The sequence below is a fragment of the Oncorhynchus tshawytscha genome, linkage group LG07 (genome assembly GCF_018296145.1).
Source record: "Oncorhynchus tshawytscha isolate Ot180627B linkage group LG07, Otsh_v2.0, whole genome shotgun sequence".
Taxonomy (NCBI): domain Eukaryota; kingdom Metazoa; phylum Chordata; class Actinopteri; order Salmoniformes; family Salmonidae; genus Oncorhynchus; species Oncorhynchus tshawytscha.
In genome coordinates, this window is record NC_056435.1 from 58,803,116 (window position 1) to 58,875,204 (window position 72,089).

The window sequence follows — 72,089 nt, forward strand, 5'->3', positions numbered from 1 at the left end:
GCAATTAAGGTCACAGTTATGAAAATTTAGGACACCAAAGAGGCCTTTCTACTGACTCTGAAAAACAGTAAAAGGAGATGCTCATCTCCATGATGGTGCCTTCGACATGCTGCAAGGAGGCATGTGGCCAGGGAAATAAATTGCAAAGTCCGTACTGTGAGACGCCATAAGACAGTGCTACAGGGAGACAGGACGCACAGTTGATTGTCCTCACGGTGGCAGACCATGTGTAACAACACCTGCACAGGATCGGTACATCCGAACATCCCACCTGCGGGACCGGCTCAGGATGGCAACAACAACTGCCTGAGTTACACCAGGAATGCACAATCCCTCCATCAGTGCTCAGACTGTCCGCAATAGGCTGAGAGGCTGGACTGAGGGCTTGTAGGCCTGTTGTAAGGCAGGTCCTCACCAGACATCACCGGCAACAACGTCACCTATGGGCACAAACCCACCTTCGCTGGACCAGGCAGGACTGGCAACAAGTGCTCTTCACTGACGAGTCGTGGTTTTGTCTCACCAGGGCTGATGGTCGGATTCGCATTTATCGTCTAAGGAATGTGCGTTACACCGAGGCCTGTAGTCTGGAGCGGGATCGATTTGGAGGTGGATGGTCCATCATGGTCTGGGGCGGTGTGTCACAGCATCATCGGACTGAGCTTGTTGTTATTGCAGGCAACCTCAACGCTGTGCGTTACAGGGAAGACATCCTCCTCCCTCATGTGGTACCCTTCCTGCAGGCTCACCCTGACATGACCCTCCAACATGACAATGCCACCAGCCATATGGCTCGTTCTGTGTGTGAATTCCTGCAAGGCAGGAATGTCAGTGTTCCTCCCAGAAATGTCCGTAAACTTGCAGGTGCCTTGGTGGAAGAGCGGGGTGACATCTCACAGCAAGAATGGGCAAATCTGGTGCAGTCCATGAGGAGGAGATGTACTGCAGTACTTAATGCAGCTGGTGGCCACACCAGACACTGACTGTTACTTTTGATTTTGACCCCCCTCCCCCTTTGTTCAGGGACACATTATTCCATTTCTGTTAGTCACATGTCTGTGGAACTTGTTCAGTTTATGTCTCAGTTGTTGAATCTTGTTACGTTTATATAAATATGTACACATGTTAAGTTTGCTGAAAATAAACGCAGTTGACAGTGAGAGGCTGTTTCTTTTTTTGCTGAGTTTATACATCAACAACCAATTAGTAGACAATTAGTAGGCAATGCCTACTCACAATTGGTCAAAATCACAATGGACATAATTGGAAACACGGATCTTCCTCTATCTTTTTTAGTACAAAACATAGAAAAACACCATTTTCACATACAGTATGTTGATGTTGGGGTGGTGCTGGAGATGATGAATATGAAGTTAAAAAATGGTGCAGTTTCACTTTAAATGTTCCTTTTTTAACTTTATATTATTCTAAAGGATCCTCAAGGAACCTTTTATTTTTAGAGTGTACAGTTAGGCCCTAAAATGTAGGCTTATACACTAATGCCAGATAGCTAAAAATAATGAAAGGAAAACCTCAATGTAGCCTATAGATATAAATTGCACAATAATTATACATTTATGGCTTTTCAAACTCACGCTGAAATCTATGACCACCGTGAACGCCCACCGGGGAAAATGGCGTAAAAAGAGTGTGTCTTAAGGGTCATTTTTCATTATAACGTTGGGGGAAAGACATTCCTAGCATGTGGGAAATGTGTTTGCTGCAGTAGCGGTGCTTGAGTAAAATCACTGGGGAAGCCAAGCCAGGAAAAAAAGCTTTATTACAACCTATGTGTTGTGATAATTGCATTGTTTGCTGTAACGAAGACACTCACAGGTGCAGAAGGTGAGTATTTATTGATAAAAAGACAAATAAACCAAATAGGAGACGCGTACTGAACGTGAACACAAACCAATACTGCCTGATGACTGAGGCTACTGAGGGCTAATTAAAGGGAAGGTAATCAAGGTGATGAAGTCCAGGTGTGCGTAATGATGGGGAGCAGGTGTGCTGTAATAATGGTTTCCAGGGCTGGTGGTTAGTAGACCTGCGACGAGTGCTGGAGAGAGGGAGCTGGAACAGGTGTGACATTTGCTTTATAACCTGTTAGTTCATATGCCTTTACACCATGAGGCCGAGAAAACACAGTGGCAGAATAAATTCAACCACACCTGTTTCATCACAAAACCAGAGAACAACATCTGTAACCAAATATGTGCAAAAGAATTGAGAAATAAGCTTTTTGTACATATGGAAAATGTCTCTGAACATTTAGATTCGATTGGAAGCAGTCATTTTGCTCATAGTTTGCCTTCAGTTCATCTTGCCAAACTATTTTGTTGGTCATGCATGGTGGGGTTCCAACTTCCCTTTCGTCATTGTATGCCAAAAATATTAAACCAAATATTAGGGATATATATATTTTGAAATTTCCCTTGGATTGACGTTTGAGTGTTTTCGATTGAAGGCCAACAATAGTTGTACATTCATTACAAACCACGTTTCCATCCAGTTTTTATGCGAGTAAAGTCATACCGTTTAACATACACAAACCTGGACAGCTGTGATGGAATTTCATAAATGCCACAGATGTTATTTCGACATAGTGGGTTATTTTTGTCTTTAAAATGTATTACAACTAATTATTGATTTAATAACCATCATATCAGGGTAAACTTGGAGTCACGCGATGATATGGTGTGTTGTCGTCCCACTACGACTCGGAAAACCATGCAGTTTATTAGGCTACAGATTAAATTAATAATGTTGAACTTCACTGGGTGGTGAAAGTGCATGGTGATCTTGATGCTCCATTCCAATACATTTCGAGGGTCTTATTCTGATGACATGATGATCGACGCTTGACTGCAGTTCGAAAAATAAAATTATCGTTTTTTTCCATAATAATTTCATCATGTAGACTAGCCTACCCGCACTGTATATGCTAACTGTTGGCTCGATCGCATGTGCGTGACAAAACTATCGCTCGATTTGAAAATGCGATGGAAACACATTGAACTTGATGTTTGTTCAGTAAGCCTATTTGAACACTTAGGCGTTAAAGTACATTTTGTGTGCACTACCTTGACACGCACTGATTTTTATCCACAATAAATCAGTTTGGTGGAAACACACCTGGTGGGAAAGAAGTTTCTTCAGACCCATTATAAATACAATGTTACCCAAATAAAGAGACTCAAGTTCATATCAATGTCTTTTAAGGTTAGTCTTTTTGCCAACAGTAGAAAACAAGGTTGACATAAGCAACAATGCACTTATATAACAAAGTTTTAATTTAAGCAGACACATTTACACTGCTAATAGCACAATAGCTTTCTGAATCACAAAGAAAACTAAACATTTATTCAAAAACATATACAAAAACTATTAAAGCACTTAATGCTTTGTTAATTTCTTAAATATAATATATGCATGTAAAACATTTAAAATTTATTTTAAAAGTCAGTCAAACTGTAGTCATTCACTTTATGTTGAGGCTTTAGTACTGTAAAATAAACAAAAATAATTGCATCCCGAAGTAGGTACTTAGTTATTATTGGTGCTTAAGCTCTCTGAACAAACATATGAACGCAACATGGTACAATTTCAACGATTTTACTGAGTTACAGTTCATATAAGGAAATCATTCAATTGAAATAAATGCGTCCCTAATCGATGGATTTCACGACTGGGCAGGGGTGCAGCTACGGGTGGGCCTGGGAGGGCATCGGCCCACACACTTGAGGAGCCAGCTCCCACCCAATCAGAATGAATTTTCACCACACAAGGGCTTTATTACAAAAATAAATAATCCACAGTTTCATCAGTTGTCTAGGTGGCTGGTCTCAGACAATCCCGCAGGTGAAGAAGCCGAATGTGGAGGTCCTGGGCTGGCGTTGTTACATGTGGTCTGCAGTGGTGAGGCCGGTTAGAAGTACTGCCAAATTCTTTAAAAGAAAGTATAGTAAAGAAATTAACATTACATTCTCTGGCAACAGCTCTGGTGGACATTTCTGCAGTCAGCATGCCAATTGCACACTCCCTCAAAACTTGAGACATTGTGTTGTGACAAAACTTCACATTTTAGTGGCCTTTTATTGTCACCAGCACAAGGTGCACCTGTGTAATGATCATGCTGTTTAATCAGCTTCTTGATGTCAGATGGATGGATTATCTTGGCAAAGGGGAAATGCTCACTAACTGAGATGTAACCAAATATGTGCACAAAATTGGAGAAATAAGCTTTTATTGCATATGGAAAATGTATGGGATCTTTTATTTCAGCTCAGTAAACCAACACTTTACATGTTGAGTTTATATTTTTGTTCAGTATAATAATATAATTTTGAAATTAGCGATAAGTATTGGAATTAACAAATACTAACAATACCAATTCTTACACAATAAAACTACATTGAGATTCATAGGATTAAAAAATGTTTTATTCCATCTGGATTTAAATTATGGAGAGATAGAAGGTATTGGATTTAACAATTAAAAATATTGTTTATAATACCGATTCTTATACAATCTATATTGTTGGTTCATAAGAGCATATTTATTTAAATGTTGGCATCTTACCTTAACATTTCACCCAAGCATTGATATGAGCATAACAACTCCCATGAACTGGGTAAACAGGAGAACGGGGGTGAGGAACGACCACACAGGCCACAGTGCTATATTAAAACTGGGGAGAAGAAAAAACAAATGTGCTTGAGACCAAGATCATTGTGATTACCATTGGAGAGATTGTAAAATAGGCTTACAACTTACTAACCGAAAGCATTATGTAATTAGCTAGATATTAACTCTAAAACCCTTATTATCAGTAGAGTTTTCAGCGGTTAGCTTCACCCACAGTTGGCTGCATGTGAGCTACAATTCCCGCGCTGTTTTAACGTTTAGAAGCGTAAATAATCATTGTTTGCATATGCCCCTTTATCTTTCATATGAACGAGATAAAATAAATAAATATATATATATCCAAAGAAAAAAAGATACACTTTCTGTAGCAGTTTTACACAGATCCACAAGCTGTGTGTGCCTCCAGTTGACGAACTACACTTCCTCCACAGTTACGCTCACACACAGGTGTTCGGAGCACCCTAGATAGTTCTTTAGCACAGGCAGCCACCTATGTCTTCAGTTTGTCTTCCGTAAACAAGAGCTGTAACCTGGAGATATTGCCGTGCGGGAACACTATCCCTCAACCTATTAAAAGGTGTGTAACGTAACCTTTTGTTTTTGAAAATGATTTATCACTGACATGAAAGTTACGTTCCTTATGTTTCCAAAACCGTACCGCAAGCAATGTGTTTTACATGTTCAGAATGAGCCCCGGGGTCTTAACAAAACTCCACCAGCCAGAAGATACTATTGTCAATAGGCGCTAAAGGTACAGTGCTTTCAGAAAGTATCCATACCCCTTGACTTATTTTCAATGTTGTGTTGAGGACATAAAATAAAATAACAAGTACATTACATTAGTTAACCAAACATCACAGGCATCATAAACAAATTATTAAAGTCAATCAAAACAATTGCACACCTCGGTGAACTCATTTCTCATCAGGGTTTTAAACTGCCCTTGTGATTCCAAAAATGTGGAGTGTTTAAACTAAAACCAGATTTATCTAGTTCAGTGGAGACTAGTGAAAGAGTTAACCAACCACATGAACGGGTTTGGTATTTCATGCTCTTACAATTTAACAATGAAGTTAGGTAAGTCAGAAGCTTGTAGAGCGTTGTAAACAAAAAGGCAGCAATGAAGTGAACTACGGGATTTTAAAGAGGAGTGGCCAACCTTTTGATATGGGATGCAGTGATGCGTATTAAAAAATCACTTGATGTGATAAAGCAAAGGCCGCTATTAAGTGGCTATTAAGAGTTCTGTTACAGCCGGAATAAAAATATTTATTAAATAGATTTTTTTCTCTCCCATCTACTACACACAAAACCCCAGATGTCTTATTTTACCAGGTGACAAATATTTTACTATAATAACAAAATTAAAACATGTTTTTAGACATTTTTTGAAAATGAAATACAGAAATCTCTCATTTACCTAAGTGTTCACACCCCTGAGTCAATCAATAAATGTTAGAATCACTTTTGGCAGTGATTACAGCTGTGAGTCTTTATGGATAAGTCTCTAAGAGCTTTGCACACCTGGATTGTACAATATTTGCACATTATTATTTCAAAAAATTATTCAAGCTCTTAGAGACTTATCCAGAAAGACAGCTGTAATCGCTGAAAAAAGTGATTCTAACATTTTTTTTGACAGCCATTTTCAAGTCTTGCATTAGATTTTCAAGCTGATTTATGTAAAAAATGTAACTAGGCCATGAAGGAACATTCATTGTCGTTTTGGTAAGCAACTCCAGCGAATATTTGGCCTTGTGTTTTAGGTTGCCCTGCTGGAAGGTGAATGTCTGTCAGTATCTCGTGGAAAGCAGACTGAACCAGGTTTTCTAGGATTTGCCTGTGCTTAGCACTATTCCGTTTCGTCCCCCCCCCCCCTAGTCCTTGCAGATGAAAAGCATACCCATAACATGATGCAGCCACCACCATGCTTGAAAATATGAAGAATAGTACTCAGTGATGTGTTGTATTTGCCCCAATCCTAACGCTTTGTATTCAGAACACGAAGCTAATTTCTTTGCCACATTTTTGACTTTACTTTAGTGGCTTATTGGAAACAGGATGCACGTTTTGGAATATTTTATTCTGTACAGGCATCTTTTCAGTCGGTCATTTAAGATAGTATTGTGGAGTAACTACAATGTTGTTGATCCATCCTCAGTTTCTCCGTTCACAGCCATTAAACTCTAACTGTTTTAAAATTCCCATTGGCCTCATTGTGAAATCCCTGATACATTCCTCTCTGGCAACTGATTTAGGAAGGATGCCTGTATCTTTACAGTGACTGGGTGTATTGATACACCATCCAAAGTGTAATTAATAACTAGAGATCGACTGATTAATGGCCAATTAATTAGGGCCGATTTTAAGTTTTCATAATCGGAAATTTGTCATTTTGGACGCCGATTATTATTATATATTTTTTTTATTTAATCTTTATTTAACTAGGCAAGTCAGTTAAGAACACATTCTTATTTTCAATGACGGCCTAGGAACAGTGGGTTAACTGCCTCGTTCAGGGGCAGAACGACAGATTTTTACCTTGTCAGCTCAGGGATTCAATCTTGCAACCTTACGGTTAACTAGTCCAACGCTCTAACCACCTGCCTCACGAGGAGCCCGCCTGTTACGCAAATGCAGTAAGAAGCCAATGTAAGTTGCTAGCTAGCATTAAACTTAATCAATCATAATGACTACTAGTTTATCTAGCGTGTCCTGCTTTGCATATAATCGATGCAGTGCGCATTCGCGAAAAAGGACTGCGCCAACGTGTACCTAACCATAAACACCGATTCCTTTCTTAAAATCAATACACAGAAATATATATTTTTAAACCTGCATATTTAGCTAAAATAAATCCAGGTTAGCAGGTAATATTAACCAGATGAAATTGTGTCACTTCTCTTGCGTTCATTGCACGTAAAGTCAGGGTATATGCAACAGTTTGGGCAGCCTGGCTCATTGCAAACTTTTTTGCCAGAATTTTACGTAATTATGACATAACATTGAAGGTTGTGCAATGTAACAGGAATATTTAGACTGATGGATGCCACCCGTTAGATAAAATATGGAACGGTTCCGTATCTCACTGAAAGAATAAACGTCTTGTTTTCATGATGATAGTTTCCGGATTCGACCATATTAATGACCTAAGGCTCGCATTTCTGTGTGTTATTATGTTATAATTAAATCTATGATTTGATAGAGCAGTCTGACTGAGCGATGGTAGGCACCAGCAGGCTCATAAGCATTCATATTCAAACAGCACTTTTGTGCGTTTTGCCAGCAGCTCTGCTGTTTATGACTTCCTGCTTATCAACTCCCGAGATTAGGCTGGTGTAACGATGTGATGTGAAATGGCTAGCTAGTTAGCGGGGTGCTCGCTAATAGTGTTTCAAACGTCACTCGCTCTAAGACTTGGAGTAGTTGTTCCCCTTGCTCTGCATGGGTAACGCTGCTTCGAGGGTGGCTGTTGTCGTTGTGTTCCTGGATCGAGCCCAGGTAGGAGTGAGAAGAGGTACGGAAGCTATACTGTTACACTGTTACACTAGTGCCTACAAGAACATCCAATAGTCAAAGGTATATGAAAAACAAATGGTATAGAGAGAAATAGTCCTATAATTCCTATAATAACTACCACCTAAAACTTCTTACCTGGGAATATTGAAGACTCATGTTAAAAGGAACCACCAGCTTTCATGTTCTCATGTTCTGAGCAAGGAACTTAAACGTTAGCTTTCTTACATGGCACATATTGCACTTCTACTTTCTTCACCACTTTTTTTGCATTATTTAAACCAAATTGAACATGTTTCATTATTTATTTGAGGCTAAATTGATTTTATTGATGTATTATATTAAGTTAAAATAAGTGTTCATTCAGTATTGTTGTAATTGTCATTATTACAAATACATTTAAAAAATTGGCCGATTAATCGGCATGGGCTTTTTCGGTCCTCCAATAATCGGTATCGAAAAATCATAATCGGTCAACCTCTATTAATAACTTTACTATGCTCAAAGGGATATTCAATGTCTGCTTTATTATTACTTTTACCCATCTACCAATAGGTGGTCTTCTTACCGAGGCATTGGAAAACCTCCCTGATCTTTGTGGTTGAATCTGTGTTAGAAATTCACTTCTCGACTGAGGGATCTTACAGATAATTGATTCAAATAATAAATAAATAATTCATTCAAAAATCATGTTAACTTATACATTTTTCTCCTGAATTTATTTAGGCTTGCCGTATAAAATGGGTTGAATACTTATTGACTAAAGACATTTCAGCTTGCCATTTTTTATTAATTTGTAAAAAATGTCCCAAAAAAATACTTCCACTTTAACAATATAGGGTATTGTGTCTAGGCCAGTGACACACAATCTCAATTTAATACTTTTTCAATTTAGGCTGTAACAACATGTGGAAAAAAGTCAAGGGGCGTGAATACTTTCTGAAGGCACTGTAGTTAGCGTCTATGAATGGGTTAGCATGTATCCATGTATTACCTGCATGATGCTGCGAGGAAGGCTGCTGTGGTGATAGGAGGAATCGCAGGGTACTCATGATCATAGTGCTGTATTCCCTTAAACCATTCCAGGTATACGATGCAAAACATGGCCAAAGCTAGGCATATTCCCAGCAGTATCACACCAACATTGAACCACCAGCTGGAAAACAATACAAAACACATAAGCAGCAAATACATGACAGGAACTTGTGGTTTGGTTCTTTCATGAAATGCCATCATAAATACTTTTTCCAATTACAGTGACCAATCTACCCTTTAGTAACCTAAGACCAAACAGAATGTTGGTTATTTTCTGGCCAGTGGAATTCACTTCAATAGGAGCGATTCAAGACTACAATCCAGAGATAAAATGATCCATTTTGGATCCAGGCTGACGACCCCTTTTGATTACTAATCACAGATGACCTACTGCAAAGACCTATACACACACACACTTGTCCCCTTTTATCTTCAATTTAGCTGCATTAGTTTGAGTACAAAAGGTTTTTTCATCACTACAACACCTTCTGATATCGCCATTCTCCGTGATGACGCGGAGGAAGTCGAAATAGTAAGTCAAGCCGACAGAAGCCACAATCCAGAAGACGGAATGGCGGTTGATCCGAGGAAGTGGTTTGGCATCTTTCTCTTCTTGACCTGCAAGTTTGAGGCAAAATTCCATGGTCATTGGGAATGCAGTAGACATGGTCCTAAATCATCACTTTTCACAATGAGTAGATTTTTAATTTCAAAAGAAACACAAAAGGCCTAGAGAAAGTGTGTGATTATTTGCTCCCACACAGTTGAACATTTTGGGATTTGTTGAAGGGCGCTACACAATCTAGCTAGGCCTAAGTATGATGATAGCCTAGGCTACAGCCTACTAATAAGCATCCTTGAGTTAAATACTGAATATTGTCTGCCTGCCAAAGACCTGGTCACCACTAATGCAACAAGACAAAAGTGTACAAAGAGGCTATGAAACCTGATAGAATTTACACCAGAATATGAGAACAGAAGGTGCCCAAACCGCTGCACCTTTTAAGGTTCAAAACATTTCAGGATTAAACTGCCCCTCATGCTATAAGCATACTTTTTGAAAAGCCTATTTATTAATCTATAATTTACAAAAATGTACTCTCGTTGAAATCAGACCCACCAAGCTGCGAATGTCAGATTACTAGACAATTAAAATAGCAATTTAAAAGGTATTTAATAGTATAAAAAAGGAGTAGATATTTAAAATTAATAATTTTGCAAAAAATAGTGTCAGCGTAAAAGAATAGCCTGGACTGGATCATCCAGCCAGCCAATGATGGGTCTGCTGTTTCTTTTAGGGGGGGCACTCCGACGAGTTAAGCGCACATACAGTAAATGGAACGTAATTCCCTTTTTATGCACTTTTCTCCCTACACATATTCTGACCTTGAACTTAAGAATGAGAATAGCATGCTACGGGCCTCCCGAGTGGCGCAGTGGTCTAAGGCACTGCATCGCAGTGCTAGAAACATCACTACAGATCCAGGTTCGATCCAATCTGTCACAGCCGGCAGCGACAGCCATGAGGTGGCACACAATTGGCCCAGCATCGTCCTGGTTAGGGGAGGGTTTATCCTTGACCCTTTGCTTTCTAGCGACTCCTTGTGGCGGCCGGGTGCATGCATGCTAACTCTTGTCGCAAGGGTACGGTGTTTCCTCCGACACATTGGTCCGGGATAAGCAAGCAGTGTGTCAAGAAACAGTGCGGTTTGGCGGGGTCGTGTTTTGGAGGATGCAAGGCTCTCGACCTATGTTTCTTCCAAGTCTGTAGGGGAGTTGCAGCGATGGGACAAGACTGAACCTACCAATTGGATATCACAAAATTGGGGAGAAAAAGGGGTTAAAAGTAATACAAAAAAAATGAATTATAATAATAATACATATTTTTTAAGAATAGCATGCTATTCGTTTGGGGTATAGATCAAATAAATTAATGTGTGGTGGAGGTATGTCTACAGACACGCCATATTCTGACATTGACCTAATTCCCTCATAATTCCACTACCTTTATATGCGATGAAACGATGAAAAAGGTTGAGCTTGTCGGTGGAACAACATCTACTTTATTTTTTTTATGATGGAAATAATACCATTCTCTATGCACTGTCATTTATAAATTAATAAGAGTTACTATTGATAAGGCTAGGTAAATGAGTAAGCCATTTGGCTTAGGAGACTGTAAATATAAATGACAATTGTTTTACATCTACCCCTGGAGACATATGTGAAACCAGTCATATGGTAGCAAAATGAAGCATATCAACACATCACCTTTTCCACATTGAAGTTCATGAAATGCTGGCCTTGTAATTTGCAGGGATGAAATTTGGAGACCCAAGCTATAGGTTTTTTTCCCCACCTTTATTTATTTAACCAGGTAGACCAGTTGAGAACAAGTTCTCATTTACAACTGCAACCTGGCCAAGATTAAGCAAAGAAGTGCGACACAAACAACAGAGTTACACATTGGATAAACAAACATACAGTCAACAAGACAATAGAAAAATCTATATACAGTGTGCGCAAATGTAGTAAGATTAGGGAGGTAAGGCAATAAATAGGCCATAGTGGAGAAATAATTACAATCTAGCAATTAAACACTGGAGTGATAGATGTGCAGTAGATGAATGTGCAAGGAGAAATACTGGGGTGCAAAGGAGCAAAAAAACAACAACAATATGGGGATGAGGTAGTTGGGTGGGCTATTTACAGATGGGCTGTGTACAGGTGCAATGATGGGTAAGCTGCTCTGACAGCTGATGCTTAAAGTTAGTGAGGAAGATATGAGTCTCCAGCTTCAGTGATTTTTGCAATTCGTTCCAGTCATTGGCAACAGAGAACTGGAAGGAAAGCCAGCCAATGGAGGAGTTGGCTTTGGAGATACCCAGTGAAATATACCTGCTGGAGCGCATGCTACGGGTGGGTGCTGCTATGGTGACCACTAAGCTGAGATAAGGCGGGGCTTCACCTAGCAAAGACGTATAGATGACCTGGAGCCAGTGGGTTTGGCGACGAATATGAAGCGAGGGAAAGACGCAGTGGTGGGTAGTATATGGGGCTTTGATGACAAAACAGATGGCACTGTGATAGACTACATCCAATTTGCTGAGTAGAGTGTTGGAGGCCATTTTGTAAATGACATCGCTGAAGTCAAGGATGGGTAGGATAGTCAGTTTTACAAAGGTATGTTTGGCAGCATGAGTGAAGGATGCTTTGTTGCGAAATAAGAAGCCGATTCTAGATTTAATTTTGGATTGGAGATGCTTAATGTGAGTCTGGAAGGAGAGTTTACAATCTAACCAGACACGTAGGTATTTGTAGTTGTCCACATATTCTAGATCAGAACCATCCAGAGTAGTGATGCTAGACGTGCGGGCAGCGATCGGTTGAAGAGCATGCATTTAGTTTTACTTGCAATTAAGGGCAGTTGGAGGCCACGGAAGGAGTGTTGTATGGCACTGAAGCTCGTCTGGAGGTTTGATAACACAACGTCCAAAGAAGGGCCAGAGGTATACAGAATGGTGTTGTCTGCATAGAGATGGATCAGAGAATCACAAGCAGCAAGAGCGACATCATTGACGTATACAAAGTGTCTGCCCGAGAATTGAACCCTGTGGCACCCCCATAGAGACTGCCAGAGGTCCGGACAACAGGCCCTCCGATTTGACACACTGAACTCTATCAAAGAAGTAGTTGGTGAACCAGGCGAGGCAGTCATTTGAGAAACCAAGGCTGTGGAGTCTGCCAATAAGAATGCGGTGATCGACAGAGTCGAAAGCTTTGGCCAGGTCGATGAAGATGGCTGCACAGTATTGTTTTTTATCAATGGCGGTTATGATATCGTTTAGGACCTTGAGCGTCGCTGAGGTGCACCCACGACCAGCTCAGAAACCAGATTGCATAGCGGAGAAGGTACGGTGGGATTCGAAATGCTCTGTGATCTGTTTGTTAACTTGGCTTTTGAAGATTTTAGAAAGATCTATATCTATCCTGCCCTGCCTATAACAGTTTGGGTCTAGAGTGTCTCACCCTTTGAAGAGGGGGATGACCACGGCAGCTTTCCAATCTTTAGGGATTTCAGACGATACGAAAGAGAGCTTGAACAGGCTAGTAATAGGGGTTGCAACAATTGCGGCGGATAATTTTAGAAAGATGGTCCAGATTGTCTAGCTCAGCTGATTTGTAGGGGTCCAGATTTAGCTGATGTTCTGAAAGAGCTGCAATCTGGATTTGGGTGAAGGAGAAATGGGGGAGGCTTGGGCAAGTTGCTGTGGGGGGTGCAGAGCTGTTGACCGGGGTAAGGGTAGCCAGGTGGAAAGCATGGCCAGCCGTAGAAAAATGCTTATTGAAATTCTCGATTATTGTAGATTTATCCGTGGTGACAGCGTTTCCTAGCCTCAGTGCAGTGAGCAGCTGGGAGGAGGTGTTCTTATTCTCCATGGACTGTACAGTGATGTTGAGGTCTGTTTTCTTTTTTTTTTCTTCCGAGAACTTTTTGGTTTCTTTAGCCATGCACAAATGACAGTATAGTGCCAAACCTACGGAGTTGATTTATGACTTGTAGTAGAATGTTTTAATTATATGCCCAGACTTTTCACTGTATTTTTCTACCGTGTTAAATATTAGCCGCTATCGGTAGCCACCGTCAGTTATAGCCTCATACATTTATAACTTATATGGAAACTGTCTTTCCTGTCACGTTCCTGTGGTTGTTCCTGATGATCGCGAGCAAAAGTAGATCATAGACTAATGTATTAAAAGTTGACAAATAATTTGGGACATTTAGACTATTTGAAACATTATGGAACGCAGACCATATGTAGAAGTTTAAACCTGGAGCACTATTCATGACGACTGGATCATTGTCATCACAGTTCCGTGATTAGTGAGGATTGTTAGGGTAGCTTTATAGGACTTACTGTTCAACCCCTATTGTACACTTTTCTCACCTTCCAATATTTCATTGATTAAACAATTGAACATGGCAACTTTCAGGGTGAATCGAACAACTATTTTTGATTCACCAATATATTTTCTGCGTAAAGGCTCTTCAAAAAATATACAAGAGAGTATTTTTCAATCTACCAATTGGTGCTGAGACTAATCTGTGTGTATTTACATGGCTTTCATTCATTGATCCCTAATATTCTGAACCGTTCTCTCCATATATTCTATGGAGTCTGTCGAGAAAACTCTAATTAAAAAAGGTACAAATTAAAATGGATGGCTTTACATAAATGTACTTAAAACACTACTGAATAAAAGCTCCACGAGAGTTGAATTCAATTTATTCAGCGCAAGCAAGGGACCCACACTTGCAAATCCCATTACACACTTGCATAAGGTAAGTATGAAGAGGGAAGAAGGGACCCATACTGGGAGCAGCAGGAAATTGTCAGAAGTTGATGTTTGTTTGAATCCGATGACTTGTCGAGTGGAGAGTGAGGATTGGATTACAGTGGTGAATGCAAAAGGAAATAAGAGAAGCAAAGTGGTAGTGGAATCTAGTAAATCGAAACCTAGTTATGATTATTTTTCAGTCGGAATAAGGGTTTTGGATAAGTGTTGTTACCTGGGAGATCCGATTGAAGTCTCTATAAACAGGTGACGTAGTGTTGCTCAGCGTAACGAGAAGTGGGCTTATTTGAATTTGTGTATCTATGAGACAGAAGGAGTGTGCTCTGGGCCTCAAGAAAATATATCAGATTGGAATGTGTCACGTGTGAATCTTCGAAGCAGGGCGCCTATCAATGGTGTTTTCTCTGGGGTGGCACTAGAAGTAAAAGCAAAGGATATGTGAAGAATTGCATCAAGTGGTTGATGCACACCGACTGACCCGCATGGTCCATTCTATAGTTTTTTTGATGAAGAGTCTCTCCCTTCTCGCATGTATTTTAGTTTTCTGAGATACCCTGTGAGAGCCTTCGTGCCCAAACCCATGCAGTGTTATAAATGCAAAATATTTGGTAATGTATCAGCTGTATGTAGACGGGAGAGGTATCGCATGCCAGCTGAGCCTAAATGCTGCAATTGTGGTCGTGGAACATGTTAGGGTGAAGGAGACTGAGGTGGTAAGTATAAGGGCTTTCCCGCATGTCTCCTATGCCGAGGCGGTGAGAAGAATGGAAGAAAGGAGTGAAGTTGAAGAACTAATGGTAGTAGGAGTAGAGACATTAGATAATATTCCCTGTCAACAGAGGGATCCTGACATGTTGCATGTTAAGGTGCTCTTTTATTGCATTGGTTATCAACTACACAGCGCAAAAAGGAGCCTGTTTAGGGATGTGATGTGAACGGTGATTGAAGGGGTGTGATGGATTTTGATGAATTTTTTGTATCTTGTCAGGTCACCCCCCTCTTCCTGCAATGAAATATTTTTTGTTTCAATACCCTGTACAGTAGGGGGAGGCAATACACCAATAGGTGTAGTCTGACATAAAATCTTAAAGAAGAAGAAGGTAAGTCTGAATACCAACTACTGAGAAGTGCTTAGGAAAGGTGTACATTTCCTAAGTCTGAATCGGTCAATTAAGGCATATCAGTTTACGGAGACACTGGGGTAAGTCTCCAGTACAGAAGTATACTCTGAAACTATCGTGTTGCTGCAGTGCTGACACAGCTTTTTAAGACAATCAACAATCAAGAATCAGTGGCATGCTGCCCAGTTTAAGCCCAAAAGTTAAGACACGTGTTCTGTTGTCAAATCTGCCTACTGGACCTCCTGTTTGATGCACAATGTTGGCTATATCAGCCCATACTTAATGTGCCAGCTGTAAAATAAATGCAGGCAGCTACCGTTACATTCGAGACAATCATTAACGTCAGCTGACGTTAACTAGAGGATTTTCCTTACAGTTCTGTAGAGGCGTAGAGACTCAACTTTAGCAAGCTAGCTAGTTAACTTTATATTAATAGCGATAAGAAATTGGATGATAAGCAACGACACAGACCAAATAAGTTATTTACGTCTCATTCATTGATACGTTTACTATTTTTGAAATTCTGTTCTTTGTGCTAGCAACTGAGGGCAGCAAACGAAGGAATGTTCATGGCTAAAGTATACCGTTGACTTACTCTTTTCGTTGCTGTCACCTGCTGAAACCCCTTGCATGAGAAGTTCAGCGTCTTTCTTAAATCTATTTCGTAGATTTAAAAATTGACTATCAGCAAGCATGTTTGATATCAGGGTGTTGGTCTTAGCTGACTGGCAGGCTAGCTGTGGCTAAAGCTTCCTGGTCCCTTGTCCACTGACTTCTTCTTATTATTCGGTGCTTAACGGCGGTTGGCATTTAATATAATGTTACATTATCGCCACCAACTGGACCGGATAATACAATTCATTACACTTTGTGACACACAAATGGGAAAAACGAAATAAAAAATGACCCTGCTAACTATTAACCCTACACTCATTAAAAAAACACCACCACATTCCACTATTTTAACCCCATCTAAATCCTACACCAGGCGATGAGACACCCCCTGCAATGCAGCAGTAAAATCTCGTAACCCAAAGCTAAAAAGACAACATTACTGAAGCACATTTAATTCGTAGGCCCTGAACTGTACAGACAAAAAGTATACTACTCACCAGGAGCCTCTCAGGATCCCTCCCCCTTGACCCATCTTCCTGTACTTTTTTCACTGCCTCAGCATATGGCACCTTCTGTACAACTCTGACCCTGGCAACCTAAATCTGCCTCTCTCGCACCGGATACTTCTGATCAGTAATGTCACTAGAGATTCATGGATAGGGGGCTAAGCCTCTTTTGGGGGGGGTCTGGGCATACTCCCCAGATTTTTTTTTTTTTAACGCGCCCAAAATGTCTTTGCATCATGTATTTTTAGAGTAACAACAGGTGTAAAATCTATCAAAATAAGGATATTTTTGGTCAAGGTTGGCTAAAAGTATACCTGTCTCATAGTTTGTGTTAGACACTGATCTAATATGACTTACTTAAATTCTATCAAAATAAAGAAATTGAAGTTCACTCTGTCCCCATCCATCCAACACCTACAAAAGGCACACAAATGGCTGTACTATGTAGCCAAAATACTTTTATGATTTTATTTTGAAAGAGAGAGAAAGAAATGAGAAGACATATTATACCATTAGAAAAAAATATTTATTTTATAAATAATTCAGACACATGGAACATCTTAAACAGTATCTTCCACAATGGGGCAAAAAAAATAAAAAAAATAATAATAATACATTTAAAAATTAATTAAACTAATGAGCTGAATAAAAAATGTTAAAAACTGAAAAATAATTAGGAATAAAATCTGACATCCTATATTACAGAACTGCTTCTCCTGCTTCTTTCTTTTAATGCTTATTATGTGGGTGGACGCATCAAAGTGTACCTATTTTTAAAGGTGGCAAAGCGGTCAATGACACTATTGTGGCTTAGTGGCCCAAGGACTTCACCCTCAATTGACATGGCTGCAAGACTTGCAAGACTTTTTTGACCCATTTTCTTACGCAACCAAGAGTGCAGCCGGCGTAGTGCACTGAAGGACCTTTCACAGGAGCAGATGCTCACAATAATTGTGAGGGCAACCTGAATGATTTCCTTCAGAGAAGGAAACATATCATCACCCAGGAGGTTATGCACAGCTAGCATATCTTTTGGAGGACATCCAGCCTCTCTTTTCCGGCCAAGAAAGTTTCTGGCCACCAACATCTCTTCTGTTTTAACATCAATACTGTAGTGCTTGGTAAACTCAGTTAAGCATGATGTATCTAGGAAGTTATTTGAGTTGGGGCTGCATGCCTGTATCGCTGGTCAAGCTCACAAACCATCCTGTCCAAGCAGGGGAGCAACAACCTTGTTTTCATTGTTTGGGAACATGACAATTCTGTCCCTAAACCCAGGAGGTCTCCACCACAAAATCTCACATTTTCTTTTGTTTGCGCTTTCTTGCGGCATCTGCCTCTGGAGTATTGTGAATTTCACAGAGTGATTTGGTTCTGTCATAAAGTTCTATGGCAAATGCATCTGTGCATTTGCCCATCAGTGTGTCACATACAGCTTGTTTGCCGAAACAAGCTTCTGCTAGGTCTACAGTCTCTTTCTGGAGGAACTTGTGTCATCCCTCAGTTATAGAAAGGGACTGAAACATCAATAGCAAATACACAGTGAAGAACTTATGAAGTTTTGCTCTCAGAGCAACAACCATGGTGGATAGAATGGCAGATAGACAATCAAAAATAGCAGTTAAAGTGTCAAGGACTGCATTCATGGAACACAGCTGGCATGCCCAGCGAGTGTTTGAGAGCTGTACAAGTTCAGCTGATGCTATTCCAAGTTTGCACTGAGCTTCTTTGAACTTGTGGTGGTTAACTAGGGATGTTCTGAAAAATGAATACATGTTCTCCAAGAAACTGAAAAACTCAGCAGCCTCCGGAATAGCCCTGCAAGTATGACACAACACCAAAATAAGCTCATGAGCATAGCAATGTATATAAACTGCCTCCGGATGCAGCACTCTGAAATGTGCTTGCACAACTCCTTTGGAGCCACTCATGACAGCTGCACCATCATGACTCGAAAACAAATACACATTCTCCAAGAAACTGAAAAACTCTGCAGTCTCCACAATAGCCCTGCAAGTATGACACAACACCAAATTAAGCTCCTTAACTGTCCTCTCTGTCACATACCTAACACACAGAGCCAACTGTTCAGACTGCCCATCCCTGGCCTCATCCACCATAATGGTATACATTCCAGACTTTGACATCTTAGAGACCGTGGTGTCTGTAATCTCTTGAGCACAACATTCGATCATGTCATTCTGAGGTTCTGGAGAGAGATACGTCACATTTGATGGAGTATTGTACCTTTGCAGGAAAGGGTCAAACTTCAAAAGCTCCATACATTCAATAAAGTTCCCTCTATTTGTGATTTCATCATTGGCATGAAAAGAGAGTCCCTATCTTCCTAACACTGAGGTGACTGCAACAATTCTCCTCAGATACTCCCTTCTCTCTGCAATGTCACTAGCATAGGCAGATGTTAAAATCTGAGCAATGTTCCCATGACTGCTAGTTGCCTGGTAGCTTTGCCATGCCACAACACTGTCTCTGTATGTTTGTGCCATCTCATGATTACCGAAGATAATCAAAGCTTTTTTCAAATTTTTGCGGCCATTATTAACAAAAGAATCAAATTGAATGTTTTTGCCAAAAACTCTACATTGAAAGCAGAAAGCTGTGTTTTTGTGGACAGAGTACTCTACCCAATTGCATTTCTCAAACAAGCAGTGCTGAAATGCCCTTTTCTGTGTACCAAAACTTTCTTGTGGGTAGCTATTCAGCTTCACTTGTCTGGGCCCAGTGTCTTTCACCTAAATCGCTCTCATTACTGAAAGGAGTTGCTTGTTGTCCCTCCCTCTCTGGATCTGTTTGTTGTCCCTCCCTCTCTGGATCTGTTTGTTGTCCCTCCCTCTCTGGATCTGTTTGTTGTCCCTCCCTCTCTGGATCTGTTTGTTGTCCCTCCCTCTCTGAATCTGTTTGTTGTCCCTCCCTCTCTGAATCTGTTTGTTATCCCTCCCTCTCTGGATCTGTTTGTTGTCCCTATCTCTCTGGATCTGTTTGTTGTCCCTATCTCTCTGGATCTGTTTGTTGTCCCTATCTCTCTGGATCTGTTTGTTGTCCCTATCTCTCTGGATCTGTTTGTTGTCCCTATCTCTCTGGATCTGTTTGTTGTCCCTCCCTGTCTGGATCTGTTTGTTGTCCCTCCCTCTCTGGATCTGTTTGTTGTCCCTCCCTCTCTGGATCTGTTTGTTGTCCCTCCCTGTCTGGATCTGTTTGTTGTCCCTCCCTGTCTGGATCTGTTTGTTGTCCCTCCCTGTCTGGATCTGTTTGTTGTCCCTATCTCTCTGGATCTGTTTGTTGTCCCTCTCTCTCTGGATCTGTTTGTTATCCCTCCCTCTCTGGATCTGTTTGTTATCCCTCCCTCTCTGGATTTGTTCGATGTCCCTCTTTCTCTGGACATGCTTGCTCTCTCTCTTATACAGCTCGCATGTTGATCTCTGCCTTGCACAGAAGCCTCTCTTTCTGCATATTGTCTCGCATATTGTCTCCATCTCCTCCTGAGAGTGATCACACCTCCCAGTCAGATGTTTTCCTACCAATTTCAGTACTGTTGAGCCTTGTGTGTCCCAGTCTCAGCCTTGTAATTACACTTGCTTCCCCTCTCTGTCAACCTGTGGACCTCCTTTTCCTTGATCTTATACAGGTGTCTTCCCTTTCCCTTCCTGTTCTACAACTCTTACCATCTGTTTTAACCACTGTTCTTAACCTCACAAATACACCCATCTGTCTCACCCTAAACAGGCACTGCAAAATGTCATACAATTCATCCTTTATGCTCCAAGACACAAAGGACTTTAAGCTCATCAGTGCTGCACATGAGTCAGAGCAGATGACTACCCTGTCTAGCCTTGCGTAATCCACCCACTCAGCAGCCAAGGGTATGGCCAGCAACTCCATTGTGTATAAGCATAAATTATCCGATGCTCTTTTTGTCACTGCCACCTGTTTTATGGTCCTTAGATACATCAGTGAATATATTCAAGACAGCATAGTACTGAGTTCTTAAATGTTCACTTACAATATTTACTGGATCTACTCCTTCCTCACCAGCTCTTACCCTGTAAAGCAACCCTAGGACTATCATTGGCTGAGGAAGCAACCAAGGTGGGATAGCAGGAAGAACCAAGGAGGGGCTGAACTTCTTACCAAACAGTCCCATTTCTCTCGCCATGCCATTACCTATCCACCCAAAACTTTTATTCAGATCCCGTTCATGCTCCCAGCACTCTAATAGCACCTATTTTTGTAGGATGTGTACCCTTATGTCCTTAAAGATTTACCCAATATGTCATGGTTAGCTCTTGCCACCTGGCAGGTCCTGACTGCTCCACAACATATTCTTAGAGCTGGAGCCTGGATTACATCTAGCTTTTTTCAAGATGCCTGAGCTGCTGATCCATATGCTACACTACCATAGCAGTGGAGGCTGCTGATGGGAGGATGGCTCATAACAATGTCTGGAATAGAGTCAATGGAATGATATCAACCACATGGAAACCATGTCTTTGTGTATGATCCTACTCCATTCCAGCCATGATTATTATATTCTATTTTGAATCCTAGCTCCCCTCCCCACAGGAGGCCTTTTGCCTTGTGGTAGGCCATCATTGTAAATAAGAATTAGTTCTTAATTTGTTCTGACTTGCCTAGTTAAATAAAGGTTAAATAATGTTTGTTTTTTAAATGAGCCATCCTCCCCTCAGCAGCCTCCACTGTACCATAGTCCAGTGATGACCTAGATAGTGCTATATAGTATAACGTTTTCAACACTGTTAGAGGAATTCTAAATTCCTATATGTTTTATAGCCAAAATCAAATTCGCACTCTCTCTTTTTCATTAATGAGTTGTAAATTCATTAATTATGCATGAAATGGATCGAGACCAGTCTTAAAAGCCAGGTAACAGCGTTTATTGCAAGAGAGTACTGAAGCAAAATACAAAGAACCTTACATTTTAAAGAGACAACATAAAATGACATCATCAGTTTCCCACACCCTCTCCGATCCACACAATAGGTCCGGAGATGTCTTCTACTCCCCTCATAAACCAAACATTCCAATCTGTCTAAAAGATATCTTCTCCTCCACTAATGGAATATCAAGGACCATTCTTATCTGTCAGAAAAGATATATCATCCCTCTCCCTTAACTTCCCACAAGGTACAGACAATTAATTCGTTTTACTTACATTTTCAGTAACAGTAATATAAAAAACATTCTTTCAGACACAAGCTATAATTCCTGAATTTCCTCTGGATAAAGGTATGCTCAAACCGCTAGCTAAAAGCACTAACTGGTAGCCTAGTAACAAGAAGCAAAGAAGTGAAAAGCTATTCAGAAACTGTCAAATACGTAAATGCTAAAATGAGCTGCTAATTTGAGATGTTTTATTTATCTTCGTAACTAGAATCAAGAAAGTTAGCTAATTTGTAGGACTAGCTAGCTATGCTTGAAAGGAGAGCAATGTTAAAAGCTAACTGGTAGCCTAGCTAGCTAACAAATAACAATGTTTTTACCCCTTATCAAGCCTCAAGGTGACAGCTAATGTTTTAAAACGTTTAGCCGTGTTCTGTAATATGGGTTAATATACAGTGCCTTGCGAAAGTATTCGGCCCCCTTGAACTTTGCGACCTTTTGCCACATTTCAGGCTTCAAACATAAAGATATAAAACTGTATTTTTTTGTGAAGAATCAACAACAAGTGGGACACAATCATGAAGTGGAACGACATTTATTGGATATTTCAAACTTTTTTAACAAATCAAAAACTGAAAAATTGGGCGTGCAAAATTATTCAGCCCCTTTACTTTCAGTGCAGCAAACTCTCTCCAGAAGTTCAGTGAGGATCTCTGAATGATCCAATGTTGACCTAAATGACTAATGATGATAAATACAATCCACCTGTGTGTAATCAAGTCTCCGTATAAATGCACCTGCACTGTGATAGTCTCAGAGGTCCGTTAAAAGCGCAGAGAGCATCATGAAGAACAAGGGACACACCAGGCAGGTCCGAGATACTGTTGTGAAGAAGTTTAAAGCCGGATTTGGATATAAAAAGATTTCCCAAGCTTTAAACATCCCAAGGAGCACTGTGCAAGCGATAATATTGAAATGGAAGGAGTATCAGACCACTGCAAATCTACCAAGACCTGGCCGTCCCTCTAAACTTTCAGCTCATACAAGGAGAAGACTGATCAGAGATGCAGCCAAGAGGCCCATGATCACTCTGGATGAACTGCAGAGATCTACAGCTGAGGTGGGAGACTCTGTCCATAGGACAACAATCAGTCGTATATTGCACAAATCTGGCCTTTATGGAAGTGTGGCAAGAAGAAAGCCATTTCTTAAAGATATCCATAAAAAGTGTTGTTTAAAGTTTGCCACAAGCCACCTGGGAGACACACCAAACATGTGGAATAAGGTGCTCTGGTCAGATGAAACCAAAATTGAACTTTTTGGCAACAATGCAAAACGTTATGTTTGGCGTAAAAGCAACACAGCACATCACCCTGAACACACCATCCCCACTGTCAAACATGGTGGTGGCAGCATCATGGTTTGGGCCTGCTTTTCTTCAGCAGGGACAGGGAAGATGGTTAAAATTGATGGGAAGATGGATGGAGCCAAATACAGGACCATTCTGGAAGAAAACCTGATGGAGTCTGCAAAAGACCTGAGACTGGGACGGAGATTTGTCTTCCAACAAGACAATGATCCAAAACATAAAGCTAAATCTACAATGGAATGGTTCAATCAATACTTCACTGGGGCACTTTCTTCAATACAACACAGATATTCAATGATATACAGTTGAGTCTCTTGGCTTTCAAAAATAAACATATCCAGGTGTTAGAATGGCCAAGTCAAAGTCCAGACCTGAATCCAATCGAGAATCTGTGGAAAGAACTGAAAACTGCTGTTCACAAATGCTCTCCATCCAACCTCACTGAGCTCGAGCTGTTTTGCAAGGAGGAATGGGAAAAAATTTCAGTCTCTAGATGTGCAAAACTGATAGAGACATACCCCAAGCGACTTACAGCTGTAATCGCAGCAAAAGGTGGCGCTACAAAGTATTAACTTAAGGGGGCTGAATAATTTTGCACGCCCAATTTTTCAGTTTTTGATTTGTTAAAAAAGTTTGAAATATCCAATAAATGTCGTTCCACTTCATGATTGTGTCCCACTTGTTGTTGATTCTTCACAAAAAAATACAGTTTTATATCTTTATGTTTGAAGCCTGAAATGTGGCAAAAGGTCGCAAAGTTCAAGGGGGCCGAATACTTTCGCAAGGCACTGTACATAATTAATCATTTCAACTATAATTTCCTCCAACAAACACCTGACAGGCAACGCATCACATTCAGTATTTCATGTTCCATCCACATCATACAGATTCCTCTCGTACAGCTTCAGACATATTTCCTTCCCAACCTTCCTTCTAGTAAAAAAACACAAGCTGTGTTCTCAACTGAGAACATGGTCACTTCTTGAACTCTCCAGGCTGTATGGGGAATATTTCTCCCTGTCTTCCACAGTGCCCCATCTTCCGCAAACAATGTCCTCCCAATATCTGCTCACACTTGGGACAATACATCATCAATCATAATACAGAACAACAAAAGACTAATCATACATTCCTAGGGGCACGTCTGCTGACTGCTGTTGATGTTTTTTTATAGCAACAGATGTACCAGCCGGTGAAAGGTCAGTGCTATCCGGGATGCTTGGGACGTTCCTACCCCAAACTCAGATCCTTGCCCTAACCTTAACCATAACCATTACCTAACCCTTAAAACATTTAAAATTTCAACTTTAATGGGGTAGGACATCACAAGGATTCCAGATGGCAACGACTGAGGGGGAAAATCTTTGATTAGAGCCATCCATCAGTCTAAAAATGAAGAATGCATTTTTTTACAGTGTCTGACTTCTGACTTCTGACTTTAAAGAATTCACAAAAATTCCTGACCAACATGGTTCATAAATATTTAGTTGTTTTTTTCACCTTCAGTTTTCCTTTTGCTTGCCGATAAGGCACCTAAAGGTCCAGAGTCTCACGTCCAAATTGGGAGGGTGTTAAATGGCAGGCAATAATTAGGCCAGTATCTCATAAATTAAGCTTGACTTGATCAATTATGACAGAAATTAAGCCTAGTCCTGGATTCTCCATTGGGCATGCTTTTTAGTCCAGCAATAGACTTAATCTGTGTGCCTTATGCTTTAAAATTGAAATCTTTTTATATTCTTATTTATGAATCCTACGCAACAAAATTACAAAGAACTAAGTCTAAGTCTAAAATGGAAAATATAAATGGGTATGACTTTGAAAAGTAGGTGAAGAAAGTTCCAAAAGACAGACTGCAGAAATGGCTGCCTAAGGTGACTATCCAAGCACATTGCACTCATAATTGGGCAATACACTACTACATTATTATCTGTTGTATATACTTTTACATGTAGGTCTATAGGGTACTTGGCCTGAATGTTACACTGCAGAGTAACTTAAATCCTGTCCAAATGCCAGATGGCAGCCCTGTATGTGTAATACATCAGGGATAGGACTGCAGGGGAATCAATTATGCTTTTTCAGGCCTTATCAGAAACGAATTTGAAACTTGCCTCATCTGATCTTGAGATACATAATATTTGGCAATCTATATATGGGCTTACAGTTAAGTACCGTTTTTTATCAAATGTTTACATTACTTCCTTAATTAGATCTAAGAAAGACATTTACACACATTTACATAAATGTAGTAAAAGTATTGTAATTGTGCGATGCTATTTTGTAACACTAATTGAGGTAGATAAACTGACAAGGTACCGAACTGACAAGGTACAAAATCTGTCGTTCTGCCCCTGAACAGGCAGTTAACCCACTGTTCCTAGGCCATCATTGAAAATAAGAATTTGTTCTTAACTGACTTGCCTAGTAAAATAAAAAAAATAAAACTAACACTGTAAAAGTGTGAAGAAAATTGATCGGTGTTATTTCCTGGTACACAGGACCTTCTAATCAGCAGGTTTTGCATGGGTGGAGTTGTGGTTTGCCTGAGGAAAATATTCAGCCCCCATAACTTTGTCCAACTTTTGTTATGTTACAGCCTTATTCTAAAATTAATAAAATAAAATAACATTCTCAGCAATTTACACACAATACCCCATAATGACAAAGCGAAAACTTTTTTTTATTTTTTACATTTTATAAAAAATAAATAACAAACATACCTTATTTACATATGTATTCAGACCCTTTGCTACGAGTCTCAAAATTGAGCACAGGTGCATCCTGTTTCCTTTGATCATCCTTGAGGTGTTTCTACAACATGATTGGTGTCCACCTGTGGTAAATTCAATTACTTGGACATGATTTGAAAAGGCACACACCTGTCTATATAAGGTCCCACAGTTGTCAGAGCAAAAACCAAGTCATGAGGTCTAAGTAATTGTCCATAGAGCTCTGAGACAGGATTGTGTCAAGGCACAGATCTGGGGAAGTGTACCAAAAAATGTCTGCAGCATTAAACGTCCCCAAGAACACAGTGGCCTCCATCATTCTTAAATGGAAGAAGTTTGAAACCACCAATACTTTCCCTAGAGCTGGCTGCCCAGCCAAAGTGAGCAATCGGGGGAGAAGGGCCATGGTCAGGGAGGTGACCAAGAACCCGATGGTCACTCTGACAGAGCTGTAGAGTTCCTCTGTGGAGATGGGAGAACCTTCCAGAAGGACAACCATCTCTGCAGCACTCCACCAAGCAGGCCTTTAAGGTAGAGTGGCCAGACGGATGCCACTCCTCAGTAAAAGGCACATGACAGCCCACTTGGAGTTTGCCAAAAGGCACCTTAAGACTCTCAGACCATGAGAAACAAGATTCTCTGGTCTGATGAAATCAAGATTGAACTTTTTAGCTTGAATGCCACGAAATAGGTCTGGAGGAAACCTGGCACCATCCTTACGGTGAAGCATGGTGGTGGCATCATCATGCTGCGGGGATGTTTTTGTAGAGGCAGGGACTGGGAGACTAGTCAGGATCAAGGGAAAGATGAACGGAGCAACGTGCAGAGAGATCATTCATGAAAACCTGCTCCAGAGCACTCAGTACCTCAGACTGGGGCGAAGGTTCACCTTCCAAAAGGACAATGACCTTAAGCACACAGCCAAGACAACGCAGTATTGGCTTCTGAATGTCTTTGAGTGGCCCAGCCAGAGACCGGACTTGAACCCAATCGAACATCTCTGGAGAGACCTGAAAATAGCTGTGAAGCAACGCTTCCCTTCCAACCTGATAGAGCTTGAGAGGATTTGCAGAGAAGAATGGGAGACACTCCCCAAATACCGGTGTGCCAAGCTTGTAGCGTCATACCCAAGAAGACTCGATGCTGTAATCACTGCCAAAGGTGCCTCAACAAAGTACTGAGTAAACAATCTCAATACTTATGTAATATATCAAAATCCTGTTGTTGCTTTGCCATTATGGGGTATTGTGTGGAGATTGATGAGGGGAAAAAGACAATTTAATCCATTTTAGAATACGACTCTAAGGTAACAAAATGTAGAATATCATCCAGAAGGCGAGGTCAGTACAGGTGTATCAAAGCAGGGACCGAGAGACTGAAAAACAACTTCTATCTCAAGGCCATCAGACTGTTAAACAGCCACCCCTAATATTGAGTTGCTGCTGCTAACACACTGACTCAACTCCAGCCACTTTAATAATGTGAATTGATGGAAATTGATGGAAAATATATCACTAGCCACTTTAAACAATGCTACTTAATATAATGTTTACATACCCTACATTACTCATCTCATATGTATATGTATATACTGTACTCTATATCATCTACTGCATCTTTATGTAATACATGTATCACTAGCCACTTTAAACTATGCCACTTTGTTTACATACCCTACATTACTCATCTCATATGTATATACTTTACTCTATACCATCTACTGCATCTTGCCTATGCCGTTCTGTACCATCTCTCATTCATATATATTTATGTACATATTCTTTATCCCTTTACACTTGTGTGTATAAGGTAGTAGTTTTGGAATTGTTAGGTTAGATTACTTGTTGGTTATTACTGCATTGTCGGAACTAGAAGCACAAGCATTTCGCTACACTCACATTAACATCTGCTAACCATGTGTATGTGACAAATAAATTTGATTTGATTTGGTTTTTGATTTTGAATAAGTCAAGGGGTCTGAATACTTTCTGAAGGCACTTTATAGAAACCAATAACAAAGATTTCCAAACTTTTCTGCCAATAACATCTAGTTTTCAGATTACATATCCCTCCCCATTCAGACCACTCCCAGACAGTCCAAGCAAAGGTTTTGCTTGTGAAATGCCAAAAAGTTTCTTACCAAAAATATATTTTTGTTTCCTTTTGACAACTTGAATAGAAAACTATTAGAGGAAGGTATTTAATTGTTACCTGGAAATTATTTAATATTGAAATAAAAACAGCTGCATTGGGCCTTTGAAAGGGTTGAAGGTGCTGCCTCTGGTGGCCAGTTCACTAAATTGTATTAATAACCCTAACTCTATTAGAGAAAAGCAATGCAATTGCCTATTTGTAATCATATTTGTCCAAAGCTGTCATCAAGGCAAAGGGTGGCTACTTTTAAGAATCTCAAATATAAAATATATTTGGATTTTTTAACACTTATTTTGGTTACTAGATGACTCTGGGGGCTCCCGAGTGGAGCAGCGGTCTAAGGCACTGCATCTCAGTGCAAGAGTTGTCACTACAGTCCCTGTTTCAAATCCAGGCTGTATCACAACCGTCTGTGATTGGGAGTCCCATAGGGCGGCGCACAATTCGCCCAGCGTCGTCCAGGTTTGGCCGGGGTAGGCCGTCATCGTAAATGTTCTTAACTGACTTGCCTCATTTAAATAAAGGACACATTTCAAATTTAAAAAATGAAACATTTCCATATTTGTTATTTCATAGTGTTGATGTGTTCACTATTATTCTACAATGTAGAAAATAGTCAAAATAAAGAAAAACCCTTGAATGAGTAGGTGTCCAAACTTTTGACTGGTACTGTATGTTCCGCTCAAGTTTAAGGTCCACCCTCTAACATCAACTGAACTTTCGTTTTAATATGGTAAAACTATTCCTTAAAGAAATGTAATAGTAAAATCATAGCATAAAAGCAGATGAGCTGGTTCTACTCTTTTTGGTCATTTTCAACACGTCAACCCTGTTACCCATAGATCAAACCTCGTGAGATGGGAAAACATGTTTGTTATTAAGTTATACATGTGCTCTTTATGACAGAATGTTAAAATTAGGTTAAATAGAATTTGACAAAATTACACTACCCAAAAAGGCACACTATTTGTGGAATTACTCACTTCTGCTTTGGTGAGTATTCTGTGGGGCCTGCACTGAAACAGAATGAAATGGAGCCCTAATACAGGCCAGAAAACACTGTACTTGGAAACTTGAGTAATATCTTTGCTAATACCAAAAATATGCAATGTATAATTATAGGTAAGCACAGCGATGAATGAGAATCAGTGTTAAACTCAGCGGGATTAGCAGGACCTTCATAAAGCTGGGGACATTTCCTCCATTATCTCCCAGTGACTGTGTGTGTGTGTCTGCCCACGGTGCAGCACAGGAGTTTGTTGAGGGGAGGACGGCTCATAATAATGGCTGGAATGGTATCAAACATGGAAACCAGGTGTTTGATCAGTTCCATACCATTCCATTTATTCTGTTCCAGCCATTACTATGAGCTCATCCTTCCCAATTAAGGTGCCACCAACCTCCTGTGCTGTGCAGTGAGTGCGTGTGTGTGTAGGTAACAGGCTGCTCATTTGAACAGTGGTAATCAGACAGCATTCAAACTTAACCTGAGGCTGACACCAATGTCTTGATTCTATGGAGCTTCTGTGTACCCGGACAAGTGAACCCCGTTCTAGGAGACAAAAATGTGCATTAACCCAGTCCTGTGTGAGTCAAATTCACCTCAGGTGCCCTCTCCACTTGCCCCCTCCTTCCACATCCAATCCCAGAGATAAGTACCATTTCCCAGCCATACTGTGGGTTGGGAATGTGAAAAAGAGGCGGTATCCTCCACTGCCATTATTATCCTTAAGTCATATGAAAAAATGTTGGTCAATTCTTCTTGCTCTTGTACCCAAGTAACAGGAGCGAACAATTAAACAAACGTAGCCTGACACAAAACAGTGTTATGCCTGCTGAGCTAAAGCATTAGCTTGGGGTGAGTTCAGGTAGGCCTCCACACTACCGCAAACAAAGGAAAATAGGAGGGGTGCTTGACAACAATGACAGAAATCCATCAAAGGGGCTTACCAGGAAAAACGTACAAAAGGACTAACTCGACTAATTCATCTCCTTTTAGACGTTTCTCTTGGTAAGCCCTTTTGATGAATAAGCTTGGGATGTTAACACAAGTTTTTCAACATCAGGCAAGGGTTCTTATCATGTGGGAGTGGTTCTAAACCACCTCCGTTTGTCAGTCTTGCTTTTACAGAACACTAGGTCGGTCCACACCAATCATTAAATAAGGGTCTTTATTCAAATGAACTAATTTGGAAAACAGGTTAAACTAAATGCCTGCACTCCTCCTAGTCTTTAAGAAACAAGACAACATTTGTGTCCAATCAAGAGTCAGTAAAGTGTCATGATTTGGTGTGAAAGATGATTTAATCTTAATGATTACGTTACCTTTACAAAAATGACACGCGTACAATGGAGGACGACGGTGAGTTGTGGTATTAAAATGACCATGTTGGAATTCATGCACGTGTGAAAGTTGGAGCGCACAGTTTCCCCAGTGCGTGTGCATAGCCCCGTGCGGTACATTCCAGCTCCTCGTATCGGCCGGGCTAGAGTGGGCATCGAGCCAGGTGCCATGAAGCCGGCTCTATGCATCTGGTCTACAGTGCGTCTGCTCGGGCCGGCGTACATGGCACCAGCCTTACGCATGGTGTCCCCGGTTCGCCAGCACAGCCCAGTGCGGGCTATTCCACCTCGCCGCACTGGCCTGGCTACGGAGAGCATTCAACCAGGTAAGGTTGGGCAGGCTCGGCACTCAAGAGCTCTAGTGCTCCTGCACGGTCCGGTCTACCCAGTTCCACCTCCACGCACCAGCCCTCCGGTAGCAGCCCCCCGCACCAGGCTGTCTCTCAGTCTTCTGCCTACAGGTGTTCCCGCCTGTCTAGTGCTGGTAGAGCCTTCCTCCTCTCCAGCGCTGCCAGAGTCTCCCGTCTGTCCTGAGCTGCCAGAGTCGCCAGAGCCGCCGGTCTGTCCTGTGCCGCCAGAGCCGCCGGTCTGTCCTGTGCCGCCAGAGCCGCCGGTCTGTCCTGAGCCGCCAGAGCCGCCGGTCTGTCCTGAGCCGCCAGAGCCGCCGGTCTGTCCTAAGCCGCCAGAGCCGCCGGCCAGCCAGGAGCCGCCAGAGCCGTCGGCCAGCCAGGAGCCGCCAGAGCCGTCGGCCAGCCAGGAGCCACCAGAGCCGTCGGCCAGCCAGGAGCTGCCAGAGCCGTCAGCCAGCCAGGATCTGCCAGAGCCGTCAGCCAGCCAGGAGCTGCCAGAGCCGTCAGTCAGCCAGGAGCTTCCAGAGCCGTCGGTCAGCCAGGAGCTGCCAGAGCCGTCGGCCAGCCAGGAGCTGCCAGAGCCGTCAGCCAGCCAGGAGCTGCCAGAGCCGTCAGTCAGCCAGACGATGCCAGAATCGCCCTTCACTCCGGAGCTGCCGGAGTCTCCCGCCTGTCCGGCGCTGCCGGAGTCTCCCGCCTGTCCGGCGCTGCCAGAGTCTCCCGCCTGTCCGGCGCTGCCAGAGTCTCCCGCCTGTCCGGCGCTGCCAGAGACTCCTGCCTGTCCGGCGCTGCCGGAGTCTCCCGTCCATTCGGGACCCATTTCTAGCTTTTTTACATGGCACCTATTGCACATTTACTTTCTTCTCCAAAACTGTGTTTTGCATTATTTAAACCAAATTGAACATGTTTCATTTTATTTGAGGCTAAATAGATTTTATTTATGTATTATATTAAGTTAAAATAAAAGTGTTCATTTTTCATTCAGTATTGTTATAATTGTCATTATTACAAATATATACATAAAATCGGCCGATTTAATCAGTATCGGCTTTTTTTGGTCCTCCAATAATCGGTATCGGTGTTGAAGAATCATAATCGGTCGACCTCTACTTGGAACCTCTAACCCTGGCAATTTGACTGGTAAACCCATGGGCACACTCGTAATGGTTGTGACTAGAGGTAGTACAGCTACGACCGGAAGTAGCAGGTTAGGAGAGCATTTTTACCTAACCCTTTTCCTAACCTTAACCTAAGTCTTCTAACCTGCCACGTTAATAATACAAACCTGCTGCATGTTTTCCTAATAACCTGCTACGAAAAACTCACTTCCATACGTAGCTGTACTCCCTCTAGTCAGAACCACTCTGCCTGGAATTGTGTTGCAATCATTTCCATTTTAATCTAGAATATTAATTCAAATTATGTTAACTGATGTGGCTCATTCAATGGGATGTATTTTTTGTAATATCAGTTGAGTTGATATACAGTTGAAGTCGGAAGAGTCATTAAAACTCATTTTTCAACCACTCCACAAATTTCTTGTTAACAAACTATAGTTTGGGCAAGTTGGTTAGGACATCTACTTTGTGCATGACACAAGTAGTCTTTCCAACAATTGTTTACAGACAGATTATTTCACTTATAAATTCATTCTATCACAATTCCAGTGGGACAGAAGTTTACATACACTAAGTTGACTGTGCCTTTAAACAGCTTGGAAAATTCCAGAAAATGATGTCATGGCATTAGAAGCTTCTGATAGGCTATTTGACATAATTTGGTCAATTGGAGGTGTAGCTGTGGATGTATTTCAAGGCCTACATTCAAACTAATTGCCTCTTTGCTTGACATCATAGGAAAATCAAAAGAAAGACCTCAGAAAATAATTGTAGACCTCCACACATCTGGTTCATCATTGGGAGCAATTTCCAAACACCAGAAGGTACCACGTTCATCTGTACAAACAATAGTACGCAAGTATAAACAGCATGGGACCACACAGCCGTCATACCTCTCAGGAAGGAGACGTGTTCTGTCTCCTAGAGATGAACGTACTTTGGTGCGAAAAGTGCAAATCAATCCCAGAACAACAGCAAAGGACCTTGTGAAGATGCTGGAGGAAACAGGTACAAAAATATCTATATCCACAGTAAAACGAGTCCTATATCGACATAACTTGAAAGGCCGCTCAGTAAGGAAGAAGCCACTGCTCCAAAACCGCCATAGAAAAGCCAGACTACGGTTTGCTACTGCATATGGGGACAAAGATGGTACTTTTTGGAGAAATGTCCTCTGGACTGCACCGGGTTTGCAGCATCATGTTGTGGGGGTGCTTTGCTGCAGTGTGCTCAGGAGGACCACATTCTTGTTTCTTTTTAGGAGGTAAGAAACTAGAGTGGTGGTGGGGTGAAGGAAAACTTTGATGAGAAGGCCTCTCTCCCCCTTGAGGCAAGGAGTGCAGGGGGGAGCTCAGGCTTGTTCTTTCTAACTGTGCCAACCATGGTGATCTTCCTCTTCAGGATCTGCTGGCTGAGTTCAATCAGTAGCACACATAATCTCAATTTCTCTTTGTGTGTGTGTGTGTGTGTCTTTGTGGTGTGTAAATGATTTTATAACTGCCGGGTCAAGACAGTCTTTGTACTCTGGTGGTGTACAGCTTTCATGGAAATATGAACCAAGGCGATGTTTCACTTTTTCTAATGTTGGGGTCACTCTAGGGAAAGTAATCAAGTTTAAAGTTGAAAAAAATATGATTTAGGGGGTTTTCTCTGCTGTTAAACATAGTGGCGGGTAATTTTTTACCGTTAAGACAACATAGGAGTTAATGCAAAAAAGTCCCACCTGTCTCTAAAAACGTTTCTCTGTGAAAAGCAGCATGTGCCAAATCTTCCAACAGAGAAAGATCAGCCATTCAATGTCCTATTATCTCGGTCTTTTACAGTATTTCAGCAATGGTTTTACTTTGACATGCCTCTAATTTAACAAATTACTGTAGTTTACATTGATTATTATCATAACAAATGCGATATACTCTTCAGTATACTCTGTCCTTCTGCACACACTCGAAGCATGGCCCAATCTTTTACATGATTTACACTGCAATTGTTTGGGAATGAAAGCTCTTACAGCGAATCTTACTTAACCAAGTTTCACATGTGTAGGTTGATCTTATATATAAAGAAGAACCGACAGAACCTTTACTCTATTCACCGAGTGTGTAAGGTGCCGGGCCCCAACCACCCCTGGAATTCTCTTCAGGTATTCAATGGTAACATCCGCTGTCACCCCTGAGATGACTCATTTAACGGGCGCTCTGCTCCCAAATTCAAAGCATGATACTCTGTTGTATGGATTCTTTTGAGGCCCACTACAAACTTCCGTTCTTCAGAAACACAATTCCTCCTAATAAATCCACTTCTGGTGACTTTGACAGATTCCACTTTTCCATCTTTAACACCTAAAACAGGTCTCCCAGATAATGGTCCATAATCAACTAATGCATACCAACAAGAAACAAATAATTATCCAACATACACTGAGAATACAAAACATTAAGGACAGGTTCTCTTTCCATGATATAGACTGACCAGGAGAATCCAGGTGAAAGCTTGATCCCTTGTTGATGTAACTTATTGATGAAGGGGAGGAGACCGGTTAAAGAAGGATTTTTAAGCCTTGAGACATGGATTGTGTACGTGTGCCATTCAGAGGGTGAATGGGCAAGACAAAATATTTAAGTGCCTTTGAACGGGGTATGGTAGTAGGTGCCTGGCACACCAGTTTGTGTCAAGAACTGCAACGCTTCTGGGTCTTTCACACTCAACAGTTTCCCATTTGTATCAAGAAGGGTCTACCACCCAAAGGACATCCAGCCAAATTGACACAGCTGTGGGAAGCATTGGAGTCAACATGTGCCAGCATCCCTGTGGCAGGTAGCTTAGCGGTTAAGAGCATTGGGCCAGTCATTGCGAGGTCTCTGGTTCGAATCCCTGAGCTGACTTGGTGAAAAATCTGTCTGTTTTCCCTTGAGCAAGACACTTCACTCTAAAAGTTGCTCTGGATAAGGGTGTCTGCTAAATGACTAAAATGTAAAAAATGAATGCTTTCAACACCCTGTAGAGTCCATGCCCCGACGAATTGTGGCTGTTCTGGGAGCAAAAAGGGGGGGAGGGGGGTGCAACTCAATGTTATTGTTCTTAATGTTTTGTATGCTCAGTGTAATACATATGTATGTATATATATATATATATTTTTTTTTTATTTTATATATTTTTATATATTTTTATATATATATATATTTAAAAAAAAAAAATTTATTCTCAGTGTATATACTGCATAATGAAAACACAGTTAAAACCCTGTTTTCAGATGTAAGAACATTTTTAAACCTTAGTTACATAGACCTTTCTTGGTTGTAGCTAGGGTTGCAAAACTACTGGTTATTTACCAAAGCTAACCGTAATTTTGGTAATCTGTGGCAATCTATGGAAACCTTGATAATTTATACTTGAATAACTTATATGCTTATACAAGGAACGTTTTAGCTATAATTTTATTCCAAGTAAACATTTAAGACTACAAAAATCTATAGGACAAGTAGTGCAAGCTAATAGTCATCAAGGCAGGACCCACTAATTTCATTCATACTGACAAATAAGAAATGCCACAATATCCCTGTCAATAGTTGGAGTAGGATGATTGCAATGCACCCTGCCTCAGACTGTCAGGATGTTCCTTTTCTAGCTCACAAACTACATTACTTTGCTGTGATGATTTATTTGATTCATTCCTGTCTCTCACTTTTGTCTCACATGATCTTTCAGGTCTCCTGTGTCCTGCTTCCAGAGATCAACCAAGTGCTATTCACCTAGCATGAGCCGATTCACTCACCTGTGAGGATAACCATCCTACTTCAGTTTGAACTCGCCCTGCTGTCACTATTTAGACTTTGGGACCACATATGCATTTGCCTGTTGTTTTTTCTTTGTGGGTTCTGTCTTACACAGTCTAGTGCATTTTAGAGTTGAAGAACACCAACTGCAGACAAACATGCTTGTTTGAGCATCTCAGACTAAATTCAATGTAGAATCAGTTGAACAAGGTGACAAACAGATTATTTTCCTATTGTAACATGCAGTGGTAATAATTCTATTGTCCCCGTCAAGAGGACTGACTTTTGCCATAGATGGTAGTTCTCGTCTCTGGACAACACAAGCTTTAGACCACACAATAATTCTGCTAAGGGGTTTGTTGCTCTCTACATTGGTCAGCTACATTGGTGACCAGGGTGGGATCCTTATGATATGCCAATGGGGCCTGGGCACACTAATGCTCCTAGAGAGAAGGGGGAATACTGAAGCATGCGTTGATGACAGTTCAACAGTCTCCATCAGAGGTACAGGCTTTTGGTATAGATGTTAAAGCTCTCATTTCTGGACTGCAACGTTTTAAGATTGTGCCCTCCACGGCTCAGTCACATAAAATTTGATTTAAAAGTTGATGCCAAAATATTGCCAATCCGTTCTTATTCTACTAACTATGACTGAGCCATGGAGGGCAAAATCTACGTTAGTAGAATAAGAACGGATTGGCAATATTTTGGCATCAACTTTTAAATCAAATTTCAGATGACCTGGCCTCCACAATCACCCAACCTCAATCCAATTGAGATGGTTTGGGAGGAGTTGGACCGCAAGGTGAAGGAAAATCAGTCAACAAGTGCTCAGCATATGTGGGAACTCCTTCAAGACTGTTGGCAAAGCATTCTAGGTGAAGCTGGTTGAGAGAATTCCAAAAGCGTGCAAAGCTGTCATCAAGGCAAAGGGTGGCAACTTTGATGAATGTCAAATATAAAATATATTTGTTTAAACCTTTCTTTGGTTAATACATGATTCCATGTGTTATTTCATAGTTTTGAAATTATTCACTACTATTCTACAATGTAGAAAATAGTCCAAATAATGAAAACCCCTTGAATGAGTAGGTGTGTCCAAACTTTTGACTGGTACTGTAAACCGTTTTTTTGTTGTTGTTCAAACTCATTAAAAAAAGTATGGTTGGGTTCAGAATTAAATGATTGGAAAATAACTTCAGTTCCAGCCCGTTTAAAAAATTTCTGGGCTCAGTGTCTGGTTTCTACACTATTGTGCTCTGGTTTTCCATTGTTGTACTTCATTGTTTGTAATGTTAAATCTTCTTCATATAATATCACGACAGGCCTCCATGCAAAGCTCCAGTATCTTCCTAAAACCCTGATTCTTTTCTCTTCTGTACAGTGTGCTCAATCTACGGTACCTGCTCTTTGAAAACTCTCTGGAGGCCGTCTTTCGTTTACATCCACCTACTGGTTCTTTTGAGAGTAATTCACCACAAACAATCTGGGGAGTAGAACAATGGCCTAAAAACAGGGAGGCACGCAAACATTTTCAAAAGTGACCTGTCAGTAACCCTACCTGGTTCCCAGGGATTCAGAAATCTAAGCAGTCAAAACAGCATTAATAAAGACAGTGGTGTCATAGCAAGTGTGGTAACTTCAATGTCACAACATTATGTAGGCCCCACTTAGTGCCTACTGTCTACTAGGTATTTTCTTCAGACATAGTTCTCAACCTGTGATTTATGTTCTTCTGTATGTTTTATGTCAATTGGTGTTGTTTTGTTCTATCCCCCCCTCCTCTCATAGGTCTGTCCAGTGAAGCTGATCTATGCCTATGGGAAAACTGATGACATCATTGTAGCATTAGTTATATTGTCAGCCTTGGTCTTAGAAGTAGGCTACATAACTGTAGAGTGAAATTAGTAATTGTAATCATAATTTAGTCATCTGGAGTTGTAGGTACTGTATATTGGTTTTCAACACCTCCAAAACCTGTGGAAGATCATATGACTCTAAGTTATGTATCTCCTTGGTGCCAACAGAGATGGTCGCCTTGCTTCAAGTTCTTAGGAATCTATGCAGTATTTTATTTTTTAATTTATTGTTTCTTACATTGTTACCCCTTGGAATCTTCAGTCTTAATATATACAGCCGCGAAGAACTATTGGATATAAGAGCAACGTCAACTTACCAACATTACAACCAGGAATACAACTTTCCCAAAGCGGATTCTCTGTTCGGACTACCACCCAAGACAATGGATTTAATTCCAGTAGTCGACCCAAAACAACGATGCCGCAGAAGGGGCAAATGAAGCGGTCACCTGGCCAGGCTCCGTAGACATGCACATTGCCCACCGCTCCAGAGTTTACTACTAGACAATGTCCAGTCTCTTGACAACAAGGTAGCTGAAATTCGAGCACGGCTTGCTTTCCAGAGAGACATCAGAGATTGTATCATTCTCTGTTTCACGGAAACATGACTCTCTCTGGATATATTATAGGAATCGGTCCAGCCACCGGGCTTCTCCATGCATTGTGCCGACAGAGATACACACCTCTCTGGGAAGAGGAAGGGCGGGGTTGTATGCTTTATGATTACCAACTCAAGGTGTAATCATAACAACATACAGGAACTCAAGTCCTTCTGCTCACCTGATCAAGAATTCCTTACAATCAAATGCCAGCCATTTTAACTACCAAGAGAATTCCCGTCAGTTATAGTCACAGCTGTGTACATTCCCCCTCAAGCAGACACCAAGATGGCCATCAAGGAACTTCACTGGACTATATGCAAACCCTACATCCTGAGGCTGCATTTATTGTAGCTGGGTAATTTAACAAAGCAAATTTGAGAACAAGGCTACCTAAATTATACCAGCATATTGATTGTGCTACGCGCATGCGCAATACCCTCGACCACTGCTACTCTAACTTCCGAGATGCATAGAAAGTCCTCCCCCGCCCTCCCTTCGGCAAATCCGACCACGACGCCATCTTGCTCCTTCCGTCTTATAGGCAGAAACTCAAACAGGACGTACCAGTGACAAGAACCATTCAACGCTGGTCCGTCCAGTTGGAGCCATGCTTGAATTTTGTTTTGATCATGCGGCCTGGAATTTGTTCCGGTCAGCCTCTGAGAACAACATCGACCAATACGCTGACGTGGTGAGTGTGTTTAAAAATAAGTGCATTGGAGATGTTGAACCCACTGTGACTATTAAAACCTACCCTAATCAGAAACAGTGGATGGTTGGCAACATTCGCACAAAACTGAAAGCGAGATCCACCGCATTAAACCATGGAAAGAGGTCTGGGTATATGTCTGAATATGAACAGTGTAGTTATTCCCTTCTCAACGCAATCAAGCGAGCGAAATGCCAGTACAGGGACAAGGTGGAGTCGCAATTCAACTGCTCAGACACGAGACGTATGTGGCAGGGTCTACAGGAAATCAAGGACTACAAAAATGAATCCAGCTACGTAACGGACACCAACGTCACGCTTCCACACATATTCAATCACTCCCTATCCCAGTCTGTTGTCCCCACATGCTTCAAGGTGGCTACCATTGTTCCTGTACCCAAGAAGGCAAAGATAACTGAAATAAATTACTACCGCCCCGTAGCACTCGCTTCTGTCATCATGAAGTGCTTTGAGAGAATAGTCAAGGATCATATCACCTCCACCTTACCGGTCACCCTAGACCCACTTCAGTTTGCATACCGCTTCAACAGGTCCACAGATGACGCAATCGACATTACACTGCCCTATTCCATCTTGACAAAAGGAATACCTATGTAAGATTACTGTTCATTGAATACAGCTCAGCCTTCAACACCATAGTACCCAGATGGTGAAGGTAGGAAACAACATCTTCACTTCGCTGACCCTCAACACTGGGGCCCCACAAGTGTGCATGTCATATATATCCTTGCCACTCCTATCATTTGCCAAAGAGACTGGCCTTTCAATTGTTTATTTTTCCTTTATTTAACTAGGCAAGTCAGTTAAGAACAAATTCTTATTTTCAATGACAGCCTAGAAACAGTGAGTTAACTGCCTTGTTCAGGGGCAGAACAACAGATTTTTACCTTGTCAGCTCGGAGATTCAATCTTACAACCTTTCGGTTACTAGTCCAATGCTCTAACCACTAGGCTACCTGCCACCCCAATCTTTAAATATGAACATTAATGAACGAGGAGATCAGAGCATTTAATCCTGATTCGATAACCCTCATAGCTATCCTCCAGGTTATGCAAATATTGGAACTATTTCTACAATTTCTCTTCTTAAAATCAGATTTTAAGCCTAACCCTAAACTTAAATGAAGTCTAAAGCACATTTTGGTTTTTATGAATTTTTAAGAAATAGCCAATTTTGACTTTGTGGATGTGATAACTAGTGGAAACCACAGCAGTGTCTCATGTCAAATAGCGTGACGGCTGTCTGCACTGATAACTCGCAAACACTCATGGGGAAGCTAAAAAGATGTTAGGCTACAATATGCTGTCCTAACATTTGAAAATGTTACCAAGTTAACATCGTCCACTGAACCACCTTTCATTCTCAATTGAGTCAGAGTTAATCTTACCAAAAACTATAAACCTGTAGATAATATTGACTTTTTTTCACGACCAAGTCTTCACTACCTAATTCTACATCTAGCTAAGGTGTTTTGCAGTGCCCAAAAATGTGCTAGCTGACGCATTCTGCTTGCTGGCTGAACCAGTCACAATTCAATCCATATGAAATGAAAGGCAAGGATGCGGACAGTAACAGTTCACACACTCCAGCTAGCTAGCTAGCTAGCTAGTGTAGCGAAGTTGTAGCTAATGCACAAATGAGTTTTCATGATATCTGTGATTAGTGAGCCGAGTTCCACAAGTGTTACAAAGTAGCGAGGCACAGTGCCAGCTGTCAGAGTCACGCACTTCTAGGAGTAGTGGGTGCGAAGTCAGGCGCAGAGGGTAAAAGACGATCATGTTTATTGCGGCACAGGAAAACGGTCACCCCAAATCACCAGGCGCAAACAAAAATGACCGACCCAAACAGTCTGGAGAAAACAAGAATGTAGCTCAACCATGAACAGAGGAACAAGCCCACAAAAAAAGCAGCCGGGCATAACCGGCTTAAATAGCCCTAACTAAAACCTAAATAAGAAACAGGTGTAACCAATAAGATAAAACCAACAGAAGAGGAAAAGGGGATCGGTGGCTGCTAGTAGACCGGCGACGACGACCGCCGAGTGTCGCCCAAACAGGAAGAGGAGCCACCTTCGGTGTGAGTCGTGACAGTCATAGAACAGTCCCATAATTTTGGTGCAATACAAATTCCTCCACTAGCTGGAAAACTAGGTAGCTACTATACCGTATGGCAATTCAAACTAGCCTGCTAGCTGGAGTAAGTTTATTCAGCTGATCGCGCATGGTTTGCCGTAGTAGCCAGTGCTTCATAGCTACTGAGAGCGGAGTGATTTTCAGAATTAGAATCTAGAGTCAGGCGAATGAGCGATTTTTAGAGATGAGTTCTACATCCTACAAGACAGATCGGTTGAGGGACGAGGATCACATAAGAATGACACTATCTGACATGAGACATTGGCAGTGTTCGAGAGGATCAAAACCGTAATGTATCATGAGTAAATTGTGACAGACTGACTGATCTACAAATAATAATGAGTAGTTATTTATGATGGAAGGTGATTTGTAGATCAGTCAGTAGGCAGTCGCCTGCACTGTCAGCTGCAATGTCAAACAAGCCCAGTGGCCATGTTAGAGAGGGTCAAAACCGTAATGTATCATGGGTAAATTGTGACTGATTGATCTACAAATAATACTACGTTGTTATTTTTTTATTCAAGACTCTTTGTAAATCATTCTGTCCGCAGTCGCCCGCACCTTTGGCTGCAATTTTCCTAAATGTAGTTTTGTAATTGATAAAACAAGCAGACACGAAAATTGCGATTGAAAAAGGTGACGTTTTTTGCTGTAAGGTAATGAGGTAACCTAGGTAACCACAGGTTGAACAAATCTAATGTTTTCCACAGATCAAGTTGGTGTCTGGTTTCTAAGCAACCGTTTTTTGTTGTCCAGACAAAAACCTGTCTGGCAAAAGTTGCTAGGTCACTTCTAAATTCTCAAACTTAATACATACTGTAATTCCAACCACAAGATAATCTTAGCTTCAATTTTAAGCTTCAAAATAAAACAAATTGCCAAAACGTTTGCTTTTGACTTTGTTATAATTACAGGGCTGTCAACTCTTACGCACTGGGCGTGAGACACATAGTCTGGTTGCCTTCTCTGTTCAGCTAATACATTCTACTCCTTGCCAAAGAGACTGGTCTTTCAATAGTCCCAGTCAGTATTAGATAGGACGTCACGGCCCTGCCTGCCTGTGGGGAAAACAACCTGTGGTTACCTAGGTTACCCCATTGGCTCACAGCAAAAAAACGTCACCTTTTTCAATCTGCATTTTCTTGCTTTCTTGCTGTCTGCTTGTTTTAGCTGAATAGCCTGAAACCAAAGCACAGGGCTCTTCTCCCATGCTCTTTTTCCCTACATGAGAGCATTGCGAACAGTAGGTAGGTATTTTTTTTACCTGGTTACATGTAAATTGAACAACACAGCAGCTTTCCGACATGTTTTGTTATTTCTGTATAATTAAAACTTGACGACGAAGTTGGCTCTTTTACAATTGGGGTCAATGGGAAAGAATGTTTTCCCCAATTTGTGTGCGTGGTTGAGGGGAATTCCTTATTATGACTTGACTATTGACTTGGAGTGTCTACAAATATGAACATTCTATCATTAATGAGCTTGAGCAGATCAAAGGATTTCATCCTGATTTGATAACGCTCATAGCTCATTTCCAATAACAAAGGTTATGCACACCTTTGTTATTGAAAAATATATAACTTTAACTTGTATTTCTCAACAGATCATTGGTGTCTGGTTGCCAAGCAACCATGTTTTGTAATCCATGGGCCAGATTCACAAAACCTTAAGAGTAAATGTATTTCCTTAACTATAGACATGAAGAAAGTTAAGCAAAGTTGCTATTCCTCAATAAAGTTATTGGAAATATTCTACTTTTTTTCTCCTTTGTTTCTTCCTAAGAAAAATAAGATTCTTGAAAATAATGTTCTAGGATTTCTCCTTGTAAATGTACTTAACTTTAGGTTAGCTAAACGATTGTCTTGTGATGAATGGAATGGACTTTTGTAACCATGAAGGTTTTCCTTCATTTTGTGAAGAAGAACTTGGCTAACTTAGCTAACGTTAACGTCGTTAGCTATGTTGGCTATAATGTCATTACGCATTAGCTAGCTAACTTAACGGTCGCGTAGTCCCTCTACCACCATCTCTCCTATCATGGACAACACCTTTTCCTCCAGCTGGTCCACATGAATGGTCTCTCAGCTCCCTTCTTCTTAGCAGTCGACTTGATGTTGGACCACTATATCTTTTTGTTTTTTATAAAAATGTGTACCCCTTTTTCTCCTCAATTTCGTGGTATCCAATTGTCTCATTGCTGCAACTCCCGTACGGTCTCGGGAGAGGCAAAGGTCGAGAGCCATGCGTCCTCCGAAACACAACCAAACCAAGCCGCACTGCTTCTTGACACAATGCCCCCTTAACCCAGAAGCCAGCCACACCAATGTGTTGGAGGAAACACCGTACACCTGGCAATCGTGTCAGCGCCCACTGTGCCCGGCCCGCCACAGGAGTCACTAGTGCGCAATGGGACAAGGACATCTCTGCCGCCCAAACCCTCCCCTAACCAATTGTGCTCCACCCCATGGGTCTCTCGGTCACGGCCGGTTGCAACAGACTCGAACCCAGAATCACTAGTAGCATAGCTAGCCCTGCAATGCAGTGCCTTAGACCACTGCGCCACTCGGGATGCCCTGGACCACTATTTTTTACTGCGGCATCACTGTCCCTTGCCATTGCGCTGACGGCAGAGACAGATTTGCCCAGTCTCGCCCATCCTCTCTTTTTGGTCTTTGCAGTGACCCCACAGTTTTCCAGTCTCCCCAAAAACTTTTTCCAGGGTGCTATTTCCCCCACCATCACTTCAAGCTCTTGTTTGCTGAAGTTTTTTTTTTGCTTTCCTTGGTTATCCATCATTGTTTTTGATATAGCTAGTCTGATGGCTTTAATGTGTGAAAAAATGACGTTTGTTTTTGTGCATAAAGGGTTCGCAAGCCAACAAAAAAAGTATAATTTCGAGACATAAAGCAGATAAATAAATGCAATAAAATGGAAATATCAACACTTTATTATAGTTGACCAAATCCTATCATCCCTGTCACATAGGCTTATTTATTGGTTTCAAGAACGTCACTAAAGTCAATGCACATAAGAAGATATTTACAAAGTTCCTAAGAAAACTATGAATTTCTAAGGACATAGAGGAATTGCACTTACGAACTAATTATCTTATGAACTTCTTATTTTTTTCTTTAAGACACTTCTTGAGTTTATTCGTAAGTAATGTTTTGTGAATCCAGCCCCAGAAGATAACCAGTCTGTCAAAAGTTGATAAGTCATGTCTGAATTTCTCAAACTAAATACATACAGCAATTCCAAGCACAAAATGTCTTAACTTTGATTTTAAGTCTCAAAATACAAAAACTTGCCTAAACATCTAGCTAAATGTTTGTTTTTGACTTTGTTATAATTACAGGGCTGCCAACTATTACGCATTGGGCATGAGACACATAGTCTGGTTACCATCTCTTTTCAGCTATTACATTCCACTCCATGCCACTCCTGTCATTTGCCAAAGAGACTGGCCTTTTAATAGTCCCAGTCAGTATTAGATAAGATGTCACGGCCAGCCTGCCTGTGGGGAAAACAACCTATTGTTACCTAGGTTACTCCTTTGGCCCACAGCAAACCCTTGACCTTTTTCAACCACAATTTTCTTGTCATCTGCTTGTTTTAGTCAATTACAAAACTACATTTAAGAGAAGTACAACAAAATGTCTAAAGATTACTTTTCAAACTGGCCTGCTCCTGAGCATTCTAACTATACTAAACAAGTTAAATATCTTACTTGTGATAAAATGTTTTCCACACACATAGCTACGTGTAGCCTACTTTCACAGTTCCCAAATTGCCCACTCTCGAATAGCCTGAAGCCACAGCACAGGGCTCCTTAGACCCTGGGTCCCAACATCTCTTACCTGTGATTAAATATTTTCCACACAAAAAGCTAAATGTAGCCTACTTGGACACTGGGCACCCACATTTCAAATGCCAAATAGCCTGAATCCACAGCACAGGACTCTTATTTCAGGCTCTCTTTCCCTACATGTGAGCATTGCGAACCATAGGGCGGTATTTTTGACCTGGTTACATGTAAATTGAACAGCACAGCAGCTTTTTGGCATGTTTTGTTATTTCTGTATAACAAAGAAATCTACAATGATGTTGGCTCTTTTACAATGGGGTCACTGGGAAAGATTGTTTCCCCCAATTTGTGGGCGTGGTCGAGGGGAATTCCTTCTTATGATGTGAATATCTACTCAGAGTATCGTCATTAATAACCTTGAGCAGATCAGAGGATTTGATCCTGAATCAATAAGCCTCATAGCTATCCCCCAATCACAAAGGTTATGCAAATATTAAAACTATCACTTATTTCTCCACAGATTGATTTAGTATCTAGTTGCTAAGCAAGCACTTTTTGTTTTCCAGACGAAAACCAGTATGTCAAAAGTTGACGGCTCATGTCTAAATTCTCTAACTAAATACATACTGCAATTCCACCACGAAACGTCTTAGCTTTGATTTTAAGCCTAAAAATATATAAACTTGCCTAAACATCTAGCTAAATGTTTGTTTTTGACTTTGTATAATTACAGGGCTGCCAACTCTCACACATTGGGCAGTGAGACAAATAGTCAATCAATCAAATGTATTTATAAAGCCCTTTTTACATAAGCACTTGTCACAAAGTGCTTATACAGAAACCGAGCCGAAAACCCTGAAGAGTAAGTCTGGTTGCCTTCTACAGTATGTTCAGCTATGACACTACTTGCCACTCCTGTCATTTGCCAAAGAGACTGGCCTTTCAATAGTCCCAGTCTGTATTAGATAGAATGTATTGGCCCCACCTGCCTGTGGGGAAAACAACCTCTGGTTACCTAGGTTACCCCATTGGCTCACAGAAAAAACTTGTCCATTTTCAAATGCAATTTTCTTGTCGACTTGTTTTAGTCAATTACAAAACTACATAAGAAAAATACAACATGTCTAAAGATAACTTTTCAACATTGCCTGTTCTAACTACTTACAAAAACGCAATATTGTAGGGCTTCCCTCATGCCCCTTTCATGAAGGTGCTAGCAGCCACGTGAGTGAGTGCTAGCTACTGATCTGAACATTAAGATAGCCAAGACCAACAACACTAAAACACAAACAAATGGACTATACAGCTACAAGTAGTGAGTGGCGTTACAAAAGGACTATACTAAACAAGTTAAATGTCTTATCTCTGATGAAATGTTTTCCACACACAGACGTGTAGTCTACTTGGACACCGGGTCCCCACAATTTCCACTCTCCTATGCCAAATAGCCTGAAGCTTCTTTTTTTTAAATAGTTCCCGCACAACACCAGTCTCAACGTCAACAGTGAAGAGGCGACTCCGGGATGCTGGCCTTCTAGGCAGAGTTCCTATGTCCAGTGTCTGTGTTCTTTTTCCCCATCTTAATCTTTTCTATTTATTGTCCAGTCTGAGATATGGCTTTTTCTTTGCAACTCTGCCTAGAAGGCCAGCATCCCAGAGTCGCCTCTTCACTGTTGACGTTGAGACTGGTGTTTTGTGTGTATTATTTAATGAAGCTGCCAGTTGAGGACTTGTGAGGTGTCTTTTTCTCAAACTAGACACTCTAATGTACTTGTCCTCTTGCTCAGTTGTGCACCCGGGGCCTCCCACTCCTCTTTCTATTCTGGTTAGGGCCAGTTTGCTTTGTTCTGTGAAGGGAGTAGTACACAACGTTGTACGAGATCTTCAGATTCTTGGCAATTTCTCGCATGGAATAGCCTTCATTTCTCAGAACAAGAATAGACTGACGAGATTCAGAAGAAAGTTTTGTTTCTGGATATTTTGAGCCTGTAATCAAACTCACAAATGCTGATGCTCCAGAGACTCAACTAGTCTAAAGAAGGCCAGTTTTATAGCTTCTATAAGGGCACAAGGCGACACCTGGAGGGGGGTGGAGACAAATAAAAAATACAGGTGAAACAGATCAGGGCATGACAGCTTCTTTAATCAGCACAACAGTTTTCAGCTGTGCTAACATAATTGCAAAAGGGTTTTCAAATGAACAATTAGCCTTTTAAAATGATAAACTTAGATTAGCTAACACAACATGCCATTTGAACACAGGAGTGATGGTTGCTGATAATGAGCCTCTGTATGCCTATGTAGATATTCCATTAAAAAATCTGCTGTTTCCTGCTACAAAAGTGATTTACAACATTTAACAATTTTTTCACTGTATTTCTGATCAATTTGATGTTATTTTAATGGACAAAAAAATTGCTTTTCATTCAAAATCAAGGACATTTCTAAGTGACCCCAAACTTTTGAACGGTAGTGTACGTTGAAAACACAACAGCTTTTCAGCATGTTTTGTTATTTCTATATAACTAAAAATTGACGACGAAGTTGGCTATTTTACAACGAGGGTCAATGGTAAAGATTGTTTGTTTTCCCCAATTTGTGGGCGTGGATGAGGGGAATTCCTTCTTATGAGGTGAATAATGACTCAAATATGAAATATGAATTTCAAATATGAACGTTCTATCATTAATGAGCTATAGGATTTGATGTTGATTCGATAACCCTCATCCAATCACAATGTTTATGCAAATTAGACTGATAGGAAAACGTTCTAATTTAATTCATACATCTGATTGGAAACATTCTAACATTGAGCATTCTGACGTAATATATTTAATTGTAAACATAAACGCAGAGGATTCCCATATATTGCATTTTTACCACCAGCCAATGTAATCACATCCCAACAGATGCTCTTGCCATTTAAACGCTGTAGCCTATTTTGCAACAAGCTATAGCAAAATATTTATTTTATCTAATAAATATAAAAACATGTAATTGCTTACAATTTGTGACCAAACTACTTTGCTACTTCTGGGACACTTATTGGATTAGGCTACTGGTCCAAGAAATATAAGAGGAATATCCACTGGGCACCCAGATCAATTCAACATCAGTTCAATGTAATTTCATTGAAATTACTTGGAAACAGGGACCCTGGGCATCTTTCTTTGGGTGTTTTTCAGAGTCAGTAGAAAGGCTTCTTTAGTGTCCTAAGTTTTCATAACTGTGACCTTAATTGCCTACCGTCTGTAAGCTGTTAGTGTCTTAACGACCATTCCACAGGTACATGTTCATTAATTGTTTATGGTTCCTTGAACGAAGCATGGGAAACGGTGTTTAAACCCTTTACAATGAAGATCTGTGAAGTTATTTGGATTTTGCGAATTATCTTTGAAAGACAAGGTCCTGAAAAAGGGACGTTTCTTTTTTTGCAGAGTTTTGTATTACTTCATTTTAGTATAGTGTAAATTAACAGTATTCTTTCAGTTGAGCGTACAAAGAGCTTCACCTGTCTACCGGAATTTGATTCTGTTGCTATGCAACCTCTTGCTAGCTTGTTAGCATAACAAATGACTAACTTGACATTTTACGTCTACGGGTGTGTTTGTAAATTCAATCTGGAGTGCTAGAGTGTGCTCTGGGTGTTCAGAAATTCAGAGCGTTGTCAGATTGTCCATTGGTAAATTCGGAGCATTCAGAATGCACACTGGACTGCCTACCCATGTGAGAGACGCAGACTCGGTCTCAATCTTTAAGTCTTTACTGAAGACTCATATCTTCAGTAGGTCATATGATTGAGTGTAGTCTGGCCCAGGAGTGTGATGGTGAACGGAAAGGCTCTGGAGCAATGAACCGCCCTTGCTGTCTCTGCCTGGCCGGTTCCCCTCTCTCCACTGGGATTCTCTGCCTCTAACCCTATCACAGGGGCTGAGTCACTGGCTTACTGGTGCTCTTCCGTCTCTAGAAGGGGTGCGTCACTTGAGTGGGTTGAGTCGCTGACGTGGTCTTCCTATCTGGGTTGGCGTCCCCCCTTGGGTTGTGCCGTGGCGGAGATCTTTATGGGCTATACTCGGCCTTGTCTCAGGATGGTAAGTTGGTGGTCGGAGATATCCCTCTAGTGATGTGAGGGCTGTGCTTTGGCAAAGTGGGTGGGGTTATATCCTGCCTGTTTGACCCTGTCCGGGGGTATCATCAGATGGGGCCACAGTGTCTCCCGACCCCTACTGTCTCAGCCTCCAGTATTTATGCTGCAGTAGTTTATGTGTCGGGGGGCTAGGGTCAGTCTGTTATATCTGGAGTATTTCTCCTGTCTTATCCGGTGTCCTGTGTGAATTTAAGTATGCTCTCTCTAATTGTTTCTTTCTTTCTCTCTTTCTTTCTTTCTCTCTCTTGGAGGACCTGAGCCCTAGGACCATGCCTCAGGACTACCTGGCATGATGACTCCTTGCTGTCCCAAGTCCACCTGGCCATGCTGCTGCTCCAGTTTCAACTGTTCTGCCTGCGGCTATGGAACCCTGACCTGTTCACCGGATGTTCACTCCTGTCCCAGACCTGCTGTTTTCAACTCTCTAGAGACAGCAGGAGCGGTAGAGATACTCTCATTGATCGGCTATGAAAAGCCAACTGACATTTACTCCTGAGGTGCTGACTTGTTGCACCCTCGACAACTACTGTGATTATTATTATTTGACCATGCTGGTCATTTAGGAACATTTGAACATCTTGGCCATGTTCTGTTATAATATCCACCTGGCACAGCCAGAAGAGGACTGTCCACCCCTCATAGCCTGGTTCCTCTCTAGGTTTCTTCCTAGGTTTTGGCCTTTCTAGGGAATTCTTCCTAGCCACTGTGCTTCGACACCTGCATTGCTTGTTGTTTGGGGTTTTAGGCTGGGTTTCTGTACAGCACTTTGATATACAGTGGGGCAAAAAAGTATTTAGTCAGCCACCAATTGTGCAAGTTCTCCCACTTAAAAAGATGAGAGAGGCCTGTAATTTTCATCATAGGTACACTTCAACAATGACAGGCAAAATTAGAAAGAAAATCACATTGTAGGATTTTTAATGAATTTATTTGCAAATTATGGTGGAAAATAAGTATTTGGTCACCTACAAACAAGCAAGATTTCTGGCTCTCACAGACCTGTAACTTCTTCTTTAAGAGGCTCCTCTGTCCTCCTCTCGATACCTGTATTAATGGCACCTGTTTGAACTTGTTATCAGTATAAAAGACACCTGTCCACAACCTCAAACAGTCACACTCCAAACTCCACTATGGCCAAGACCAAAGAGCTGTCAAAGGACACCAGAAACAAAATTGTAGACCTGCACCAGGCTGGGAAGACTGAATCTGTAATAGGTAGAAGCTTGGTTTGAAGAAATCAACTGTGGGAGCAATTATTAGGAAATGGAAGACATACAAGACCACTGATAATCCCCCTCGATCTGGGGCTCCATGCAAGATCTCACCCCGTGGGGTCAAAATGATCACAAGAACGGTGAGCAAAAATCCCAGAACCACGCGGTGGGACCTAGTGACTGACCTGAAGAGAGCTGGGACCAAAGTAACAAAGCCTACCATCAGTAACACACTACGCCGCCAGGGACTCAAATCCTGCAGTGCCAGATGTATCCCCCTGCTTAAGCCAGTACATGTCCAGGCCCGTCTGAAGTTTGCTAGAGAGCATTTGGATGATCCAGAAGAAGATTGGGAGAATGTCCTATGGTCAGATGAAACCAAAATATAACTTTTTGGTAAAAACTCAACTCGTCGTGTTTGGAGGACAAAGAATGCTGAGTTGCATCCAACGAACACCATACCTACTGTGAAGCATGGGGGTGGAAACATCATGCTTTGGGGCTGTTTTTCTGCAAAGGGACCAGGACGACTGATCCGTGTAAAGGAAAGAATGAATGGGGCCATGTATCGTGAGATTTTGAGTGAAAACCTCCTTCCATCAGCAAGGGCATTGAAGATGAAACGTGGCTGGGTCTTTCAGCATGACAATGATCCCAAACACACCGCCCGGGCAACGAAGGAGTGGCTTCGTAAGAAGCATTTCAAGGTCCTGGTGTGGCCTAGCCAGTCTCCAGATCTCAACCCCAGATCTTCAGTCTGGTCTAAAACCAGACTGAAGCGTTTCTTATACATCGTCTTCAGGAAGGCAGTGAGTTGCTGTGCAACAGCTTTTTCAACAAACTTTGAGAGGAATGGGAGATTCAATAGAGGCCGATAGTTTATGTTTTTGGGTTAAGGTTTGGCTTTTTCAAGAGAGGCTTTATTACTGCCACTTTTAGTGAGTTTGGTACACATCTGGTGGATAGGGAGATATTTATTATGTTCAACATAGGAGGACCAAGCACAGGAAGCAGCTCTTTAAGTAGATTAGTTGGAATAGGGTCCAGTATGCAACTTGAACTTAGAGACCATGAATATTTTCATCAATGTCTCAAGAGATATAGTATTGAAAAACATGAGTGTCTCCCTTGATTCTATGTCCTGGCAGTGTTGTGCAGACTCAGGATAACTGAGCTTTGGAGAAATACGCAGATTTAAAGAGGAGTCCGTAATTTGCTTTCTAATGATCATGATCTTTTCGTCAAAGAAGTTAATGAATTTATCACTGCTGAAGTGAAAGCCACCCTCTCTTGGGGAATGCTGCTTTTTAGTTAGCTTTGCAACAACATCAAAAATAAATTGTTCTTAAGTCTCCTCGATTAAGTTGGCAAAAATAGGATGATCGTGCAGCAGTGAGAACTATTCGATACTGCACGGTACTGTCTTTCCAAGCTAATCGGAAGACTTCCAGTTTGGTGTTGTGCCATTTTGCATTCCAATTTTCTGGAAGCTTGCTTCAGGCTCTGGCATTTTCTGTATAACAGAGAGCTAGTTTCTTATGACAAATGTTTTTTGTTTTTAGGGGTGCGACTCCATCTAGGGTATTACGCAAAGTTAAATTGAGTTCCTCAGTTAGGTGGTTAAGTGATTTTGAACTCTGGTGTCCTTGGGTAGGTGGAGGGAGTCTGGAAGGGCATCTATGAATCTTTGAGTTGTCCGAGAATTTATAGCACGGCTTTTGATTATCCTTGGTTGGGGTCTGAGCAGATGATTTGTTGCGATTGCAAACGTAATAAAATGGTGGTCTGATAGTCCAGGATTATGTGGAAAAACATTAAGATCCACAATATTTATTCCAGGGGACAAAACTAGGTCCAGAGTATGACTGTGGCAGTGAGTAGGTCCAGATACATGTTGGACAAAACCCATTGAGTCGATGATGGCTTCGAAAGCCTTTTGGAGTGGGTCTGTGGACTTTCCCATGTGAATATTGAAGTCACCAAAAATGATCTGCTATGACTACAAGGTCCGATAGGAATTCAGGGAACTCAGTGAGGAACACTGTATACAGCCCAGGAGGCCTGTAAACAGTAGCTATAAAAAGTGATTGAGTAGGCTGCTAAGATTTCATGACTAGAAGCTCAATAGATGAAAATGCAATCATTTTTTTTTCGTTCAGTATATATTTTTAATTAATGTACATATAAGGGTTAAAAATTATGTTTAGATATTTGCAATTTACATATGCGTAAATATATGTACAACGTTGTGAAAAAGTATTTGCCCGTTTCTAATTTTCTCTACTTTTGCATATTTTTTTATACTGAATGTTATCAGATCTTCAACAAAAACCTAATATGAGATAAAGGGAACGTGAGTGAACAAATAACACAACAATTATTTACTTATTTCATTTATTTCATAAACAAAGCTATGCAATGCCCAATGCCCCTGTGTGAAAAAGTAATTGCCCACTTACATTCAATAACTGGTTGTGCCTCCTTTTTCTGCAATGAGTCCAACCAAAGTTGTCCTGTAATTGTTGATCAGTCTCTCATGTTGCTGTGGAAGGATTTTGGCCCACTCTTCTATGAAGAACTGCTTTAACTCAGCAACATTTGTGGGTTTTCAAACATGGACTGCTCGTTTCAAGTTCTGCAACAAGTTCTGCCACAACATCTAAATTGGGATTATCTCTGGACTTCAACTAGGCCATTCCAAAACATTAAATGTGTTGTTTTTTAGCCATTTTCATGTAGACTTCATTGTGTGTTTTGGATCATTTTCTTACTGGATGACCCAGCTGCGCTTCAGCTTCAGCTCACAGACGGATGGCCTGACATTCTCTGATACAGAGCAGAATTCATGGTTCATTCTCGTCGCCTAGGTCCTGAGGCAGCAAAGCATCCCCAAACCATCACCACCAAGCTTGACCATAAGGTTCTTACTGTGGAATGCAGTGTTTGGTTTTTCGCCAAGCATAATGGGACCCATGTTGTCCAAAAAGTTATACTTTTGATTGATTTGTCCATAAAACATTCTTCCAAGAATCTTGATGATCATCCAGTTGCTTCCAGTGGATTTTTTTACAAACTTGAGTCAACTTTTTGGATGAGATGGGTCCCATTATGCCTGGCGAAAACCAAACACTGCATTCCACAGTAAGAACCTTATACCAACGGTCAAGCATGGTGGTGCTAGTGTGATGGTTTGGGGATGAACAACATTATCTTACAAGATCTTACATTGACACTGCCTTCCCACAAAAGAATGACCGCAGCAGGTCGTAACGGTATTGTTTATTGATGTTCTTCAAATTATATAATGTGCCAAATAATAATTTATTAATTCTGTGTGTATTCATTGTGTTTTCAATTGTGTCACCAAATCTTTTGAAATTGGAGCATATGCACCTGCAATTCTACAACATGAGTGTTGTAACCCCGGCAGCTTCACCCAGGAGATCTGTCATTTTCCTGCCACCACACTGATCTGTGGCATTTTGAAGCTTGAGATTGGTTTCATATGGGTCTGGAACCAAGGTGATTGGATAACCATTTGTAAAGAAATGCCTCTCACGGGTCCTCCCGGGTGGCGCATTGGTCTGTGCCACCATAGATTCTGGGTTCGAGCCCAGGCCCTGTCGCAGCCGGCCCGACCGGGAGGTTCATGTGGTGATGCACAATTGGCCCAGCGTCGTCCGGGTTAGGGAGGGTTTGGCCCGGCAGGGATATCCTTGTCTCATCGCGCACTAGCGACTCCTGTGGCGGGCTGGGCGCAGTGCACGCTGACCAGGTCGCCAGCTGTACGGTGTTTCCTCCGACACATTGGTGCGGCTGGCTTCCGGGTTGGATGTGCATTGTGTCAAGAAGCAGTGCGGCTAGGTTGGGTTGTTTCTCGGATCTTCGCCTCTCCCGAGTCCGTATGGGAGTTCCAGCGATGAGACAAGACTGTAACTACTACCAATTGGATACCACGAATTTGGGGAGAAAAAAGGGGTGAAAAAAATAAATGCCCCTCACGACTAGAGTGGCGTGCAGCCACGGCAGACTGGACAGGCAAGTTAATTCTCTCTTGATAAATGTTTATGAACTCAATTGTCAAAAGAGCAGAACGGCAACTTGTAGCGCTGTTTTGTTCATAATAATTGTAACCAAAATAAATGTGCTGTCCCTGTTGCAGAACGCTTTCTTATACCTTATACCCATACCCCCCAAAAGTACATGTGAAATATAAAGAATTACAAATACATTTACAAATGTATGTCAGGCACTAAAATACATTTCAAAATGCATAACAAATTTTACACGATTAAATATTTCACGTATCCTAAAATGCATCCAAAAATATATTTTAAATGCATACAGTGGCTTGTGAAACTATTCACCTCCCTTGGCATTTTTCCTATTTTGTTGCCTTTCAACCTGGAATTAAAATAGATTTTTTGTCACGTCCTGACCTCAGTTCCTTTTTTGTCGCTATTTTAGTTTGGTCAGGGCGTGAGTTGGGGTGGGCATTCTATGTTTTGTTCTGTGTGTTATAGTTCTACGTGTTTGGCCTGGTATGGATCCCAATCAGAGGCAGCTGTCAATCGTTGTCTCTGACTGAGAACCATACATAGGTAGCCTGTTTTCCCACTATGGGTAGTTTTGTTCTGTGTCTGTGTTTTCACCATACAGAACTGTTTCCATTTTAATTTCTTTCCCTCACATTGTTCTTTTGTATTTTTGTGTTCTGATATAATAAATTATCATGGACACTTACAACTTCCAACACTGCATTTTGGTCCGATCCATTCTACTACTCATCAGACGAAGAAGAAGTTTGTTACATTTTTGGGGGAGGTTGTATCGTTTGATTTACAAAACGTGCCTACCACTTTGAAGATGCAAAATATGTTTTATTGTGAAACAAACAAGAAATATGACAAAAGAAAGAACATGAGTGCACAACTATTCACCCCCTTTCGCCAAATAATCCTCCATTTGCAGCAATTACAGCCTTGCAGACCTTTGGCATTCTAGTTGTCAATTTGTTGAGATAATCTGAAAAAATTTCACCCCATGCTTCCTGAAGCACCTCCCACAAGTTGGATTGGATACAGTCAAGCTGCTCCCACAACAGCTCAATAGGATTGCGATCCGGTGACTGTGCAGGCCACTCCATTATAGAAAGAATACCAGCAGACTGCTTCTTCCCTAAATAGTTATTGCATAGTTTGGAGCTGTGCTTTGGGTCATTGTCCTGTTGTAGGAGGAAATTGGCTCCAATTAAGCACCGTCGACAGCCGTATGGCATGGCGTTGCAAAATGGAGAGATAGCCTTCCTTCTTCAAGATCCCTTTTACCCTGTACAAATCTCTCACTTTACCACCACCAAAGCACCCGCAAATCATCACATTACCTCCACCATGCTTGACAGACGGCATCAAGCACTCCTCCAGCATCTTTTCATTTTTTCTGCATCTCACGAATGTTCTTCTTTGTGATCCGAACACCTCAAACTTAGATTTATCTGTCCATAACTCTTTCACAATTTTGTCCATTGTCTGTGTTCTTTTGCCCATCTTAATCTTTTCTTTTTATTGGCCAGTCTCAGATATAAGACACCTATATTTACCTAAATGTTTAATATCCATAATTTTTATGATTATTTATTTGAATTGCGCGCCCTCCAATGTGCGGGACACAGCCCTAAGAAGTTTTTAAAAAACACTTTAAAATAAATTGCTATTAAAATAGCAGAGCAATCAGCCAAGGCTGCCATAAGGGTGCCATGGCAACTATGTATCATAATGTCATGCATTGTCTTTCATCAGATGGCGTCATTCCTACGTGATGCTAATCCCTCAACCGATCTGTCTTGTAGGACTTGTAACGTATATGAAAATGTTTATATTCCAGAGCATCCACCATTCAAAAATGACGACATAGTTCCTAATTGTCCCCCACAATGAAATCAGGGAGGGAACTTTGGATCTGTCTCCGTCCGTTAGTACGTTAGTACGTTTGTATGTTCATTCATCACACAATATCTCAGACAGCATTGGCCAATTTTGATGAAACTTGGGTGAATGAGGCATCTTGCCATGGAGATCCAGCATTTACAAAATTACACTGATTGGGCCAAGGGGGGCACTGCATCATCTATGACATTTTTACTGTTGCCTTGTTTATAATATCACTGCACTCGCGCATATCTCTACACAAATTAAGCAGGATAACTAGCTAAATTGTTTTAATCGTTTGCAATTGTGGGAAAATAGAAACGAAGCGGTGGATTTTAAATTCATGCCAGCTTTCGTGCCCATTGTCAAACTTCAGAAATAAGGCTCATTGAAGCACACAACTCCTTAGCTAAATGTGAAATGGTGCAACTAAGACTTCACTAACCAAAACAAGTCAACATTATATCCTTGCTTCAGGTCCTGAGCTAGAGGCAGTTAGATTTGGGAGTCAGATGTCATTTTAGGCAGGAATTGAAAAAAGGGTCTGATCCTTAACCACAACCCTGACAAATAGGATCTGCTCCTATTAACATTCCTGGGTTTCAATGCCTAGTTGAAAGTGTGTTACCCTTTTCTCTGGGCTCAATGCCAGGTTTCTATGCTATTGTGCTCTGGTTTTTCATTGTTGTACTTCATTGTTTGTAATGTTAAATCTTCTTCTCATATTCTCACTACATGCCTCCATGGAAAGCTCCAGTATCTTCCTAAAACCCTGATTATTTTCTCTTCTGTACAGTGTGCTCAATCTACTATACCTGCTCTTTGAAAACTCTCTGGAGGCCGTCTTTTGTTTACATCCAGCTACTGTGAGTAATTCAACACAAAGAATCAGGGGAGTAGAATAATGGCCTGAACACAGGGAGACAGGCAGATATCTTCAAAAGTGACCCGTCCATAACCCTATATCTGGGCTGCCCAACCCTCTTCCTGGAGATCTACTGTCCTGTGGGTTTTCAGTCCAACCCTAAATTAACACACCTGATTCTACTAATTAGCTGCTCAACAAGACCTTAACTAGCTGAATCAGATATGAAATTAGAAATTAGGGTTGGACTAAAAGCCTACAGGACAGTAGATCTCCAGGAAGAGGGTTGCGCAGCCCTGCCCTACGTGTTTCCCAGGGATTCCGAAATCTAAGCAGACAAAAGAGCATTATTAAATAATTAACGGTGTCATAACAAGTGTCATAATTTCAATGTTACAATATTATGTACGCCACACTTCATGCCTACTGCCTACTAGGCCTTTTCTTCACACATAGTCCTCAACCTGAGATTTTTGTTATTTTGTGCTCTTGTGTGTTTTATGTCAATTTCTGTTGTTTTGTTCTATCCCACCTCCTCTCATAGGTCAGTCCAGTTGATCTATACCTATGGGAAAATGTATGATATCATTGTAGGAGTAGCAGTAGTCATATTGTAGATCTAGGCTACTGTAACAGTAAAGTGGTATTAGTCGTCTAGTCGTCTGGAGTTGTAGGTGTATTGGTTCTCAACACCTCCAAAACCTTTGGAAGATCAAATTACTATTTAAAGGTTCATGTGAATGTGTCACTCCTCCTCAAGTTTTAGAGAAGAGATCTCCACAACATTGAAGTGTATTAACATAGAACTCTAGAAGGCTTTATAGATACTCATGATAACATCAGTCTGTGTTGTCTCTCCTTCAGGATCATAATATCACAAAGAACTGGATTACCCTGGTGGATAAGAAACTGAGCTGCACCATCCTGTCCCTGACTGAGGCAGACAGTCAAACCTTCCACATCACCGTGAGTCAACTTTTTCCCACAGAGACACAAACTACAAGTAATGTGTAATGGAAGTCTTAAAAGGGTTGAAGAGGACAACCATGTTTGTTTACAAATATCTTAGCAACCTAAAGCCTGTTTTGAGAGTTGTTCCCCTTTTACCTAAATAGATGTATTCTGTAGAATAAAGTTCGAGATGAGTTGAGGGTGGCAGGTAGCCTAGCTGTTAAAGAGCACGGGGCCAGTAACCGAAAGGTCGCCGGTTTGAATACCTGTGCCGACGAGGGGGAAAATCTGTCGATGTGCCTTTGAGCAAGCAATTGTCCAACGTGGATCAGGCATTTCGTCTTTTATTTTATTCTTGGCGTTGAACAGGTCAAATATGATTGAATTCAATGAAATTGAATTGATATTGTGATACATGTTATATAGAAGGTTGTATCCTTAGCCTACAACAGGTGACTGTGGAACAGACCCATATGGAAAAGAATTATGAAAATGAAATAAGAATCTTGTATGGCAGAAGAATATTATTTGTACAGAAATCAAATAAATAATCTGGTAAGATTTTGTATGTTTTTCCTTATGTCAGTGGTGTATTTGTATGTGTTAACTTAACTAGCTAGCTATATGCCTTACATGACATCTATATTATAATATGCTAAGGAATTCTAAGCTGCTGAAAGATCTCCTATTTTGGGACGATTTTCTTAATTTTAGGCTCAAAAGAGGCATGTCTTCCCCGCACATGGGATTATCTACTTTATATTCTGCTGTGTTTTGCATTTGTGGTTATTTCCCTGTTTTTGTGTTTGGAATGGCATGGTTACTATTGCATCATCCTGACAATACTAGGCTACAATGACGTAACTGAAGACAGGAGTTTTTCAAATTCAAACTGTCATAATTATTGCATCATAATTTATACCATGATGATGTCACTCTGCCTATTAATTCACTATGCTCATTGACTGGAAATGACAAATTACCATGGCAATTATGCTTCACAATAGTAATATTAATTGTGCAACATGCAGCAATCCACATACAGTAGTAGTATTAACTGCGCAGCTGTGCTTATAGTTTATGGTGGGCCCGTGCATAAAATCTTCAACAAATCTCATGACCTGCTGCCCTGTTTTCACCAATTCTTAAATCCTATCAAATAATGCTGTTAAATAAAGCAAGGTGTATAATGCGTCAAATAAGCACTAGGCCTAAAACAGGAAATAAACGTGAGCTGGTAGATAAACTGGAGACATGGAAATTAGGCCTACTCCAACGCTTGGATGTGATCGCATCAGTGTGAGCTACAAATTATAGCTGGTCACTTCACTCAAAATGTTCTATTTTTGGGGCAGCTAAAACTATGATTTGGTTAAACAGTAGCATCCTGATTCCTGAATGAAAGTGTTGGCTCTGCCCCTGTTTCTCTCTGTGCGCTCAGGGTAGCCTATGTGGAGAGAAGGGTAGAAAGAGAAAAAAATACAATAATTGTGCAACACTTGAAAATGTTGTGGTTTTTGTTTCCAGTTTCCCCTTCCTAATTAATAAGATGGCACCGACAGATATGGCAGCTCTGCTTCTAGCTCCTAAGCAACTTTGCAATTCTAAGATAAAAAAATAAAAAAATAAATGTTAACTAGGCAAGTCAGCATTGAGACTTCTCTTTCAAAATACCCCTTACAGAATCTTTTATTTTTCAGAAGTTTCAAGTCTGTAGAAGATCACTGTAATAATCACGTTACACTTAACACACTCAAAGTATGGAGGTCAGTTCAACGCTTCCTGGGAAGGTCTAAACTAACCTCTGCTCTTACCCCGATTCTTAACAACCCAGATTTCAGTCCAGGATTGCTGGATGCTGGCTTTAATTTATGGCTTAATAAGGGCATACGCAGGCTAAATGACTTATTTGCTGATAAGATTTTGTTGTCATTTGAGCAGATGGTCGTGAAATATCGACTCCCAAAGCAGGACTTTTTCCGCTTCCTACAAGTAAGACATTATATTCTGAAGAGCACCACCTTAATTGGTAACCCTGATGTGTCTGTCATTGAAAGAATGCTTTTTTTCCCACAAAGGAAAATGTCTGTAAGTCTGTTTTATGATACTTTAAGGTCCTTTTCTGCTGTCAACACACAGAGGGTGAAACAAGTGTGGGAGAAAGAATTGTCTGTTACTATTGAGGAAGAGATGTGGGAGGACATTTAGAGATTTGCAAAAACAATATCTATATGTAACCGTACTAGAGCAATCCAATTAAGAATAATACACAGATTGCATATATCCCCAAATCGCAGACATGCTTTTAGCCCCACTTCCTCTTCCCCTCAGTGTCTTAAATGCAAAACTGATACAGGCACCCTAACACATTGTTTATGGTCATGTACCAAAATACAAAGATACTGGTCTGGTGTTCTGCAAGAAATTGAAAAGATCCTAGGGGTTGATCTAGAATTGGACCCAGTTTCTTTACTGTTAGGTCTCCCTAGTAGGCATGTTACTTCTGTGGGTAAAAGGAGGCTTTACAACATCCTTACCTTCGCAGCGAGGAAAAACATCCTTTTACAGTGGATTAGTGATAAGGTTCCTTCTATTAAAGATTGGCATAAGATACTATTTGAATGGGTGCCTCTGGAATATCTGACATGTACATTGCATTCTAAAACAGACCAGTTCTACAAAGTATGGGAACCTTATCTAAATTACCTAGAACCTGAGGTATCAGCTATTATGCTGCAAGGATTCTCTTAGAATGGCGGGGATCTATGTATTTCAGAACTACACTGTACGTTCCATGTGTGGAACTTAACCTCTTGGTTTAAACTTAGCTTTTTTGTTTAATTTCTGTTTGTAAGTTTGTTTAAAATGTATGTATTGAGAGACGCAATGATGGTGATGGGGTGAGAGAAGCACCAAGCAGGAAGAGGAAAATGGTGTACGTATGTATGGGTGTGTATGTGTGTGTGTGCGTGTATGTATGCGCGTGTGTGTGTATATGCATGGGTATATGTCTGTGTGTGTATGTATGTGTATATATATGCGCGTAGATATGTGTAAGTGGGTGCTGTTTTTCTTGTTTTTGTTCTGTGTGCTTTGTCTCTGTTGTTGTATCTCTTAATATGGGTGAAAATTGTGAAAATTCCAATAAAAATACTGTTACAAAAAAACTAGGCAAGTCAGATAAGAACACATTCTTATTTACAATGACAGCCTACTGGGGGGAAGTGGTTAACTGCCTTGCAGAATGACAGATTTTTTACCTTGTCAGCTTGGGGATTCGATCCAGCAACCTTCGGTTACTGGCCCAACACTCTAATCACTAGGCTACCTGCCGACCCAAATACTACTGCACTGTTGTTAGATACGACTGCACTGTTGGAGCTAGGAACACAAGCAACTTCACTTGTGGATTAATTTGCTCAGGCCTACATCTCTTTGTGTACAGACAGATAGAAGAAGGCTAGAAGAAGCCTTCTTCTATCTGTCTGTACACAAAGAGATGTAGGCCTGAGCAAATTAATCCACAAGTGAAGTTGCCTATCTGTTTGTATACACTATATATACAAACATATGCGGACACTCTTTCAAATTGGTGGATTTGGCTATTTCAGCCACACCCGTTGCTGAAAGGTGTATAAAATCTAGCACACAGACAAGCAATTTCCATAGACAAACATTGGCAGTAGAATGGCCTTACTGAAGAGCTCAGTGACTTTCAACATGGCATCGTCATCGGAGGCCTCCTATCGAACAAGTCAGTTCGTCAAATTTCTGCCCTGCTAGAGCTGCCCTAGTCAACTGTAAGTGCTGTTATTGTGAAGTGGAAACGTCTAGGAGCAACAACGGCTCAGTAGCAAAGTGGTAAGTCAGACAAGCGCACAGAGCGAGACCGCCGATGCTGAAGCGTATAATGTGTAAAAATCAACTGTCCTCGGTTTCAACACTCACTACCGAGTTCCAAACTGCCTGTGGAAGCAACGTCAGCACAAGAACTGTTCGTCGGGAGCTTCATGAAACGGGTTTCCATGGCCGAGCAGCCGCACACAAGCATAAGATCATCATGCTCAATGCTAAGCATCGTCTGGAGTTGTGTAAAGGACTCTAGAGCAGTGGGAACCCGTTCTCTGGAGTGATGAATCACGCGTCACCATCTGGCAGTCCGATGGACAAATTTGGGTTTGGCAGATACCAGAATGCTACCTGCCCAAATGTATAGTTGCAAATGTAAAGTTCGGTGGAGGAGGGAAAATGGTCTGGGGCTATTTTTCATGGTTCAGGCTAGGCCCCTTAGTTCCAGTTCAGGGAAATCTTAACGCTACAGCATACAATGATATTCTAGACAATGCTGTGCTTCCAACTTTGTGGCAACAGTTTAGGGAAGGCCCTTTCCTGTTTCAGCATGACAATGCCCGGTGCACAAAGCGAGGTCCGTACAGAAATGGTTTACTCGAGATCTGTGTGGAAGAACTTGACTGGCCTGCACAGAGCCCTGACCTCACCCCCATCAAACACATTTGGGATGAATTGGAACACCAACTGGGGCGGCAGAGTAGCCTGGTGGTTAGAGCGGTGGACTAGCAACCAAAAGGTTGCAAGTTCAAATCCCCGAGCTGAAAAGGTACAAATCTGTTGTTCTGCAGTTAACAGGTAGTTAACCCACTGTTCCTAGGCCGTCATTGAAAATAAGAATTTGTTCTTAACCTACTTGCCTAGTAAAATTTAAAAAAAACTGTGAGCCAGGCCTAATCACCTAACATCAGTGCCCGACCTCACTAATGCTATTGTGGCTGACTGGAAGCAAGTCGCTGCAGCAATGTTCCAACATCTAGTTTAAAGCTTTTCCAGAAGAGTGGATGCTGTTATAGCAGCAAAGGGGTGACCAACTACATATTAATGCCCATGATTTTGGAATTAGATGTTCGACAAGCAGGTGTCCACATACTTTTGTTAATGTAGTGTATGCGATCGCATACAAATAAAGCAAGGTTTGAAACTATTATGTTTTAGTCAAATGTTATATCTGTTTGGGCTTGTTATGGTCAAAAATTGTCCCACGGCTGAATCTAGTTGATGATCCCTGCTATAGAATCTAGTGATGACTGTGAACCAGATGTACAAACAGAAATGTCACACGAAAGGACCAGCGGATGAATAACAGTGTTTCGTCAGCAACAATAAGAAAGTACTTCCAGGTCACTGAATTTTGGACATATTCATTCCATAATGCCATGAAAAAAGTCAGAATTGCTGCAGGAAAAATCAAGCATTTCTGCCTTCAGATCTCACCCCCCAAAAATTGTGAAATCCTGGAGGGGTTGTAAAATGGGGAGACTAGACCCTATATGGTACAAACATTCAAAAAAGGTTTATTGACAAATATCAAACAACCTAAGCCTGTTTTGAGATTTGTTCCCCTGTACCTAAATATACTGTCACAGGCATACCAGACACCCCCGCAACCCCACAAGGCTGAGGGCCCACGAGCTCTGGGGCCTCATGTGCCTATCCTCAAAGCAAAGTTTATTCCTCACATGCATCGTAAAAAACAGGTATAGACTAAGATAGAAATGTTTACTAACAGGCCTTTCCCAACAATACAGAGAGAGAAAAAAACAGAGAAATAATAGAAAAGTAAAACATGTAATAATAAATACACAATGAGTAACGATAACTTGGCTTTACACACGTGGTACCAGTACCGAGTCGATGTGCACGGGTACAAGGTAATTGAGGTACATATGTACATATAACTAGGAATAAAGTGACATATAATAAACAGTAGCAGCATCTTATGTGATGATGGTCAACGCAGATAGTCCGGTAGCTATTTGGTTAACTATTTTACTAACTATTTAGCTGTCTTATGGCTTGGGGTTAGAAGCTGTTCAGGGTCCTGTTAAGACTTGATGCATCTGTGCCACTTGCCGTGCGGTAGCAGTAAGAACAGTCTATGACTTGGGTGGCTGGAGTCTTTTACCATTTTTAGGGCCTTCCTCTGACACCATCTGGTATGGAGGTCCTGGATGGCAGTGAGCTCAGCCCCAGTGATATAGAGGGCTGTACGCACTACTCTATGTAGCGCCTTGCAGTTGGATGCCAAGCAGTCAATTTGCAGTTGCGGTTGATGTCTTTCTATATCTCTTTGTATATACCGTTCAAAAGTTTTGGGTCACTTAGAAATGTCATTGTTTTTTTGTCCATTAAAATAACATCAAATTGATCAGAAATACAGTGTAGACATTGCTAATGTTGTAAATGAGTTTTGTAGCTTGAAACGTCTGATTTTTAATGGAATATCTATATATGCGTACAGAGGGCCATTATCAGCAACCATCACTCCTGTGTTCCAATGGCACGTTGTGTTAGCTAATACAAGTTTATCATTTTAAAAGGCTAATTGATCATTAGAAAACCCTTCTGCAATTACTATGTTAGCACAGCTGAAAACTGTTGTGCTGAATAAAGAAGTAATACAACTGGCCTTCTTTAAACTAGTTGAGTCTCTGGAGCATCAGCATTTGTGGGTTCGATTACAGGCTCAAAATGGCCAGAAACAAAGAACTTTCTTCTGAAACTCATCAGTCTATTCTTGTTCTGAGAAATGGAGGCTATTCCATGCAAGAAATTGCCAAGAAACTGAAGATCTTGTACAATGCTGTGTACTACTCCCTTCACAGAACAGCGCAAACTGGCTCTAACCAGAATAGAAAGAGGAGTGGGAGGCCCCCGGTGCACAACTGAGAAAGAGGACAAGTACATTAGAGTGTCTAGTTTGAGAAACAGACGCCTCACAAGTCCTCAACTGGCAGCTTCATTAAATAGTACCCGCAAAACACCAGTCTCAACGTCAACAGTGAAGAGGCGACTCGGGGATGCTGGCCTTCTAGGCAGAGTTGCAAAGAAAAATCCATATCTCAGACTGGCCAATAAATAGAAAAGATTAAGATGGGCAGAAGAACACAGACATTGGACAGAGGAACTCTGCCTAGAAGGCCAGCATCCCGGAGTCGCCTCTTCACTGTTGATGTTGAGACTGGTGTTTTGCAACATAGTATTTAATGAAGGTGCCAGATGTGCCACGCTTGTAGCGTCATACACAAGAAGACTTAAGACTGTAATCGCTGCCAAAGGTGCTTCAACAAAGTATTGAGTAAAGGGTCTGAATACTTATGTAAATGTCATGGTTTTTAATTTTTTTATCAATTTTACAACATTTCTAAAAATATGTTTTTGCTTTTCATTATGGGGTATTTTGTGTAGATTGATGAGGGGGGAAAACAATTTAATCAATTTTAGAAAAAGGCTGCAATGTAACAAAATCTGTAAAAAGTCAAGGGGTCTGAATACTTTCCGAATGCACTGTAGTTCTTTATTAGTTTTAGTTTAGAAAATGATCTCTCCACAGAAGAGAGTTACAGGGATGGTAAAAACAGCTTGATTGTGATAGCAACATCAGGGAAACTGGGCAGAAGGGAGTGATGCTTCAAAAATGCAATTCTGCAACATATTTAATTGAGCCTCTCATTCTCCTTAATTGCCAGCCTCAACACATTACAGAAAGAGATTGACTGTATGGGAAGCTCTGGGGACAGGTTGTCTTGATACTTGACAGCCAATCAATTGGCAGATGCATACAGATTATTATCTTTAGCGTACCACAGTTCTTAAGGGATAAAACAAACAAAAAGAGCTTGCAGTTTCGTTCATACTGGTGAACCAGCGTTTGAGTTGTGTGGTTGCAATATCAGCAGTCTCATATCTCTGGTATATCTTGCAATGCATCATTCAAGACTAAGTTGAAATTGTGTGCAACCCAATGGACATACAGTATAATGCACAATGTCTCAGGAAATACCGTCTGGATTGTCAACACAAAAATGCAAGGTGCATACATACTGTAGCTACTATAGCCCTCTATGTAGAAAAAGAGAGAGAGACAAGCACACATATTAACCAGGTTTCTAACCAGTCATTTCATGCAGATTGATTACCTGACGCCTGAAATAAGTCACGACTGGGCTCATTGAAAGAGTATATGCCGGTATAATTTTATAAATGCACAGATAATAGTGGGATATTTTAGTTATGCGAGAAATTTATGCTCAAATATTGATACAGTATAATAGGCCTACATATACATAATGAAGTAAACTTGGAATCACGTGATGATATGTTGTTTGGGTCGACCTTTGACCCTGTCGTAGTCCAGAGAAACTGCGTTACGCCAGTGTACGAATATTGTATGTACAGTGGCTTGCAAAAGTATTCACCCCCCTTGGGATTTTTCCTATTTTGTTGCCTTACAACCTGGAATTAAAATGGATTTTTGGAGTGTTTGTATCATTTGATGTACACAACATGTCTACCACTTTGAAGATGCAAAATATTTTTTATTGTGAAACAAGCAAGAAATAAGAATAAAATAACAGAAAACTTGAGCGCGTGCATAACTATTCACCCCACCAAAGTCAATACTTTGTAGAGACACTTTTTCAGCAATTACAGGTGCAAGTCTCTTGGGGTATGCCTCTATAAGCTTGGCACATCTAGCCACTGGGATTTTTTCCAATTCTTCAAGGCATAACTGCTCCAGATCCTTCAAGTTGGATGGATTCCGCTGGTGTACAGCAGTCTTTAAGTCATACCACAGATTCTCAATTGGATTGAGGTCTGGGCTTTGACTAGGCCATTCCAAGACATTTAAATGTCTCCCCTTAAACCACTCAAGAGTTGCTTTAGCAGTATGCTTAGGGTCATTGTCCTGCTGGATGTTGAACATCCGTCCCAGTCTCAAATCTCTGGAAGACTGAAGCAGGTTTCCCTCAAGAATTTCCCTTTATTTAGCACCATCATTCCTTCAATTCTGACCAGTTTCCAAGTCCCTGCCGATGAAAAATATGGTGGGATGGTGTTCCAGGGTGATGAGTATTGTTGGGTTTGCGCCAGACATAGTGTTTTCCTTGATGGCCAAAAAGCTACATTTTAGTCTCTTCTGACCAGAGTACCTTCTTCTAAATGTTTGGGGAGTCTCCCACATGCCTTTTGGTGAACACCAAACGTGCTTGCTTATTTGTTTCTTTAAGCAATGTCTTTTTTTCTGGCCACTCTTCAGTAAAGCCCAGCTCGGTGTAGTGTACGGCTTAAAGTGGTCCTATGGACAGATACTCCAATCTCCGCTGTGGAGCATTGCAGCTCCTTCAGGGTTATCTTTGGACTCTTTGTTGCCTCTCTGATTAATGCCCTCCTTGCCTGGTCTGTGAGTTTTGGTGGGTGGCATTCTCTTGGCAGATTTGTTGTGGTGTCATATTCTTTCCATTTTTTTATAATGGATTTAATGGTTCTCTGTGGAATGTTTAAAGTTTCAGATATTTTTTTATAACCTAACCCTGATCTGTACTTCTCCACAACTTTGTCCCTGACCTGTTTGGAGAGCTCCTTGGTCTTCATGGTGCCGCTTGGTTGGTGGTGCCCCTTGCTTAGTGGTGTTGCAGACTCTGGGGCCTTTCAGAACAGGTGTATATTTACTGAGATCATGTGACAGATCATGTGACACTTAGATTGCACACAGGTGGACCTTATTTAACTAATTATGTGACTTCTGAAGGTAATTGGTTGCACCAGATCTTATTTAGGGGCTTCATAGCAAAGGGGGTGAATACATATGCACAAATCACTTTTCAGTTTTAAACATATATTTTTAAACAAGTAATTTTTTTCATTTCACTTCACCAATCTGGACTATTTTGTGTATGTCCATTACATGAAATCCCAATAAAAATCTATTTAAATTACATGTTGTAATGCAACAAAATAGGAAAAACACCAAGGGGAATGAATACTTTTGCAAGGCACTGTATTCTGTAAAACAAAGCTGGAGATCAGTTGGTTTCTCAAGGAAGTGTGAGCCAAAACATTCTTCCTCAGGAGACCATCAGTGCAATGGTAATAATGGCATGGCTTTTAGGACTCAAATGAGCTCACACCCCTGAGAAATAGGACATTACTGAGGTTCAGTTCCTAGTTTAAAGTGTGTTACATTTTCTCTGGGCTCAGGGCCAGGTTTCTATGCTATTGTGCGGTGGTGTTTCATTGTTGTACTTCATTGTTTGTAATGTTAAATCTTCTTCTCATAATATAACTACAGGCCTACATTACAAAGCTCCAGTTTCTTACTAAAACCGGGATTCTTTTCTTTTATGAACAGTTAGTTCAATCCATAGCCGCAGGAAGCAGGGGTTCTTTAAACATTTTGTATTTAATATATATTGTGCACTATGCCTTTATTCCGCATGTATGAGTGGAGATAAATACTAATCAGCAGAGCACAGATAAAAATACCCCTCCCCCGACATAAATGTTCCTCTCCTCCTTCCCCCGCTCCTCCACTACCCGCCTCATGTCCTTCTCCTCTTCTCCTGTCCGCTGTTCTATCTTGCCAAAGCAGTGTAAACCCCGCCAGCTGTGTGTTATTCATGTCGTTGTTCAGCCATGACTGAACAATGTGAAACATAAGATATTACAGTTTTTAATCACCCGTTGGTAAAATATTTGTGATCATAGCTTGTCTATTTTGTTATCCAATGATTGTACGTTGGCTAACTGGACTGATGGTAGAGGCAGATTACCCACTCGTTGTTGGATCCTTACAAGGCACCCTGACCGACATCCTCAATATCTCTGTCTCTTTCTCATGCGAATCACAGGGATTTGGGCCTTGTCGGGTGTCTGAAGTAAATCCTTCATGTCCGACTCGTTAAAGAAAAAATCTTTGTCCGGGACGAGGTGAGTAATCGCTGGCCTGATATCTAGAAGCTCTTTTCGGTCATAAGAGATGGTGTCAGAGACATTACGTACAAAATAAACTAAAATAACGTGAAGAAACACACACAATAGCACAATTGGTTAGGAGGCCGTAAAACGGCAGGCAACTCATCTGGCGCCATTTACTTCATTTTACTCTCAAAGGAGGTACGTTGTCCTCCCACATGGTGTTGTCCACTTTATATTTAGGAATCCAGAGTGGCACAGCGGTCTAAGGCACTGCATCGCAGTGCTAGAGGCATCACTACAGATGCCTCTGATTCGCTTTGGAAAGACAGCAGAGAGTGGAAAGGCAGTTTGCCAGTTACATCAGCGTGTCCCCTGAACGATAATGAAGAGGTAGGTGAGAAGCCTGTCGCCCGGCGACGGGGGTCAGAAGGTGAAGAAGCGTACTTCATGAGCTGTAACCGAAAAACAACTGGCATTTGGATTGTTTGAGGTGAGAGAGCAAGTGTGGTGGAACAAGAATTGTTAGCATTATTAAGTATCTTGCTAGCTGGATCAAATTCTCCATTAGATAGCCATAGAAATGTTGAGCAACATTAGCCAACTTAGCTTATCAAATAATTGTGTTTATGGTGTGAAAATTTGCTGGCTAGTAAAGTCAGACAGCTAGAAAGCTAATATTATAATGCCAGATGAGCTAACGTTAGTAACCTAACCAATTCGCTATAGTATTAACTGGTGTACGACTACTTGCCATTCCTCAAATTATAACATTAGTAGTTTACTGGACCCTGGCAAAATGTGTGAAATGTTAACTAGTTAACTAGCTAACAAACTAACTGCTATCTATGAACTAATACTTTCCCTTTACAATATGTGGTTCATTTTCAGAATGAGAGAATTAGGTGAAAATGAGGCTTTGCTTGTTAAACAAGTGGATTTGTATTTGTATTTATTATGGATCCCCATTAGCTGCTACTCTTTCTGGGGTCCCAAAAAATTAAGGCAGTTATACAATTTTAAAAACATTACAATACATTCATTACAGAATTCACAACACACTAAGTGTGTGCCCTCAGGCCCATACTTGCACATGCATACTACCACATATATACAACACAAAATTAATGTGTACGTGTGTGTATAGTACATATGTTGTCATGTGTGTATACATGTGTCTGTGCCTATGTTTGTGTTACTTCACAGTCCCCGCTGTTCCACAAGGTGTATTTTTTACCTGTTTTTAAAATCTGATTCTACTGCTTGCATCAGTTACCTAATGTGGAATAGAGTTCCGTAGGACTGTGTGCCTCCCATTTTCTGATCTGGACTTGGGGAGGGTGAAGAGACCTCTGGTGGCATGTCTTGTGGGGTATGCATGGGTGTCCGAGCTGTGTGCTAGTATTTTAAAAAGACAGCTCGGTACCTTCAGCTTGTCAACACCTCTTTAAAAAAAACAAGTAATGAGGAAGTCAATCTCTCTTCCACTTTGGAAGAGGGATGAAGTGTTGCTGGAGCAGGGCCTGGCTTAAGCTGGATGGCACTATAGAGGTGAAAGGAACACCACACACACTTTTCCTCTTTCTCACTTGTTCAATACAGTGGATGAAAGGGGTATGCCAGGTGTACTCTGCCTGAGAGATCAATTATGCCAACAAAGGGTCTCATGCTCTGCTGCTGGCATATTGTAGAACAGATGTCCACAGGCAGAAAGTGTATAATGTAATACCCTGCAGTGTAGCCCAAAGATATTGTTTTTGTTGTGTTGAACATGACATACAGTAACACTTGTGAGTGAGGGGGGTTATAAAAAATGTACTCAGTGAACCTTATTTTTGCACACATGTAGCCTTGTGCACTTGATCGATGTCTACTATAGTGGCCACTATAATAGAGAAAAAATAGAATGAAACAAACAGTCATTCTATTTCTACTATAAGATGTTTTTTTTTTCCCCAAGTGCAATATTCAGATGTGTGTGATCACAAGTGTTCTATTATAAAGGCTGTCATGGCTAACTGCAATATTAATGTATTGTTTTTTTTTCTGGACTTGAGTGTAATTTGCAGTCAAGTCTAGGCAACAAATAACATTGGATTGCTTTCCTTACATTTTCTAGCTGTGAGTTAGGTTCACATGAATCACTTTTTATTTTACACACAGAGACTGATCATGTAGATCATATGATGTGTTGTTTAATTAGTTAGAACCTGCATTTCAAGATGGGATCCAGCCTAAGTCACTAGAAATTAGCATTTTAAAGCTGATATTTTTTATTTATTTTTATCCCCCTTAAGCAGGGATTTTTTTGGCAAGTTTCAGTGTCACCTTTTTGAGCCCTAACCAGTTTACATCCCTGTTCATTACAAAACCAGAGAGCTACATCCGTTGTTGTGTTGGTCTGGTGAAGTCCACAAAACATATTGCATGACCTACAGCATGGTCAAGCAAGATAATGTATCCAACATTTTCGACTACTAAACAACTATTGATTTAGAACTATGGAGAGTTAGCACAAGTCACAAAGGAAACTGAGATGCCTCCACTATTCCAGCACCATTTCAACATCATCTAATCACCTATGCTTAGTCTAATACAGTGACAACCAAATTATAAAAATGATTTGGTCCAATCAACGGAAGCTAAATATTTGGCTGTCCATGATACTGATTTCTATATCACAATAGTTATATTAATATGCAACATGCAATCCGTTATATCCAAGGTAGGCATACAGTAGCCTATCAACTGCACTACTGCGCTTTAAATTGTGTAAAATCTTTAATAGCTTCTCATGATGACGTGCCCTGTTTTCTTAAACTAACCCTCAAATTCTTTCAAATAATGTTGTCAAATAAAGCAAGGTATATAGGCCTATTGAGTCAAATAAACACGGGCTCCAAAACATATAGGTGTAGAGTTCTGTATTTATTTTCTTGGTCAACCTTGCGTTCTGTTTTGTTGTGTTCTCGAACGTAGCCCTGTCTTTCATTTTTGTTCATTATTTTCACCTGTGTTAGTTACTCACCTGGTCTCATCAGCTCCTTATTTAGTTCAGTTCATTCTGTTTGTGCCTTTGTGAGGTATTGTTCGTTTTGACTCTACAAAGCCTTTTCCTAGCTCGTCTGTGAGAACCAGTTATAGCCTTCAGTCCTAGATTTAATTCACCTGCCTGTTTGCTCACCTGTGTATGACCATTGCCTGCCTGTGACCACAATTCCTGCCTTCTGTGAAGGCAAAATAAACACGTGCCGCGCTCTGTGCGTGAATCTACACCTTTTCTCCTTGAGTATTCGTTACAATAGGAAACAAG

At 41.0% G+C, this 72,089-nt stretch overlaps 1 protein-coding gene across 1 annotated transcript; it reads right to left on the bottom strand.

Moving 5' to 3' along the window:
* Nucleotides 1-3,201: 3,201 nt before the first annotated feature.
* On the bottom strand, nucleotides 3,202-16,460 carry LOC112254947 (transmembrane protein 128). The gene is made up of 5 exons (XM_024427939.2): nucleotides 16,273-16,460; nucleotides 9,684-9,816; nucleotides 9,158-9,319; nucleotides 4,582-4,690; nucleotides 3,202-3,947 (listed from the first exon to the last, which is right to left on the bottom strand). The coding sequence occupies exons 1-4, from the start codon at nucleotides 16,370-16,372 to the stop codon at nucleotides 4,591-4,593; spliced, it is 495 nt and encodes a 164-aa protein (XP_024283707.1). The 5' UTR covers nucleotides 16,373-16,460; the 3' UTR covers nucleotides 3,202-3,947; nucleotides 4,582-4,590.
* Between the last annotated feature and the right edge of the window lie 55,629 nt (nucleotides 16,461-72,089).

Bases quoted from the DNA above. Each gene is read 5' to 3' on its own strand.
- LOC112254947 (XM_024427939.2), bottom strand. From the start codon at position 16,372: ATGCTTGCTGATAGTCAATTTTTAAATCTACGAAATAGATTTAAGAAA. The intron at 9,817-16,272 runs GTAAGTCAACGG...TCAAACTTGCAG, and splicing joins AGGTGACAGCAACGAAAAGA to GTCAAGAAGAGAAAGATGCC. The intron at 9,320-9,683 runs GTGTTGTAGTGA...ATTGTTTTCCAG, and splicing joins GAGAATGGCGATATCAGAAG to CTGGTGGTTCAATGTTGGTG.